Genomic DNA, 72089 nt, shown 5'->3' with positions numbered 1-72089 from the left:
AGATCGACCGCAGTCAAAACAATAAATAATTCAACATAATACCATAATACCGTGTTACTTTGAGTCGCAGCTTTCGGTCGCACCGCGGGAGTTTACTTTTCATACACTTTGTATTGATTCAATCTTGAGAGCTCGTATACTCTCTGTATGTGGTATTGTGTAACTGAATTATACACTCGAAGATGCACTTGTCTCATGTCTTTGTAGGAAGTACTTAATATAAAGTTTATTGAAAATATATTTTATTACAATCGATTCTTTTGTTGCGATTGGCCGTTGGCGATCGCTTGTGTAGTTTCGAAGATTGGATGCTCTTTTGGTCCTTTAGTTTACGGTTCTTTTTTTACAAGACATTTGTAAGCTTGTTATTTATATGCCATATAAATAGTAAGGATTGTTTGGACCGCCTACGCATAGATTCATAAAATGTTGTAAATGATGGGTTTTATTTGAAAAAAATATCCGTAAAATTTTTATTGTTGAATAATGTAAACGTACTGAGGTAAATAACAGTTTTATAATTTATCACACGAAAATAGTTTTATTGATTTTTTAAAGTAACATGACTAACGAATAAAGGATTAAAGTTAGATTAAAAAACAATATCTTAATTTTTATCAACGCAGTAAAGGTATAATTTAGTATAAAAGTTATTAATTTGTAAGCAACCGATAATTTCATAAAGTCGGTGGGAGTTCTATATCACCGTTGGTTGATATCCCGCCGAGAACGGCCTTATGAAAACATATATTTAAAGAAATAAATTACCAGAATCAATACTTAAAACATAATATTTTCGTCAACATTGTTTAATATTTCCTTAAGGTCGTAAAAGTTTACATTTACTTTTATTTATCGTCAGCGGATGTTGTTTTAATATGTTAATTAACAATGATTTTCTGAATACTATAGAATAAAAAAGCGATGAATACAAGAACCTCAAAATGTTATAGAACGAAGAATATTTATAACCTATAACGTATGTTATTATCGTTATATTTTTGTCAAACATTGTTAAGTTAAACTACATATTCCTTAGTTACGTTAAACTGAAGAAAATTTTGTAAAACTAGCTTATTAATTCATGCATAACTGAAAATATTTACAATTTATTCCGTGGCGTGAAGCGTCGGTCCACACTACACTAAAATGTTCGTCGCGGAAACGGCTATGTTATTCGGAAGGTTGGCGTCGCCGTCTCGGTTAGCGTTGGATGAATTCAACTAGGAAGGCAATTTCCCCTTTATGGCGCGCCATGGAGAGAGCACATTAGCCGGCTAGGTAACCATGGCTTTTGGAAAACACCTCGTGTGAACCGGTACGGATAGTTTGTTTAAATTTTAAGTTTGAGCTTATTTCGTTATAGAGAAGGTGGATGAAATGAAAATTTATGTTTAGATTAGAATGGAAATGAAACATAATTGTGTTATTTTGTAATTATGTGGACTTGTTTTGATTATGTGGACACATTGTTAATATTTTATTTGGCCTAAAAGTTCAACTACATTCATTTAAAAAAAGTGCTGAAATTTAAATATTTCCAAAGTTCATACAAACTTAACGACATTACCTTCTTTCACAAAATTTCGAAAATCATGAGTAATCTGAGATATCATTACGAACGTAAAAACACGACTGGCTCAATTTACTCAATATAAAGGAGATATGGTTACTTCGTTTCCGACAGATTAAATTTTTCTTTATTCCTTTCAGGTTCATGAAAAACATCGTCCCCGCGGGATTATATTTTAACAAGGATATTACAGGTGTCTGGAAAACTTAATCTTCCGTTCTTGTACAGAATATTACTAATAAGGCAGTCGATATACATTATACTTTATTTTATTGTAATTAAAAAAGGCAGCATAATAATTTAATTAAGAAAAGCGGTTCCAAGGTTTTTAACTTTCAGTTTAAAATTAAATTCACCGACGGGAAGAGTTCCTGAAATTGTAGTCATAATAATATAGGTAAATTGTTTCCCCCTTTTGCCGATATTACAATTGAAAAACATCTGAAATAATGTATTTTAAAATCACGTAAAACCAAACTTATAAACGCCCTTTAAAATAAGCATTTCGTCAAAATGTACCTACATTGTTAAAATTTATTCGCTTATTCATAAAACTTTTCCGATATCTTCTATCCATGCTATTTTAAGGAAGACTGAACCTTCAAAATATTGCCCATTTTCCTGCTAAGGAATTGCTTTCAATTTCGATCTCATCCGTTGGTAACTGGGAGGGCTGTATGAAGTAATGTCCCTTTTCCCTTGTTCTATAATTCTTGAATTGTTTTACTTCAGCTATGATTAAATAAAAGTAGCAATTTGCTTTTTTATCGTTCATGATTGCCCTTTCCTAGAAGAAAATTAAATGATTAGTATTATTTAGTATGCAACAATATTGCAACAATATATTCAGCATAAGAAGCTTAAAGCTTATTGAAAGCTTTACTAGATAAACCACATTAAAATCGAATTTACTTTTGCCAAATTATATTATTCCAATAAAAACAACTAATAAAACGTCCTAATAATATTATATAGGCTTACAAATCACTCCTAGGAATGACGAAAACAAAAATAGCCAGTATTATGTTTATAATGTGATAAATTGCGACCATAAGACCAAACGACACGGTCACCGTGAAAATACTGTATTTGTTTTCATATTCTTCCCCTTCCGATATTATTTGCCAGGTGTCTTTATTGCCCCCTTTATTACCTGAGACTTAGCGAACTCCTACTGTTTTCGTAAAGACAAGCACACATGGAGCCTGCCTTGTTTTAATTTAATAGCTATTGGAAAAGCTTTTAGTATCTATGTACTTGTAAAATTAGAAAGAAGTATATACTTTGTCATTTATATGGAATCGTTTTTATTCTAGTTACTTTTATGATAGGCTTTTTAATTCCTTAAAATAAGATACTTTTAATATTAGACTCCATAATATGTACCGATAAACGTATAAAAAACGTGGTCTAGAATTGTAGAGCGCAAAAGTAGGTTGAATAACGGGCCAAAACATAATACTTTTTGATGTTTTTTATCTGCTACGGTTATTTCGTAAAATATTACTAAGTATGTAAAAGTATAACACAAACAAAAACTTGCGAAAAGGTTGGGCACATCGCATTTAAATATACCTTTATCGGAAATGAATAAAGCAGATCATTAAATCGCTTTATTATTCGGAATTCTCAAAGTTACACAAACTCTGTATAAACAAGTGATTGACCCACATCCTGTATCAAAAGGGCAGTTCCTTTGAATCTTTGTCAGCGAAACATTCGCTTTGTTACAACTTTTTTCCCCAGACGAAGCCCTGGCGTTTCCTTCGACGTGTAACAAATAACCAGGCTTATGGGACTACCCAAACTTTTACTATCGATTTATGCTTTGGGCAGATAATTTTGTTAAGGTATATCGAACTTTAAGAAGCTCGGTCGGTGATATTTGGATAAGTGCTTTAGACAGTTTATTTAGTAGGGTAAAAGTGGGATAGATGCCCTACTTTTTGAAATAGCCTCATAATTTTAAATACATGAATCTTATACGAACACTTTGTATGAATATAGCTAGGTTAATTATCTGTTTTGAATTACTATATATATTTTTTATCCTATCATTTATAGATAATGTGTAATAAATATTTTTGTAGAACACCTTTTTTGAGGATAGATGCCTACCTAGTTGGATAGTTGCCCCACCATGAAAATACTAAGGAGGATAGATGCCTGCAGAGTGGGATAGATGCCTTATATACTCTATAAACGCGAAATCTAATAAAATTAATATGATAAACCAGCAAATGTCATGTTAACATAGTTGTTCTGTTGTCCAAGAATATACTTGCGCTCGCACTCCTTCTTTTCTTTTGTAATTTCGTGGCGTGGTTCTCCTACAATCAGTATAAGGACAGATCATTAATAAGTAAATACCTATACATAACAAAAAAAGCAAATTAAACGAGTAAAATCGGTTAATATAGAGAAAACCTCTGACGCAATCAGGTAAAAATATAAACAGTACTTGTGATTATCGATAATAACATGTACATATGTATTGAGGGATAGATGCCCTTAGAGGCCCCTAAGGGCATCTATCCCTCGAAAAAAAAGGGGCAACTATCCTTTTTGATAAGGATAGCTGCCCCAGTATTTTTTTTATTAAATAAAAACAAATGAGCCACTATTTTCACTTAGATTTGTACTTAATGAACCAGTGTATAGACATAATAAGAAATATAGTGAAATTTATTAATACTTATAAAGTTATGCAAAGGCAAATATCAACCTTTTTAAATTTTAACGTGTTCGTGAAGTTCGCCGCGGATATTATAACACGCACTAGCGAAACACGTCTTCACCAAACAACAGCTCATGCGTACCCGAGGTGCGGGATGATAGGAGCTCCTATTTAAATCATTAATTCGTAGTCACGACTCTGGGAAGTGAGGTTTTTTGAAAATGAGGCATCTATCCCCGTGCGGCATCTATCCCACTTTTACCCTAGGTAGTGCGTGTATAAAATACTCAAGTTTTGCAAAATTATTATTATTTTATAATTTGTAATATGTTGAAGTTACATATCCAAAAAGCCTTTTTAGAATATGAATCTAATTTACCATCGCATGTGCATGTAAAATATAATAAATTCGAAAGCATTCTTTAACTATATTAGCGCAAACTTTTTAAAATGTTCATTTACTTTAATATTCACTCTAATCTCAAACTAAAACAACGTCTCATTTAGTAATGAAAAAATACACATACAGGACAAATAACACATACACACACACAGGTACATCTAAAGTTTCCCAAATAATCCTGACGTAGTCGGTAGCCGACTTCATTACGAGATGCACGTATTACCTGTTATTGCCACCCGCACGGTAACAATAAGCGAAGGGAAAGGGACCAACTTAATGAATTGTATATGTCCTCGTGTAGTTTTATGGACCGCTTAATTAAAAGGTCGAGTTTAATTTTGAACTTATATGGCGTAGGATATACTGGGGATTTTGAGCTTAGAAGAAACATTCACAAATGAAATATTAAGAAATTTTAACAAAAAGATCACATACTTATTGTCATATACTTATTGTTAAAAGTATATTTTTTCTGTACCATCTATATTACTTGCCTATGTGGATCCTTAATTTTGTTCCTTCGCGAGCCAAGTGTCCTGTCGTTTACTCTCACTCAATTGGTCCATCAACTCATCATGTTCACTACCTTCTTCAAAAAATCCTGGTCATGTGCGACAGTGAGAATAAAATAATTCACATCCCAACATTCCGTACATATTCATAAAAGTAATTCAGTTTCTACGGACTCCAATTAAAATTTCACGTCGTCCAATTAACGTTACAATATGAAAATAAATTGCATGACTGGAATTACCCAAAACGCACTGACTGAAAAGCTTCAGGCGTTTTATCAATGAAATTCGAAATAACTTTGTTAACGTTGGGTCCCTTTTAAATGTTAATATTGCTTCAATTGATACATAAAAGTGGATTGCGTATTCAAGTATTGTAGTTTTATCTGGCTTACTTTATTTCCTCTGTCTGTTGCAGAAAATAGTATCGTGAGCGCTTTTGTGTATGCCTCATATGAGATTTTAACTTCAAATATAAATTCAAATACCTATAAAATACCCATTAACATCTAATTTTTAACTACCTCCTTATTGTCCTTGCTTCTGATATTTCCCCAGTTGGAAATAGGTTTAAACGACGGTGTACAGATAGGAAGGAATAAAGACAAACAACTTTATTGCATAAACAAGATTTTCTACACTAAAGCACACATTATGATAACCTAGGTGGGATAGCAAGGATTTATGGTTATTATTTATAACGAATTGGGTCTGATAAAGGCGGCAGATTGATCACATAGCTCTAATTACCGTCGTGTTAATAAATTGTAACTTAAGGTCAAAAAATATCCACGTATTTATCACATTATGCTGCAGGTTTATGGTAATCTATTTGATGTCAGAAAAATATAGTGTAAAGGGTGGAATAGAAAAATACATCTGTATAAACAGAACAATCAGAATCTGAATTTAACATACAGAATGACACCACGGCTGTATAATATAAATGAACAATAAATTTAGACGTTTGTTAACCCCCACCTGCGCCGCGGTCACAGAGACCCGCTCGTAACTCAACGGAATTGCACCCGGAGGCCATATAGTACGTACTACGTATACGTAACGCAACGAAAACAAATCCTATGCTTATTGCTTACGGTATTCATTAATATTGCCGTGGACCATGTTTATGTTTTTTATTATCCGTATTTATAGCCCGGCTTAGATAAGAGTAAATGTGTGTGATAACGCCGATGGTGTTTATGTAATAAAACATCGTGTTACCCTGGAAATATCGCTCAGGCGTATCGTTTTACTGTACCGTATAAGTTAATTACAAATAATTAATTGAAACGTAAGAAGGCTTCAAATGGCTTGGTATCAGTGAGCATATGCTGCCATTAGAAGTACAGGAGTCAGGAGTATTGAGCGACAGGTTATCTGATACTGGTAATCGATATGTCTGCGTCGGTGAATTTGAATAAAACCTTACGTTGGTTACTCCGAAGTCTATCTTACCTATAGGTATACCTGTGCAATGATGGGAGTAGTTGTCAGATAATTACTTATCTAATATTCTATGCTATACCACAGGCTATACGCAAGTTAACGGTTGTCCTTATTCAAAAATACGATGACAGAGTAATACAAATTTAAAGTTAGTACTATTTTGTATTCTGTGGTCTCACATATGAAGTGTTTATATGTATTAATCTTCTTATATATAAAAATGAATCGCAAAATGTGTTGGTAAGCGCATAATTCGAGAACGGCTGAACCGATTTCGATAATCCTTTTTTATTATATTCCTTGAAGTACGAGGATGGTTCTTATGTAGAGAAAACGTAAACATGTACCACGGGCGAAGCCGGGGCGGACCGCTAGTCTGAAATAAAAATTTCCCTGAAACATAATAATCTAGATAGGGTAAAAGTGGGATAGATGCCGCACTAGGATAGATGCCCCATTTTCAAAAAACCTCACTTCCCAGAGTCCTGACTACGAATTAATGATTTAAATAGGAGCTCCTATCACCCCGCACCTCGGGTACGCATGAGCTGTTGTTTGGTGAAGACGTGTTTCGCTAGTGCGTGTTATAATATCGGCGGCGAACTTCACGAACACGTTAAAATTTAAAAAGGTTGATATTTGCCTTTGCATAACTTTATAAGTATTAATAAATTTCACTTTATTTCTTATTATGTCTATACACTGGTTCATTAAGTACAAATCTAAGTGAAAATAGTGGCTCTTTTGTTTTTATTTAATAAAAAAAATACTGGGGCAGCTATCCTTATCAAAAAGGATAGTTGCCCCTTTTTTTTCGAGGGATAGATGCCCTTAGGTGCCTCTAAGGGCATCTATCCCTCAATACATAATATGTACATGTTATAGTATCGATAATCACAGGTACTGTTTATATTTTTACCTGATTGCGTCAGAGGTTTTCTCTATGTTAACCGATTTTACTCGTTTAATTTGCTTTTTTTTGTTATGTTTACTTACTTATTAATGATCTGCCCTTATACTGATTGTAGGAGAACCACGCCACGAAAATACAAAAGAAAAGAAGGAGTGCGAGCGCAAGTATATTCTTGAACAACAGAACAACAGCTATGTGAACTTGACATTTGCTGGTTTATCATATAAATTTTATTAGATTTCGCGTTTATAGAGTATGTAAGGCATCTATCCCACTCTGCAGGCATCTATCCTCCTCAGTATTTTCATGGTGGGGCAACTATCCAACTAGGTAGGCATCTATCCTCAAAAAAGGTGTTCTACAAAAATATTTATTACACATTATCTATAAATGATAGGATTAAAAATATATATAGTAATTCAAAACAGATAATTAACCTAGCTATATTCATACAAAGTGTTCGTATAAGATTCATGTTTTTAAAATTATGAGGCTATTTCAAAAAGTGGGGCATCTATCCCACTTTTACATATGAGAAGACGACAGACATGAATACTTAATTAAGAAAATGATTATTTTTAAATCCTCATGCACATTAAACACTGTTTATATTTTTATGAAAGCAATAACGATATTTCTTAACACCTGAACAATTTAATCCTTTATAACGGCACGTTAAAATGATCCAATAAAATAAAATTAAGTCGTACTTTCGACACCTCAGGCTACTGGCACTTAGTGATAGCTGATATTTATGGTGGGGAGATAAAAGACCAAAACTTGTTCGGTTCACCATTATCCTTAATAAGTATGGATTAGTTAGGGAGAGGTTCCTACGCAAGTCGTAAATTAGCTGAAGAGTGAAGACTGCCTTTTATAATGGGTCGTATTATCTCGTTTATGAACCAGGTTTCGCTTGTATGCTCTCTGATAAGTATACTTTACAGTCTCATATATTAACAACCTTAATTGGAACGGACCATACGTTAAGGTTTTCTATAAACTGTTTATTGTGCGGTTTATCGTTTAATCACCTTGAATGTGTCGCTGTTAATTAATCTCTATAGTGTTTCCTGGTCGAGTGTATGATTGTAATATAATCTAATTTATTATAAACGCAGACAAGTATGCAATATGATCACGATGTTTGCATGTTTATTTATTACCGTATAAAAGTTGTATTAGAGGCTGCATACATAACTACAGTGAAATTAGTCTCGAGAAATTTTTGCATATGTAGTGGTGTGTATATTACTCAAATCTTAGAGCGCGTTTCCATTATATCGTTCTAGCCCACAGACATGTATCAAGATAGACTAAGCGAGTGTATGTACTTCCCGTGTCCAAACTAAGATTATGAATCTTACTTGACGCTGGCCTACACTCAGTCCGCGCTTGCAGTTCGCCAAGGAAAGACGTGAAGCTGAATAAAGTAAAATGCCGAATTACGCCGTTATAAACTGTAGAAACTCCACAGCTGTGAGTGGCCGAGTTAGCAGAGATGTTTCCTTCCACCGGTAAGTAATTTTCTAATCAGAATATGCACTATTTATTTTAAAATCAAATAAAGAATATCTGTGGAAAACGATCGTGACAAACACTGATACCAAATCATACGAAATGATTCGGAATACATTGCGGCTTTTACTTGGCACGGTAAAGATCGAGTCGTATGATAACAAGCAATGAATAGCGTCTTCTCATTTTTCTGTTCTCATTTTTCTGTCCAATTTTGGGGTTAGTGATGTTCATTTGATGCAACAGTTCTCGATTCTAATCGATTTTATAATCGAACAGAAAAATGATAATTTGAAGGAGCAATTTTTCAGAAAAAAAGGCATAGATTTTTTTTGTCATTTAATACGACTTGACCTAGAACTTTTAAGTATTTTAATACAAAGGTACTAAAAATAAATATTATGACATGGACGCCATTAGTTAAAGTGTCATCTTGGGAGTTTTTTAAGAAAACTCCTTATTGCTTAGACTATGTTTGTTTTTTCAGTTTTCCAAGTAACCCGAACATAAAAGAAAAATGGATTGATGCAACGGGACATAAAGATTGATTGATTGACAGTTTCATTACTTTCTTTCGATGGCCTCTCTAGTACGTAGTACACGGTAACTCAATGGGCATATGTAAGAAAAAGCTAAAACACATTAGTTTACTTGTTAGAATATTAAAAGGTTTATAAATTTATTTTATCATTCCTCTGTCTATGGTAATTATCATTTTTCTGTCTTGAATCGATTTAGTAATCGATTACGATTCATTTATTTAATTACCTCTTAGACATAGATCTAGTTTGATCTGATTTCTTTCGATTTACTTCGATGGGATAGGACGATACTAGAATCGCCGCGCGAGTGGCGTCCTAATCGATTTAGCGTAAAATGAAATTACCATCACTAAAAAGCGCTCGTGACGTCATAACGCGTCAAGGTCAGTACAAAAAATATGACACGCTTGGTTTTCATACAGATCGCGGTACTTGCGTAGTCTATCTATGTCTGTGTTCTAGCCTATACAAAAATGTTTCGATATCCTAACATTACTATTTAATTTTATACTTATCCCTAGCAATACTCTGATTTATGTTTTAAAGAAAATGGTTTTGACTTTATAAAAAAAATAATATATCATTCAATTTTACGTCCTTGAGCCAATGACAAGGCGAATACCGTGAAACAATAAAATATCTTGTTCATAATAATTTGTTTCGTAATTAATATTTGACCATTATAATTACGAAACAAAACAAATAAATAAATCGTCACTTGATAGTGGAAAGTGGAAACACGCACAAAACCAGAATAAACCAGTTTACGCTGTCCGCAGGTGCCTCGTGCAGTCCGGCGTCAGTCGCTTGGTACCGTTAGAACTTAGAACATAAAGCACACATTTCATTCGAAAATTATAATTATTAATTTATTACGTAGTTTAATTGTTAAATTTTGTATTTGTTGATTGTTGTTATTGTTTGTTATTGTTGTTATTGTTTGTTATTAAAGTGAAACTTTTATTACATCGTCTCAAACTTTTTGGTCTGTGTAGCGCATGTCGCGTGTATCGCGGCTGCCGAGTAGGTATACCTACTCGGCAGCCGACCGTCACGCGACATGCGCTACACAAAGCAGTGTTCGGAACCGTTCGAACAGTTTCACTTTTACCGTGGTTTACATTTTTGGCCGGAGAACACCTAATTCATACACGTCTTCACTGAAGTAAAAATCGGCACTGCTTGTAATGTTTGGAACTAATAAAATATTAATAATATTAATATTATATACTTGAATAAAAACTAAAAATAAAATGTTGTTTTTTTTTATTTGCTGACCATACACTACTACAAACGCAACAATTTCTTCAAGCTAATTTACCTGTAAGGGCGCTTGTGCACTACAAGGAATTTTACTGTCCGGCATTCCGATTTTTTACGGTCCGGTTTGGCATGAAAAAACCGATGAATTGCTTGTGCACCTGTCCGTCTTTACTCGGATCAGTGCGGTACAGTTCAAGGAAGTATGGCGGTATAATGCTATCATAAATGATTGTTTTCGCATTTTACAAGAAACGATTAAAAATATAGAAGGTGAAATATTATATTACTTCGTTATAATAAAAAGTAAAGTTCCGTAAGAGATTTAAAATGCGTGTTTCACTTATTTATTTTAATCGGTGACGAGGAGCTAAATCTATTCCCATTGGAACTTTAACTTACCAACACTTACTTAGATAATAATTATAGGTCAATGCTTGGTCAATGTATATAAAATAACAATACCGACTTCTCAAATCTCATTGCCAGCTAAAAGAAAGTAAAACAAGAGCTTGCTTTCAATTGGCATATGCAATAAAAAGAGTAAAATCCAAGCAAGTGGGCACTCGAAAACAATTATACCTACAGCGACCCGTAAACTCAAAAAACCACCCGGAATAGGGAAAAGTAAAATGTCGGACAGTAAAATTACGTATAGTGCACAAGCTAGTATTTAGATTAATTACTGTCCGGCATTCCCATTTTTTACGGTCCGGTTTGGCATGAAAAATCCGATGAATTGGCTTGTGCACCTGTCCGTCTTAACTCGGATCAGTGCGGTACAGTTCAAGGAAGTTTGGCGGTAGAATGCTATCATATTTTTTTTGCATTTTACAAGAAACGAGTAAAAAATATAGAAGATGAAAATATATTATATTACTTCGTAAGATATATTATTCTATAAAAAGTAAAGTTCCGTAAGAGATTTAAAATGTGTGTTTCACTTATTTATTTTAATCGGTGACGAGGAGCTAAAGCTATTCCCACTTGAACTTTAACTTACCAACACTTACTTAGATAATAATTATTATAGGTCAATGTATATAAAAATAACAATACCGACTTTTCAAATCACATTGCCAGCTAAAAGGAAGTAAAACAAGAGCTTGCTTTCAATTGGCATATGCTGTAAAAAGAGTAAAATCCAAGCAAGTGGGCATTCGAAAACAATAATATGTACAGCGTCTCGTAGACACAAAAAACCATCCGGAATAGGGAAAAGTGAAATGTCGGACAGTAAAATTACGTATAGTGGACAAGCTAGCATTTAGATTAATGGCGTGCTATACCGGACCGTAAAAAATCGGAATGCCGGACAGTAAAATTCCTTGTAGTGCACAAGCGCCCTAATTGTTGTTTATATACATAACAAATTATGGTTTGTTTTAATTTGATTGAATAAATTTATACACCATGTCGACATTCACGTTGATTACAATTATCATCATTGATTTCATATTTTTTAAAAATCAATAACTTATTTGTTTTATTTTGTTACTTGAATGCGTAAATTGCAACCCTCGGAATAGAGTGGGGTTTGAAGGAGAAAAAAAGCAGAGCGTTGGACTGTTAAGAAACAAATAGTCACTTATAGAATAGAAGAGAATTGCATAATGCACTCTATATAAATGTACCTCTTTAAAGAATATCTATTTCACCTTTTTTCTCGGTGAAGATCACAGATGATAGAGCGTTTTTCTAAAGTTAATTTGTAGTAAAACATGTACATACAACATCTATTACAAAATGTAGGTACTAGGTACGTATAGATAGGTGTTCAGGGGAAAGCACAATCGATACTCAGCCCCTTGAAGCGATTGTCAGGTCTGATTAAGCGTATTAAAATAAATGATACGCCCAAAAGGGGAAGTCAAGACGGAACGAAAATTTCCTTCCTCATTTCGTAATTGGCTTTTTGCTCATAATAAGATTTTGCACTAGAGAAATCTTAGAAAAAATACTGCTTTTGTATGCGGATTTTTTTAATTAATTCTCCTGTAATTCCTGATAATAATAAGATTTTTTTTATTTTCAGTATACCTACTGATAAATACTAATAATTAGTTTGCCACAAACATGATTTAACAATTGATGAAATAGTACCTAAATATGTATAGGTATGGCAAAATTTTGTATGAAAATAGATAATAATATTAATTTTGATTTATCACTCCAACACAACAATCATAATAATTGAAACATGTCTAGTCTATTCCACTATCAGCAAACAAATGTAAACTAAATTAGATTAGCACAATAAGCCGACAGCGAAGTTTATAATTTACGACCCCCGCGTGTCACCTAGCTGCTATCATAGCAATATGTCATAAACATCCGCCGAAACACATCCACGTCACCTGCAGATATTTGTCAAAGCCCATGGAATACCAACTTCTCTATACAGCCTTTATTCGTTTTCAAATGATATTGAACTTTATTGCTAAACGACTAGAAACTAAAACTTGATTGACTTCTGCAATGGAATATTTTCAAACTACCGTGATATGTACTAGGTTGTCAAATACGTTCGCAGGATGTCGAAAATGCTGATATTTATTGCTAAACTTTAATGCCTGTAAATATTGGATTTAGTATTTTTGTTATGATTGATACTGGGATTTTTGCTGTTATGATTTAATAGTTATTGGAGCAGTAAAAATTCATATACAATAATATTTATTTTAATTTTTAAACATAAAGATTTGATCAGAAGACGTCGAAAAAATGTATATTATTGACTCTTTTTTATCCAGAAATGAGATATGATAGAAGTAGAAGCTCCAACAAGTAATAATCTTCACAGAATTGCTGATCTTCTATTTCCCGATATTAATTATTCACACAGTGTAAATATAATATCTTTGCAAACGTTTTGCTACAATTTATCTACATTTGAAGCAAGAGAGTTATCGAATTGGCGCGTTCCAAAGCAAGTTGGAGACTAATGTCGCGTGACTTCAACAAACTTACGAATAAATCGAATGCACCTTCAATCGCAATTGGATCACGTAGTGAGTTCATTTCCCGGAATCCTCATACCGTTTCAGAGTACGGGAGGCTACCTGCGCCCCCGAGGGTGTCAGCGTAATTTACGACCCTAGATAACGAGGGCTCGCAGTGGTCTTATCGACTTCCCTTCCATTTTTTCACCGTCTCTAGTGCCTTTTTTCACTAGCAAATCGACTATTACGAGAAATGTTATCGACCAAAGACAATCGCGGAGCGCTCGAATGAAGTGCTTGGAAACTTTTATTCTAGTGCATTTGCTCAAGTGGGAACAGATGCGGAATTACTTTGCCATTTCATTCATATGCGTGCATACTTCAAGAGAGTTTTAAAGTCTCTATTCAAATGTCAGATATAAAATTTTATTTTTCTAGACGAGACTCACGTACCTCTGGTCATTGAAGACACCTGGTGTTGGAGTTTTACGGCTCCTTACTTCTGAGATGCAAGCTCGAATTCCGTAATTTTGACTTGCCCCGCCGATGAATCCCCGACCAAACGTCGTAAAATTTCACAGAGCTCTTTTGCTGGCAGATCAAATTTGAAGATTTACTGCAAATGCAAATCATGAATCGGGACATAGATAAAAGTTGAAATGAAACACATTCTCATCAAATTATCTAGATGCAAGTTATTTATTTCTGTTTTTAATAGTAGCATACAATTGAGATTTATAGATCAACCTCAAACATCAAACTCTAGGTACTAAACGCGTTTGGTATAATAAGAATTATTTTTATCATGACTATATTCTTCACTTTTATAGCACGAATCTCTTAATTCCCACGTTCGTGAAATGTAGACGCTTTCCGTATCTGAAGAATAGGGTCCATTTCCTTTAACCATTTCCACGTTTCCGAACGAACTCTACAGAAATACACTGCCATTACTTACCTGAGTCTTTCAACATCCGCCACCGTTTGAAAAAGAGGCGTAATAGTAGAAAAAAAGTATGAAACAAATTTTTAGACGAGATATCATTTTTTTTTGCAAATCAGACTCAAAAAATAAATAAATTATAAGCATCAGTCTAGCATATCAATTAGACACAAAACTTACAAATAACTCTAAAAACATCCTATCTTCCAACGAAAATATTTTTTCAATCGAAGCAGTCGGGTATACGGATAACAGGTCGTTTCTAAGACAATTGATTTTTTACAACTTCCCTGTTGCCGGGGTTTTATTTATAGAATCAATAAATTAATTCCACGTGTAAAAAATGGGCTGGTTTATAACAGAATCCAGCGGGGACCATTAAAACATTTTACTCTTATTGGAATTCAGTAGACCGTGTTAAATGAAATATAAAATTTGTGCCTTCGGGACATCATTTAGAAGGTTCTTGCAGCGTGTTTTATTTCTCACAAGTTTTGCTCGTTTCCCTGCAATACGATTCGAGTAAATTAAAAAGCTTTAAGAATAAATCATAAGTTGCCAAGTGCACTTTACACTGCGCGGTGAAAATATTAACTGAAAATATTTAGAAACTGTTTCTAAATAATGGATGCCAATAGTGTAAACATGTACACAACGTAAGAATAATAGTTGTTTTATATTAACTGTTTATTATCTTGAAACAATATCCAATTTGAAAATGTTTAATGAATAGAAAAACTCGATCACGTGGCGGGATTCACCGTTTCTCATTTTTAAATAAATTTTTAAATTCTTTAAAAATTTATCATTTCTAAAGAATTTGAATGCTATAAAACTGAATATTAATTAATATGTAAGTTTCTTTCAAAGTCAATTATTAAACTCTACAATTTACAATTTCGATTGCTGCTTAAGGATGTAGCAATTAATGAGCCATTTATTTTGTTACAGGTACCTACTCAGTAGGTTTATCAGTAGAATGATTACTAAGAAGCGATGGTATGATAAACAGCTACTTATCAATTCGCTTACGGCGTTCGTGGATGGGGCAATATAAATTTTATTACGCCATGAGTGAAATGTCTGGAACAATTGAAGATTGTTATGTTAAAGTTAGCCGACACTTCTCGGAACTCCTTTAATAAGTCATCCATAGTGTTTACGATGAAATATTCCTTGAATTACAATGATTGTAATTTTATATATTCATAGAATTGTTTTATTGTGTCCTAATATGATTTCTTTACAACATGGCGCCAAACAATGTTTATAAAGTCAATAAAATCTGGTCTATAAGTATAAATAATTCAAAAGAAATAATAAACACGACATTTGTTTATCGAAGAGCCTTAAAGAACTATTAATAAAATATTTGTGCAGACCAGAATTCAAAATCCAATTCGCTGTAGCTGAAATTACTCCCAAATAAATGAATAACACGTTTATTTGGGCGGCGTATTTGTTAAAACGAATTTTCAGCAAATAGTGGTAAAAATGTTTACGGAATAATAGATATATATGTCGAGTTATTTGTGCAGCTTATAGGGCGAATCAATATACTGTACCTACCTATTGTTTCGGTCTGCATTTTTTAATAACCAACTTTAATAGCATTCAATTATTATAAATCTACTCGTAAAAATACATATTATGGTAACGGTGTCATCAAATGTATTTCGTATTATTTCTTCATTTTATATTAAAGGTTGGTAGTTATAAATCTCATCAAAATTATTAATTAATAAATTTTCAATTAAATTGCTTCATTAGATTTCATTAAAAAAACTTCAGCTGTCATTACGGGCAGCGATCCGATTACTCTACTATAAAACTAAATAAATTCAATGCACAACTTCAACAGGAGATAGCCGATCTCAATCCATTTATGATAATTTATATTTTAACCCGCGGCTGTATCCATAAACAGGGCGTGTCAGATAAACGTTTTTATCATAAGCATATTTGGCCCGACTTTGCAAAATCGGTTTTCCGTCAAATGTGTGACGGGTCGGTCATTTATCATTCGTATTTCGGCGAAATAGCTTTTATAAAAATGTATTAAAAGTTTCCATCTCGCCGGCCGAGAGTTTTCACGCCTCGTATGTTAATTTAATGCTATAAAGCGTAGATATTCGGCTTTATGCTACTCCACTAATTTCGTATACGCTCGTAAATATATGTTTTGAAGTGTACCAAAATATAGGACGCTTTTATGATTTTTTACATACAATGGAATGTTATGGTACGTTCGTGCGTAGGATGTGGTGTGATTGAGGAAATTTTATTGTTCAACTCAGAACTGCCAAAAATAATTTCATTGACATATGTATAAGCAACAATAAAATTAAACAACAATATTGAACCTAAATCCATCATCATCATTTTCCTTTAAAATATACAAAAAGTAATCTCCGAAATGATTAAATTACAATACGGCATTATAAGCTTATAAATTAGAAATCACGGTCTCATTCATTGCGGAATTCAATTATTCACTATTTAGATCGAAAATTGCTTTTACAAGAGCAATATTACGTAAATTATCGTCTACCGGGTACCATAAATACGGATTCGATGCCGCTGGGAAGAATCGCATTCCTTTTGCGGCTACTACAAATTAATTTATCCTGAGGGAATGTTCTGGAAACTAGTAATATCGTTTTGATAGATTTTATACGAGTTAATGTTTTCCAACAGTAGTTTATGACAGGTTGAAATGTTTGCTTAACTAGAGAAATTGTAGCTCTGGGAATGATTATTTTAAAATTTATTATATAATTTTAATATAGAAACATAATGACACCTAAATTTCCAAAGAAAAAATTTCATATGATCTTGGGATTATGAGCAATTCCAATACACACGTATCTTTATATTGTTTAAAATTACGTCAAACCTATCTTACGTTAAATGTAAAATATAAATTACGTTAAATGTGAAATACAAATAAAAACATCCTATTTCTTGTAATTAACGTTATTCATTAGACATTGACGAATGTTTACTTAACCGCACCTTTATTAATGACTACGATTCCAAACTAATTAAACTAACACGCCGATTAACATCTAACTTCTCTTCAGACATTAAGCCCGTATGTGAAAAGATGTTCGACACCGGTATTCATTGGAGGCAATAAAGTTCTTACAGCCATCTAACTAATGTTCAACGGGATTTGAACGGCACAACATATTGTAGGCCATTAATCGCACCACGGTATTGCTACATCCGACTAAGAGGTCTCTCGAGAAAAATCAACCCGACTCACATATTCTGACGATTTTTCTTAGTCTCATTTGTTACTTCCTAACTTTTGTACGTGTGAGAAATTTCTATTCCCTCTATACATTGAACTCTTATGAAATATGACAAAGTTTTGGCAACCTGAGGCGCTGGAAAGATTGGCTGTGTCAATTCAAATAAAAGTTCTTATTCAGAAATATGGTTGCGTGAATATAATGTTTGCTCTATAAAGTACACGATCCATACTAATATTATAAATGCGAAAGTAACTCTGTCTGTCTGTCTGTTACTCAATCACGCCTAAACTACTGAACCAATTTGCATGAAATTTGGTATGGAGATATTTTGATACCCGAGAAAGGACATAGGCTACCTTTTATTGCGAAATATGTACCACGGGCGAAGCCGCGGCGGACCTCTAGTATTAAATAAATTAGAATTTTTATAACAACCGGAAAAAGAATATCGTCTATATAATCATCATTAAAATTACTGATACTGTCAGAAGATCTCTACACACACATGTATTTATTCTGACTTAAAATGAGTCTGCACAAATGTTAAAATAGACAGCGACATATCATCATTTCCTTATCTGATTGCAAGTCAACGTGCAGAGTACGATTTTTCCCAAACCCTCGTTTGTATCAGCCATTATGTAGAATATATGTTATGTCCAGAACCCGTTGTCTCAGCTGTCCTTCTCGATTATCGTCCTTATGTGATATGAATGGTAATAGAATTCGATTGAATTTTCTGGAAATAGAATCTAAAATTTATTTCTTGTTTGTTAATATATTACTGTGGATAACAATGTTAATGTTTATGCGATTAGAGACCATGAAACATACGTTTCAACTGCTTATCCTATTAGAAATATTTTATATGAAAAAGTATATTATGTAGAATGTAGATGTGACAGACGACAGTGTGGAAAGTATGTTTCGGGATAATTTCTTTATCAAATCAAATATGAAAATAACTTTTTAGTTTTTAAATTATTGTTTTTAAAACGTAGTCTTTTTGTAGTAAACCATGTTTAACTAACATGCATTTATGTTTGTTTTAAATACGTATTATAACCGCTGAAAATATGTACTTAAAATTCTTGGTTAGTATAAAATACTTTAATTAAAAGAAAAGTAGGAAAGACGAGGGAGTGAGTTGCAAATCCGGCTTAGCTTATAGCCGGATGAAACTTTCTCATATTAAAATCATTTTTCATTTGAACGTACTTGTTAAGAGTTTGCAATATTTTGAAGATAAATTTAATACTCAAACAATTTCTGTTTATTTCTTTATAACAATGTTTTACCAATATTTTAAACGTAAATGTGGAATATTGATTTCATACTTTTTTATGAAATCAGTAGTTTAAGGTATTTATATTATAAATCCTGTCTGAATACAATCAGAAATACCTACACGAAGTTAACTAGATAGAATGTGGTATCTTTTTTGCAGTGCAAGCAACAAAAACAATTGTCTCTCCCTTCTGTATGATAAATGGACTCAAAGGTATCGTGCCTCTGCTTATCTCATACACACCTATTGTTTTGTGCCCCTTGAGCCACATTGTTCTTACATAGGTACGTACTTAGAGAATTATATACATAGCTATGCTAAAGATCTCTGAGGGAATAGGGATAATGAAATCCATTAACTAATTACCGACTTAAAGCAAAATATGTAGCGTCACCTGAAATTGGCAGGATTAACTGGGATATGTGATTCTCGAACTTCGAAGCTAAACGTGCTATTATGCTATTGTGGTTATAAGGTAATGTTGATTAGCTACAATTTAGTAAATCTCAAAACTACTAAGCGCAAAACGAGAATCCCAGAATTAATCTAATTTAATTTGAGCTAAATCATAGTACGAGTATCTATATTATTTCATTATTTACTACATTTGTGGTTTGTTGCAAATCAACTTGAGGAATGTGGTGAACATGAATAACAGAATTACCTACCTATTAGCATTTGGTTATCATTATTGTAGGAAGAGTTCATGCTCTGCTAGATACCTATAGCATCTTTAGGGCATTAAATTTTTAACTATGAATAAATAAGTAAATAATTTCGAGTAACTTTTATAAATAAAAGAGCATTCAATGTTTCTCGCAAGAATTTGAAGGAAAGGAATAATTTTATGTCACTGTTAATGCAATCGCCAATGCCAGATTTATTTACTTTACATAAAAAGTGTCTCTTTCATTTTTGTAGATAATAATAAAAAAGCGATTTTGTTGAGTCTGGAACGCGACATTTTACGATTGCTATAGGAGGAAGTAATAAAAGAGATCGTATGCTATAAACAAAGGATTACGTTTTTAATTTACAGAGTAGAAGTGTTTGCTTTTTAAGATTACTTTAAGGCCTCTTTTTAAACATACGAAATAGTCTGCTACCGTTACAAATATTATATACAATATATAAAAAGACTTTTAGTTACAACAAGTTTTTACTTGTTATAACAGTTCTTTTTAGGCTTACCTAATACATACATTATTTACCGAGCCACTTACAAAGACTTGCTAAAACAGTCAACATGTGTGAAGTACGGGCAATTTTTCTGCAGAGAATTCACGAGCCGAGGAAAATTAAAATAAAGCTTCAACTCGGTACAAGTTACTGTATTCACGTCGGCGAGAACTACTCGAGTCCCATAAAAAGTGCTTGACGACGTATAGCCAGACGGTTTTATTCCAATGAATTTTCATAAAATGAAAAGGAAAACTTTGTTTCATTGTTGCTTTAATGAAGTATTGTAATGCAATACGGTTTTCGGTAAGACCTCTTTATTTCGCGACTCTTGCCAACAGTTGTATTTTTATGCAAGTTTTTCTTTGCCTTGTTTTGCTATTATTTCTTATGGAAGTTAAAATATATTTGTGTTTTCTTTAAAGTAATATTATAAGAAGGTATTGCTTATGATTGTAATAATCTTATAGGGCGTTTTCAATTTATAAATTAGAAAAATATTATCTACCTACTTTGAATTGTGTACAATCTATCATAGTTTTTATTCATATTTATTGATCGTTGATTCCATGCAGAAGTAGATTAAATGCCAAGGTAATATTAATCCAAGAGCAATAAGGCCAAAAATAAGATACATTTATGATACACAATTAAAAAGAAAATAAAATAAAAACTGGCTAGTTCAATGCCCTTCAATAAAAATAGATGCGTATAACAACCACAGAACTAATATGGTTTATTGGTAAGAGGCAAATTGCTTTTTTATAACCCTTGCATGCACGGTTATAAATCTTAAAACTCAATGTAACGTGTTGTGCGTCATTTTCTCGCACTTTAACAGATGAAGAACCTCCATTAAACTCTTGGCCCACGCCTATTGTTCAGAATACAGACATTTTAAGTTATAGCAGAATACTATGTTAATACGTTAATGTTATGTTTCTTAAATGCAAATATGTTGGGAAAAGCGCTATTTGCCGTGCGTTTCTAGTATGCAAACATACGCTGTCTAAATACACTAGTGTAACTATTGCTAAATAAATAGGTGACTACTTGAAATAAGTCAATACTTCAAGAGATGCTGTTTTGGTACAATATTTCAATAGAATGCTACTACAACATTTTAGTTAGCCATAGTATAGAATAATAACTAGTAGCTAGCTATCTTAAGTTAACCGATACGGTGTATGAGTGTACACTAAATTATATTCTTAGTACCTAATTTGGTTATGTTAAGAATTTGATTGGAAAATAAAGTCTTGGCTAAAATTTTATAATAAGAAAAAAAGTTGTATATACAACTTACGTTTATGTCAAATAAAAATATAGCTGAATCTAAAAACAGTCAATTGTTTGTCTTCCTTTACCTATATTTTAAAAAATCTCAATCTTCAAAATTAATTGAAAAACGTGGTCCAAAAATTTTTTCATAACCTTTCGTAAACATCCATCAAAAGTATCTACATAATATCTTTTAACTTACACCACAATGGAAAACGAGTTACTAACATGCAAGTTATTAACAGGTTGCAAATTATTCGGACCTCGGCCACTCAGCATGCGTAGGCGCCGGCGCCGAGCCTACGCGGTACTCTTTACTCCATTTGAATTATTGGAAAGCAATTACAGACGACTGCAAAATTCACCATTAATTTCAAGATATAATGACTTATCGATATGGATGTTGAAGCATTAATCAAGCAGTTAATCATGTTAGAAAGTTGTCTTACCGATCTGATATGCTGTGGGTGGAGGATGATTAAGGATAATTATATCAGGCAGAAGGTCATAGAAGAGTTTCAGAACCACGAATAAAAAAATGATTTATTGGATAGCCTAATACATTCATGCAAGAGCTTGTGAACCTTTATTGAGATTTTATACACCTAAGCAATTGTTAATGCCTCAGTTTATGCACACCATATATGAATAATAGAATTATTGCTTTTGCTTGAGAAGCTTCGTTATTTGCTACCAATAGAGGTACCAATGGGAACAGGTCCTCTATTAATTTAAGACTAAGGTTAATGCAGTCTAAACTAAACTTATAGGTATCGCAAGTTCTTCATGATTGTTTATATTCTAGACGCGTATCGTGCAGTTACCTTATAATTTTATTATGCTTACTTTACCACAATCAGATTAAAGAGAATGCATCTAATGTTTCTCTCTCTACAGCTACGAATGAATCTGCATACAATATCCAAATTTAGAACTGAAATCATCGGGAGACAAATGGTCCAATCTATTAGTCCTCATACGCCTTGACTTTGAAATCCTCACTTCCTCCCTTGCAGTGAAGCGCACATCCAGCTCTTCAGCGCTTGATAGGTGGTTTACATTAATCACATGATGGCAGACGGGTTAAGCGACGGAAATACCCGTAAATAGCTGAATGCAAAACATGGCAGTTGTCCGCTCATCAATCAATTGCTGTTCAGTGGGGCAACGCAAGCGGGCAGTTGTGGCCTTTTATAGCCGACGCGACGCGACGGCGCGGCGGCCGCGGCGTGTCAATCGCTAATAGGCAACATAAACATAAAGCCTGGATTTCGAAGCATTTCATGAAATTGTTGTAATCTACATAATATTATTCAATCTAAATATTATTGAAAACATTCTTGGTCAGTCAACTGTTGGACAAATAAACAGAAATTTCTTATTAAATGCGTAATTAATTAACAATGAATGTTAAACGAAACATACGTTGCTATTTAAAATTATCGCAATGTAAGATTGTTTTAAAATGCATACAGACGTCCCATACAAAGTCTATTGAAATTAAATACAAACACGAGCATACCTGTAAGCCTTAAAAAGCTTGTTCCTAAATAAGGATACATATTTAACTAGCGTTTGTTTGAACAAAATGAAAGTAAACGCACGTTTGCACAGTTCTGAGAAAGCGACACGTGGTCGCTTCTATTTGTTTAATTAAACTAACTCGTTACTTCTTTGAAATGTTTCTTATTGACGTCCGAGATAATGTGATGTTGATGTGTCGAGTGCTTACTGTTATAAATTATAATAATTATGATGATAAATTGAAATGCACCGGTGATTTGAGATAGGTAGTGTGGATATTATGACATTCTAGTAACTAACAAGAATCTAGGTAATCAATGTTATTTTATATAAACTAAGTAGATTAAAAAGATACAGACTTAGACGAATCTAAAAAAAGCAGGGGTTAAAAAGCATCTTTATGTAAAAAAATTGAATGTACACATTCAAATAATGCCTGATTATGTGAACATTACCAGATCCAGCTTGAGCAATCTTGCTGTACAATTTTCGTCGTAAACAGATACTTAAAGCATGAATGTCAAACTATAAAATACGAGAGATCTGAATTTATTTAAAATGCATTATTTAACATTCAACGCCCGCAACGTTTTATGGTTTTTGTAGGATAATAAAATGTTCATGCTTAGCTTAAGTTCTGTATTTGTTAAGACGCCTCTGCCAAAGTTTATTTGGCGTCTCTTGGTATTGTAGGCACGTACCAAGTAGCACATCCGTGTGTGGCTTCTGTTTTTCTTCACTGATTACAATATACTGTATTTACTTTCTATTTCAACACCAACGCCTTTTGCTGGTTCTTGAAATTTGTGAAAATAATGTTTCAGTTTATTTTCTTTATTCAAAAATGTTTTATACCTTAGTGTAATATTATTAGTTTGAATTAATCATAAAGTTATAGATTTAACGACATAATTTCATATTTTGGTTTGCTGAAAACCATGTGAACGTGACGTGTTAAATATACGCCATATTTAAGACGATACACGAAAAAAAATCCACTGCTTGGCGGGCGGAGTCTAATAGCTCGCTATCGCGAACGCGGGTGTGCGCGAAGTCATTCTTGCAAACTCGCCGCGCTGCCGCTGGCCGACTCGGGACAAACATGTATGGAGTCGTCATACAGTTATAATATTGTCATACATTTATTTAATTGTTGATTTATTGGTTTTATTTTCTTGCTTATAAACAAATAATCTTCTTTTTAACAACTACTTAGACATTATTAATTTAGTAAGTTGATGTAAATGTTCTTGGATTATATCCTGTAACTGCGCCTTATATAAATAAATAAATAAATAAATTATTAATAATTATTATCATTTCGTAATGTTTACTTTATTACAAAATAATACAGGTTATAAATAATCTTTAAAATAACAAAAAATATTGTTACTCTGAAAAAATGAAATGGTACTCAATAACGCGGACTACTGAATTGATTTAGATAGAATTTGATGCTGACGTAGATATTACATCATGCCCAGAAATGAAAGGTACTATTTCTGAAAGAAGTTATAAACCCTAATTCATCTCAGTCAAAGTCAAGAGTGGAAGATATCACTAATACAGTAAAACTGATGCGAAACTTTGGATGTTAATTTGTATATTTTTTTGTTAGTTGTTACTTAATCACGTCAAGACTACATTACCAATTTTGATAAAATATAGCTAATTGCCTGGATTTACACATAGGATACTTTTTATCCGAACTGAACAATTCTGTGGGAAAAAACAGGATTCACGATATAACCTAATTCCACGCGGGCAAAACCGCGGTCGGAATGATATTTTTTTAAATAAAAAAATTGTTTTAAAAAAAACACAAAATATATTGACGCATGTATTTATTTTTTGCACTCTATTATAATTGTAATTATTCATTACAAATAATCAAAATAAAATAGCCAGAACAAAGTTAGGCCCTGGTAGGGTAGGTAGGCAGGTACAGCAATGTGAGACGAACACTGGCTTATTTATACCAATAATAATGTATTATAAACATTAAATTAAGTTTACAACAAAAATACATAATATTAGCTAATGTGAAAACGAATCAACCAATCATCCCACAACAATGAAATGTGCACACAAATATTCATCCAAATCGGTTCATGTGATTAGGAGGAGTGACTGCAGCGCCATCTTCCGGGCCCAATTGTGTTTCCAGATCACCCAGGAACTCAATTTAATATACTTACACAAAATTTTTCGAAATGAAAACTCACATTACTATGTAAATATGAATATAAACCTGTTTTAGTACTAAGCAATTTCCCGCACAGGTGTAGTAAGTATAAATGAAATAAATATCAACATCAAATTCTTTATACTACAATATACTTATCTACCACCTACTAAGAAATGTAATTCTTGAAATTTTTTCGTATTTTTTTAAATATAATACTACTCCAATGAGCTCCTGTTCCATATTACGGCCACCATACTTCCACTAAGTTCACCATGATTTTTTATTTCTTTGCACTTTGTTGCTTTTTGCTAAAAATGGAATCATGCGATAAAACCAGTAGAGCGCTGATAACATACATTTTTGACTGAATAAAGGTACTTACGAAGGAGTGGGTTCACATTGTGAACAATCAGTGGGTTTATTTTCCTTCTGGATTCCGGATTTCTGAAAAGATTATCTATGCTATAAATGAAAAAAATCTTACACATTCGTTATGTACTTAAAACAGGGGTACATATCAAACATCGTCTATACTACAATTATCATCAAATTTAAAATAAAACCAACTTACTTCATTAATTTGTTCCAATTGTAAGCATTCTTTTTCCTCCAACCTTTATGTTTCTTCTTCTTATTTTCTTTATTGTCCCCATTTGTCTCATTTTGTCTTATTGTGTTGTCACCCTTTTTTACGATGGCGCGAGCGACACAAGTTCCCCGTGTGACGGCCGTAGCGGGAATGACTCGTGCAGCGATCGGGGTAGGAAGGTACAGGGCGGCTCTCGCTATATTGGCTGGTCGCGCGCTAATTTCAAGTATTTCTTGTTTATTTCAAAACCATCGCATATTTCAAAATTCTAAATCGGTAGACGTATAGGTTGTATGTTTTATAGTTAATATCCAAAAAGTCGTAACTTTACGTTTGTTATTTTGAAGATGCCAGAGATTAAAAAAAAATAACAATGAGAACTTTGTATTTTTTTTCTATCGAGAAAATATCATGGAATCATGTTTCTAAAACGGTAGACGTATTGTGTTACTATTGAACTTTCTTGTCAAGAATTTTCATCACGACAACTTTAATAATATAAAAATTACGAAGGTTTAAAAAGGGCCGTAAATGTTAGAAAAATTAATTCATCACCTTAACACGTCATAGAATGACCACCTCAAATACAGACAAAACTTTTAATATTGATGAAATTGTAAAGCGTTATCTAAAGGTAATTTAATTAACAGTTTGCATATCAATTTATGTGAGAATAAGCCATAATGTGATAAAAGCTTCCGTCAGTCGTTTTAAAGAAATAAGCTTTAATTTGAAATTCTTACATTCAGAAATGATTTCATTTCTCTTGATAGGTCATTACCCTGAATATAGATTATTAATTAATTTGTTTCAGTATTTTTCTCACTGTTCTCGAATCCTCTTAACATGCAAATGAAGCTTCTTTTTATCTTTCATTATCTGTGTCATTTAATTAAGATTTGTCTCATTTATTTTGATCTGGGGTAGGATAAGGGCTCTCTTATAAGATGTAATGATTCAATATCAAGTGAATTGAAAAACATAACAAATAAGTTCAACATTTTAAATCATAGATCTAAAATAAAACCATAATAGGTATATTGTCTTTGCTTAGTCATTGTGCCTTCATACATACATTAAGTTTCACATCCATATAATGTTACTTCGATTTTTTTTAGAGGAATCATTACAATTGAACGAGTCTCAACTCTCAAAGCAATGAGCGCAAGCCCCCTAAAAAGGGTTGCTGCAACCTCATCTATTAGCTGTAGATGTTGTATGGGACATGGGCGCTATTGTGCAAACTGTGAATGACCTCTTCAGCATAATAATGGATGAAGGGATGCGCAGGAGCGCGTGCGGGAGGGGAAACCGGTTTGAAATTAGAACGTTTTTTTTATTTGAACACACCGCCTTTGTCGGCGCCCGCCCGGTGCGCATGCGCTAACTCGACAAATACATCCAATGAAATAAGCCGTATTTTGTTTCGTTTCCTTTTTAGGGTTCCGTAGCCAAAATGGCAAAAACGGAACCCTTATAGTTTCGTCATGTCCGTCTGTCCGTCTGTCCGTCTGTCCGTCTGTCACAGCCGATTTACTCGGAAACTATAAGTACTACAGTGATGAAATTTGATGGGAATATGTGTTGTATGAACCGCTACAAAAATATGACACTAAATAGTAAAAAAAAGAATTGGGGGTGGGGCCCCCCATACATGTAACTGAGGGATGAAATTTTTTTTTTCGATGTACATACCCGTGTGGGGTATCAATGGAAAGGTCTTTTAAAATGATATAAAGTTTTCTAAAAAACATTTTTCTTAAAGTGAACGGTTTTTGAGATATCAGCTCTCAAAGTCGTAAAAAGTATGTCCCCCCCCCTCTATTTTTATAACTACGGGGTATAAAATTCTAAAAAAAATAGAGGTGATGCATGCTAATTAACTCTTTCAACGATTTTTGGTTTGATCAAAGTATCTCTTATAGTTTTTGAGATAGGTTGATTTAACTGTAATTTATTATATTTGCTGCTACGGAACCCTTTGTGCGCGAGCCCGACTCGCACTTGGCCGGTTTTATTTGAATGGCCTTTTGAATTTTTTTTTTGAGCAGAGATCTCGCTGTTTATTTTTACGATAAAATCACACCTGAGGTCCCAACAACAGAGAGCTGCTAATTTTTATTAAAATGTGCTATTTATTATTAACTTTTATTATAGCTCTTATCTTGACATTTATAGCGAAAGCCGAAAATAAAAGCCGAACATTGATGCGAAGATAATTTAACTTAATAGGCTACCTATGCTAAGCTTAAATTTATCATTAGGTAAGTATTACCTACTGCGCTTAAAAATATTAATTTAGCCCTATCTGCTTTACATGAAAATCGTGTATGACAAATTACGTTACCTAAACAATAAAAAAGATAAGCCGGGGGACTGTAAGTATAATAAGGCACGCAACAATTATGCAATTAAAATACCGTATCATCGTAAGTTCACGGCGCTTAAAGTTTGTTTACATTAGGTCAAACGTCAGTTGTAATATCACGTAAGATCAACGATACGGCGCCTTCGATTCCCCCCATTTAGAGAGTAAACAGAGATGAGGGAGGGAGGCGATAGTACGACGCACGACACGAGGCGGATTGGTTGTGTCACGGACGAGTATCCGAACGCTATGTTTACGCGGGAAAAAGTTTTGACACATTGAAATAGAAAAAGACGCAATTCTATTCGGGATTGCTCACAAATATTGTTGTTTTGATGGAGTTTGTGTAAAAATGTAAATAGATAATTGTGTGAAGTGTTACTTGGTGGCAGTATGGTGGATTTCGGTGGGAATGATTGTGATAACGTCATAAATGGAAAGAGTCAATTTGTCTATCTGGTGTTTGTGCATTTATTACTCATCGGTCTAAATGGGACTAACGGTAATTATAATTTTGTGATTATTTAATGTACCTATGTAAATAAAAAAAAAACAGTTTATATATAGGTAATATTATATTTTCACTTTATTGTGAAAATTGATTTGAAAAAAAAAACATTGCTGCCTCTATTTTAACGTGAATATGTTTCTTATGTATGTTTTAAAATATAGTATGATAATGATATTATGTATATTATTTTATTGTTCAAATTATCGGTCATTAATAATTATTATAATGTATTATTATAATTTATTATCATGATAAGGAAGACACTTTATTTTTAGGCGTATGAATCAGAAATAGAGTTTTGTTATTTATGTTATCGAAGAAATTGAAAAACGAAAGTTTATAAGAAATAACATCAGTATAATTATGTAGGTATTTCTTTCACGATTTCCGTATTATCTATAGATAGTTTTTACTTGATTATTAGCAGGTATGGTAGGTAGGTAGGTAGGTATAATATTTTATCTGAGTCCTGAGGTCAATTTATAGACCTCGGATAAATTATTATCTGTTTCTTGTTTTTTTGGTTTTTGAGGTGTAGGCTTTATCACAAGACTAGCATAAAAAATCAGTTCATGCATTCTAACAAATGGATTTTTATAAAAATGTGGACATAAACATTTTAACAATCGTCATACGTAGGTACGGTATTGGGTGCTTAATTTATTAATGAAATAAAAAAAAGCATAACGACAATATTAAAAAATTAAAAATGTAAGGAAGTACTATCGTAAAAATATGGTAAGTACCTACATATACCTATCTACAGGTACCCTATCAATATGTGCTTCTACTTTTATCTAAAACCGAAAAATAAAATCCTCTAATAATAAAAAATGTTGTGTGGTTTTATGAAACCACGGTAAAAGTGAAACTTAGGCACAAAATTATCGTATTTGTACGATAATGACTCCAAACACTGCTTTATAGTTTATAGGTACCCAGTACTCACTCGGCAGCCGACCGTCACGCGACATGCGCTATACAGACCAAAAAGTTTGAGACGATTCAAAAAAAAATTCAAAATTATTTATTTCTTTCCTTTACATTAGGTCTTAAACAAATTTGTGATTGGAACACTCCTAGTAAGCAAATAAAATGCTTGTGTCAGGAGGTTCCGCTCTTCCTTAACACTATTACAGAAAAAGAAATAAAGCAATATGAATGAATACAATACAAAAACATAAAAGAAAACAAAGAATTTAATAAAATATCTGTGTGTGTATGTATGTGTATGTGTATGTGAACGATGTAAGTAATAAAAGTTTCACTTTAATAATAATTAATAAACATCTACGATACCATGCTTCGTAGGTTAAATAACTTTATAATTTACGTTAAAGAACACCTAATAATATTTCGTATCTAGGTACCTATGCTGAAATTTACCAACTCGTGAACAGCATGTATTTCGTCGTATAACAATGTCCCCACTATAAGTTCAAGTGGAGGGCCTTGCAAGCCGTCAACAAGTCAGTCTGCATTTCTACATTAGATAAGAAACCAGCACACTGCCAGTCTGTCTTGACTCTGAACGATAACACGGAAATGCGACAACAATTTACATATTATATAGTTATATAAATAAACATAATATTTATTATTTAATGCTAATTTCCTGTTGCTAAATTCGTTATTTATTCAGACACTTTCACTTTATAGGTTGAGCGCTCTGCGGCTTGAAATCCCACGTGTTATACATAAACCAACATAGGATACTAGACACTTGTATAATAAATTATTTAGTGACTGTTCTTTTAACATTGCTCAAACTAGAATCTTATTCGAAAGAGGAATTTACCTTTTCTCAAAATAAAATATTAATACCTACCTACGAAACTAATAATAAACTTAGAATATTTTGATCACATTTCTTGCACACAAGGACAAAATTTTATTTTGTCTAATAACAATAACTGTATCTACTTATTGCTTTTGAAATATCGCAAGAATCTTCTTTAGAAAGCTTTCATAGGTATGTGCGTAAACAATTTCGCTTTAATAATATATTCAGTTCATAGGTTGGAGATAGCTGTGCTTATGTATTATCATTATTAAGTTGAAAAATATTTTTAAGTAGTTCTATAGCAACATACAAATTAGATAAAGATATTATAATTATTATAAATTCCTAAAACGAATGCAGACCAATATACCTACCAAGTTACATTTATGTAACGGAAATTCGTTCCTACCCATTGATACCCATTGATATAATAAGTAATTCCTCCATTTACTTATTATATCAATGGGTTTAAATCTGATTACATAACCACGTTACCGTGACCATTCTGTTGTAGTAAGTTTAGTTTGTAAGGTATCGCTATACTGTATACTTTTTGTAAAAAAGTTAAACATGTTAGGTTTTTATACCCCTTCCTTACCTTTTAACTCGAAATAAACATGCTTTTATTTTATTACTCGGTTTGAAATAAACTAAAAGTTTAGTTCAAAGAATTAACCACAAGAATACGCCAAAGACGTTTAAAATAGGTTTAAAATTATTTCAATAATTCAATAGAAATATCTAAAAATACATTTCTTTGACTTAAAAATGAGGGGAGATAAATTAGAACGAAAAAAATATAAAATTTTCAATTTAATTGTTTGTTGGACGTATAATGATTTAACTACCTAGCTATTGAAACCAATAAATTTATTTTTTGTTGAATCTTAAGTGAATATGAACCGTTTTTGGTTGGTTATCTTAGAAAAAGGTAGCGACTGGCGCCACAAATACAGTTGCGCCAATCGAAAACAATCGAGATAATATTTCCGCAGGTACCTAGAGCGCCTAGACTCTAGAGCCTAGGTTGAGATAGATATAAGTTATGAAAAAAAAATGCCTAATTTATAAATTAATTATTGAAAATATTTCTTTTTGAAAAAAAACAAATATGACTTTAATACTATAATCTTTTACACCCTTATCGTAATATTATATCTTGAGAACTATGTAGATCTTACATCATCAGATCAACAGAATCAAAATGAAGCAAGCCATGTTAACTTACGCCATAAACTTGGCAGTTACATGGTATAACGACCTGTATGTCCATATCATAAAAATCATTAAACAAGGAGCTCGCTTCGTTATGGGTGGTACTGTTCATTGAATAATTAAAAGTAGCTTCAGGCCAATTAACAAAATGTATTCGGGTAAAAGCGTTGTACAGACGAAACAATGGAACGTTTTTTTCTTTTACTCGGTTTAATTAGTATTCGGCGAGTAATTTAAAGATAATTTTTGTACGTACCCACTGTGAGGTACTTGTTTGAATATAATCCGGTTTTATGAGAACGTTACTTGTTAGGATTTTAGACGTTGGAATGTCTATACTGTCTCAATTCACTCGATTTAAATTCGGTCTCGATATTGACTGGTCTGATATGTAGAGAATTAAAAAAAATAATGGAATGATTTGGATACCTATGAAACAGTTACAATTGACAACTAAGATTTTTTTGTAAAAAAAAAAGCAGTAAATGCTCTACAATTCTGCATCATCTGGTTATAGTTAAAAAAAATAAAACACAATTGTTATCAATTATTAGGTATACATAGGTTTGATGTGATAAATTACTATTCCTTTCACTTGCAGAATATTTCTTTCTCAATTACATATTATGATAGTACATAAACTTCGTTGAATTTCTCCCATTTTTAACCGATTGGTTTTTTTTAAACTACAACTAAAAAATCTACCCGTTAATTATATCTAGAAAATATAGTAGAAAAACATTCACGAATAAATAAAAAAAAACTATCACTCATTAATCAACTCAGTTATTGGGCAAACAAAATTAATTATTTATAGGACATTATTACACAAATCGACCTAGTCCCACAGTAAGCTCAATTAAGGCTTGTGTTGTGGGATATGGGATATTTATATCGAACATTGCTCAGAGTCTGGACAAAACGTACAAAAGACAACGAATATTGTCACATGTCAAGATAATACATATTGTAGGGTTATCGTGACAGTGACAAGTATTAATAAAGGACAACTACCGCGCTTGACCGCCCGGGATATAAATAAAGGAATAGTTTATCGCTTTTTTTCATGTATTTATATAAAATACTTTGGGACTTGGACTTTAACCTTTATCTTGAGAGAGTAAAACAAATTGAAGGCGGGTAAATTTTTACCTTTAACATTTTGTAGTATTTTGAATATCATTATACTAAAATATCTGTCTTTTATTTGAAATATTATATTCTCTATGGTCAAAAGTGCAAAATCATCTCAAATCATTATTATGACATTGCAATTTGGTGGGTGGTGACCTAATTACTTTTGAATGATTTTTAATTTTTAACGAAGTACAAAAATAAAACTTAATGAACCTTAGATCTTTAGTTAATTTTATTTAAAACTCAATAAAAACAAATGATTATAAATTACTATAAATGAATTGTATAAATAGGGGCTAGACCACCTAGACCAATATATTTGTGTCAGGACTGTCAGGCAACCATAAGTTATGCTGTAGTCAAGAGTTAACTCTTTTACCAATTAAGTATACTACCATAGATATAAATGAAAATTAAAATATAAAAAAAAACTTTTATTCTTCCCTTGTTCAAAATTGTATCTGTTTAATTTTTGAATGTTCCTGAAAGACGAAGAAAATTGTTTAAGAAGATGTACCTATTAAATACGATACGACATTCCATTAGTTTTATAACAAAAGTTATATTTCACAATTCAACGATTATCTAAGGCCAACTGCTTCAACCATTACAAAATTCTGACATTGTAGCTCAAAACCGGGCGCCGCGTATCAAAGAGCACCCTTCGAACACTGTGTCTGGTCGGAGCGAGCCTGCGACACTAAGATGTGTGGTCGAGGGGAGACCGAAGCCGACTGTACAGTGGTACAAGGATGGTTCCCCCTTGCCCAGGGTGGAAGATGGACACAGGGTACTTTTGGAAGACGGCTTGTTGTTTCTTAGGTGAGTTATGTGTCCTTACTGGACTTTTAAAATGTTGCTTGAAAAGTAACTGTCCCACGGAGAAGATAGGTACCAATTTTAAAATATATACCTTCCAATTTATTATAAGAAGTTTAATCGTAGTTTTATATTAAAACCAGTTTTAACCCTGAATAGTTTACCTTAAAATTTGAATTTTAAAAGTTAAGTCTAGGAGAAATAGTGAAGGCATAACTTTAACACCATAAATTAAAATGAAACTTCAGTAAGAGGTATTTTACTTGCTTGGCTTACATTTATTTATTACCTAATAATGAACGTGCAAAATGTAACATTAATATTTTTACTAGGGTAAATCGTGGAAAGAAAGAGAGTGACGAAGGGGTTTATTGGTGTGTAGCACGAAATATTGCAGGGGAAGCTGTTAGTCAAAATGCAACTTTAAACGTAGCGGGTAAGATATATTTTGGCTGTAGTCCATTTTCCTATTATCTCCCAGCTCATCTAGCTATTATCTTGTATTTCAAATTTGGCTTGCAAATTTTTTGTGAAATTGTAGAACATTTTTAAAAGAAAACATGACTTAAAATTCTTGGCTTTTCAGTTTTACGTGATGAATTCAGAGCTGAACCTAGAGACGTTCAGGTTGCAGCTGGAGATCCCGCGTTGTTAGAATGTATACCTCCCAGGGGGGTTCCAGATGCTTCTGTGCATTGGTTGAAGGATGGACAGCCGTATGATGTTGAAGTTAATGGCAGGTTAGTACGGAGCGTATTTAATGGAATAAAATAAAATAGAATAAGGGCTGATTTTTCAATCCTTGGTTAAAACTTATTCGTCGAATAATGTATAAAACTACCATTTAAAAAACGTATTCTAATTGCCCGTATTTGACAGTTTACATGACATTTTAATATTATCGTGTAATACTTTATTGGACGGATAAGTTTTAACCAAGCATTGAAAAATCGGCCCTAAGTCATTATAATTAAGGATAATGCTAGACAGGTCGCCTATGTGGTTATGTCGTTATTTGTATGATTTTTTGTTTTGTTATTGAGTTAGATACTATTACTGTAAATTTTATCTTTAAAATAGTACAAAAACGTATGATATGGTATTGGTAGTATTTGTTTTATTTTCGTATTCTAGATAAACTATAAGTTCCATCTATGTTACATCTATAAAATAGGTTTCCGTTTTATTATAACATGAGACACAAGTATTATTAAAATGTTTTATCTTCTAGGGTGACAATCACAGAAACTGGTAGCCTAAAAATATTGGAAACATTACCAAACGACAGTGGTCTATTCCGATGTGTTGCTTCGAACATAGCTGGAGAGAGGCAATCTCGAGCCGCCGCGCTTATTGTACTAAGGCGACCACATTTTGTCACAAAACCCGCTAATATTACCGCATTGGTTGGCCAAAATGTGGAATTTAACTGTCAGGTAAACATGCGAAACCACGAGCTTAATTGTTTTATCAGTTATTGATTGCGGCTGTTTTCAATTTGTCCCATATCAATCGAAAATTTAAAAAGATGTTTTGTAAACTTATTTCCTTAAATCACTATTGGTTCCTGATATATTTTCGTACTATGTTCTAAGCTTTGACTCCGAATTGCTATTAAAATCTGTCCATATCCTTCCTCAAAATTTAAAAACAACAAATCGCTATCCATCATTCATTAATCTCACTATAAATGGGAGTCATTAACCGTGTTTTATTGTAGAGTTACGACTCGAGCGTAAAAATAACATGGTACAAGGAAGACGGTGTTCTCCCTTCGCACGCGTCCATAATCCGAGGACTGTTAAGATTGGAACAGGTGTCTGCGTCCGATGCGGGTGTCTATTCCTGTAGAGCTGATAGCCATACGGGAACTAGTGTCGCGAGTGCTACTTTGACTGTTTATTGTGAGTATGTTTCATCAGCTTAGTAATGTCGTTTTGTGGAACTTTGGGTGTGGGATGAAATTTGTTGTACATGTTAAGATTGGTGTGCTAAATCATGTCTAGATCCTGTCAATGATGATTATTGTATGGATCTATACAATAATTCTGTTAGTAAAAGTAACATTCAAGTCAAATATTATAAACAGTTAAAAGGCAGAATCCGTCCTCACTGGGATCGGGAGTTGCCATTTGAAAAAAAGAATAAACAGTTAAAACAATCAAAATAAAATATTCAAAAGTATCTTAATTTCCTAAGCTTGGCACGGGTTTTTCAAGTCACATACGTAGGACAGTTTTTATCTCGACTAAAATATATTAGAAAAATCTGGCGCGTAATAAATCAATATTAGTTGAATAGTAAAATTTATGTCAGTGTTATTTTAATACGGCCATCTGTTTCAGCGTTACCACACTTCACTCAGATACCGTCTAATTTGACCGCTTGGGAAGGAGACGTAGTATCGATACCTTGTGAAGCAAAAGGTTTACCTACACCTACTACATTTTGGATTTTAGAAGGTGTTGAGGATAGCCTTTTATTCCCAGAATGTACAAAGAGCAATTCCAGCCTATTGTATCTCGACGGAGTAAAAGTAGAACACGGCGGAAGAGTAATATGCGTTGCCGTTAATGCGGCTGGAAGCGTGATGCAAGAAGCTTATCTTAATGTTCTAAGAAAAGGCGATCTATTAGAGCATTCCTCGGATGACTTCGACGTAAATTACGAACACCAGATCCGTATGACGGAGTATGAGTTCGCTCAAGCGAGGAAATATTTGCAACAGAACGTTTTAGTATTAAAGAGGGTGGAAACTTTGTCGTCGACTTCGCTCAAAGTTGTTTGGGATGTGAGTGTTTATGTTTATGTTAGGTCGTGCGATATAAAGACGCAGAGTTTTCATGTCACGTCTTGTTTTAGGTTTTAACTGATTACAACGAGTATTTGGAAGGGGTGAAGATCTGGTACAATGGTACTTCGTTGAATTGGCGTAATAGTACTGAAGATGGATCCATTTTAAATGTGTCTCAAGTGGACACATGTTCTAATGGATCTCTCGTGCATGTTGATAACAGTGGCTCGTCTAGTTACATACTGTCTGGGTTGCGGGCGTATGTGCAATATGATGTTTTCCTAATGCCCTTCTACAAGATGTTGTTGGGAAAACCTTCGAACTCGATGCTTGGTTCGACAGATGAGGATGGTAAGTGTTGATTAATGATTGCATGCCGTGGGATTATTTAAATTAAATTTTGAAATACATCATGTTCACATTTTCGGTTCCTTATATTATGCTATACCGAAATAATATTTGCTTTAAATACTTACGAGTTTTTTTTAATGAGAGATAAAAGCGCTTAGCCTTAAATGTTGGAGAATTTATCTTCATTTGGAATTACATTCGAAACAAAAATTATTATATAGTTTTACTCAGAACTTGGTTTACAGATAACATAATATACATAAACTCCCACTATTTTTTAATTATCACAGGGGTCATACAGGTACCTACTATAATTGACAAATGATCTTTTTAATGGGTTTTCGTTAATAGCCGTAAATAATTGTAGTGCCATCGCACCCTCCACAAAGCGTGACGGGCGGAGTGATAAACGCGACCTCGGCGTGGATCCGCTGGGAGCCGTCGCCAGCTGACACGTGGAACGGGGAGCTGACGGGATATTTGGTAGGTTTTAGCTCATTTTGTGAAAAAAAAATTTTTTTTTTTTGACGTCTTATAATTCGATAGAGCCGGCTGCACGCTCGAAAAAACATGTCTCATGCGGCGTTACCTCGCTCTGAGGCGTTCCATAGGCTTGAAGTGCAAGCGAGAGCGCGGAACGAGCGACAAAGAAGCACAATCGGACGTTGTCACGTTCTACTATCGTCAGTAAACCGACTTTACAGACAACCAATTTTTTTTGTTAAAATGTTTTGGTCCTTTTTATGTTAATGTTAAGTGTGCGTATAATTTATGATATGTTTATTCTCAATTGGTGTGTAGCAGTTATTTTTATGATGTGCAAAATTTTGGTAGTAATTGAAATGTGCATGCTGCATGTTGATGTTTTTTTAAGTTTATATTTTTAAGTGAGATAGACTTTAACTTGTATATTGAATCAAAAATCTGCATTAAAGTGGTATTAACATAATCAGATATTCATGACTTTCGAAATTACTGGCAATTGTAATGTTTCCTAAAGTTAATTTTTCTCACATAAAACTTTCAGTTCCTTATGTAACACTATACTCAATATATTATGTAATCAATACCCCGTATCCGCAGTATATTTTCCCGATGGTCATAAAATCGTCGCCGTGAACTTGTGTTTAAGTTAGATGACACATATCTGTCGATAGAACTTATTTATGAGTTTAGTTGCCAGACCCGATTTTTATCTTCCTTATCTTCGGGTTTAAGGGAATATAAAAAAATATACAACGATCTGGATAGTCGCTGGTGTCCTTGATTATGTGAACATTGTAAACTCGATAAAAAACCAGCCATATAAAAGATAAAAAGTTCATAATAAACATGGCATCTCTTCATTGAGTTTTTTCAAGAAAGAATTGAGTTTTTTGAATGCGAATGCTGAATATTTAAAATAAAGCATCATTTCGAATAGCTTCTAATAATAATAGCATTGCAAGGGAATCCTTATAATGTAAGGATTACGCAGTGAACTTGTCGATATACATGCAAGGCGAAAGCGAGTCCTTGGGAAGTATAGCACCAATGGAGGATTATTCATTGCATAATATACACATCTAGACTTATTTCGTAAATAACAATTTAGTGTTAATTTTTGTGTTAGAAATTTATGAAAGATTTATGTGATTTTTACGTAAAAAACTTACTAGTTATGTTTAATGTCAGTTTCGTTCTATTTTATATCTATTAATTAATATCTTTATTTCTCAGCTAGTTTAAGTATCCTTCTACAATATCCAGTATTATTCTAGATCGAAATCCGCGTGGGCACGGGCACGGTGGGCCGTGTAGTGGGCCAAATGTCTCTCGGAGCTCGAACTCGAGCGGCTGCCGCTAGTTCGCTACGCCCGGGCGGGCGGTACAGTGCTCGAGCGGCCGCTGTGAACAGGCGCGGGCACGGGCCGTTCAGTGCTCCGGCGCTGATACACATGCTGCCTATGCAGTCGCAGCGGCATTATGTGCAGTGAGTACTATACTAGTTGGTCAACGCGGCTTTGTCTGCGTTCTATAGGATTCAAGTGATATATGTCTCTTGGGGCTCGACCAGCTGCAGGTAGTTCGCTACGCCATATACGTTGCTTATTATTGGCTGATCAACACTTCATCGTCTGCTGTCCAGACGATCCTATCTAAAGGGTTAATGGAACAAAATATGCCTGTTGGTTCGCGTACTTGAGCGGGTGCAACTTCTTTGCGTCCAGGCAGCCAATAGGTACTCGAGCGGCCTGGTGAAACAGTGCAGGCGTAAAAGGATTATTAATTATGTTTGTTTATTACATATTTTTTCAAGATCTTTGATTTAAATATAATGTCAACTAATTCAGTTCAAATTTTAAGCAATTTAACTTTTAAGCTGCCTACATCAGTGAAACTTCATGCCTACTAGATAATTTTCAACAATTCTTTCACACAACTCTATCTATAGTTCAAACGTAACATCAATTACATTGAATCACATCGACTTCGATATCGACATAACGTTGATCGCGTTAAACTGATTCTAAAGTTATAATTGATTATAGGACGGAACCACCTCACGACTCCACGATCCCGCACATTTTACAAGAAACCTGGTTATTGGCGCTCGGCTTGACATTATTTTCGGTGATTGTAATCGGCGTTGTCAGCATTTATTACATCAGACGACGGAACGGTGTTCAAAGGAAGAAGGCTACGGGTAAGTAACTATAGGATATGTATGAGTTTAAACTTTTTTCATTTAATTCATCAACATAAAAATATTTTAGCTAAAAGCTACTAGATTTCTTGACAGTAATGGAGTTTACATATGAATTTAATAACACACATTCGAAATCGTTTAATTAAAAGTCCGAAGAGATAAAACTAAGCGACATCACAAGTAACTAAATTCAAATAGATTTGCATCGAACTTTTTTCATCTACCCTCACTTTAGTAAAAATATGTTTTCCAACTACCCTCAATGTAGCCAATTATTTCCCTCTAGGTCAAGCAATAGTCCCAGCTCAGTGTTTACTGAACAAGGACACGATAGATTTGCATCTAACTTTTTTCGTCTACCCTCACTTTAGTAAAAACATGTTTGCCATCTACCCTCAATTTAGCCAATTATTATCCCTAGGTCAAGCGATAGTCCCAGCTCAGTGTTTACTGAACAAGGACACGATTTGGTTACGAGATCGGCCCGTGTTCGCTTCACCTGATAATCATATGGACACCTGTCAGACGCTGTTGAGTAGTAAGTAAATCCCATCATTCCATAACACAAGTCATTAAAAAAAAGACGGGTTGCACTCCGGGAGTGCCGGCAGAAGTGAAAACTTGATTATTAACGTTCAGCATGTTTGATATTTTGGAATGGTATCCGTCTTACGCATGGAATATAAGGGCTTAAAAAAAAGAAAAAAAAAGTCCGTCTTACGCTTTTTCGATCATCCATAGCATATTTATCATGCTTCCAATCTCACTAGATAGAAAAAGTGAAGTCCCATGTCCCCTAGTGGGGTAAGGGGCAGATGCATTATATACATCTGTTTCACTGATCGATTTTCTTTAGGGACAAGTAGGTGATCAGCCTTCTGTGTCCTGCCAGACCGAGACATTTTTTTTTCTTCGTCTCCACCGGGAATCGAACCCAGGACCCCTCGGTGTTACGCTCACGCGTCAACCACTGTACCAAGGAGGCGGTCACTAGATAGACCAATCCTATAATTTCCGTATAGTCCTAGCGCATTTCTTACTGAACAAGGAATTTGGTTACGAGATCGGCCCGTATTCTCCGCACCTGATAATCACCTGCCAGAGTAGTAAGTTATCCCATCATCGTTTATTATCCCATCATCCCATAACTCTTATAATCCCAGTACCCATTTATTCCATTAATAAAGTTTTCCTATTTATGCTTTAAGTGACAATGCGTAAAATATAATTGAGTTTCCAATCCCATCTATCTTACATTTCATCAAATATTCCCATCCATATCATACATCACTTTAATCAATTCCCAATATATAATCCCTTTCCTTAGAGCAAAAATATATTTATCAAAAATATATTTACCAAATACATAAAAACCGATATAAAAAAAAACAAAACTAAAAAAGACCTCATAAAATAACTCTTAAAGCTTGTTTCAATTGTTACGAAATTACTCTTACACCAATTAATCCGACTAATTAATCTTATCACATTATTAATGTTCCGAATTGCTTAATTTATAAGTCGTATAAACTATAAAACACTTAGTTATTTTATCTCGAGTAATTGTAACGATAAAGTTTATGAATAAACATGAGGCAAATGATCTCATTTGTCCGAGCCGATTGAAAACATTCATCAAAGGACGTATTTTTAAATGAAAATATATGAAAAATGCTCATGATATTTTTAATATGTGAACTCTGCATACCAATGTAATCTATTAGTTATTGATATTTGTTATTAATTTATGATCTGTTGAATATGTATGGTAAAGATAGATTTTATAGCATCCAATGGTATTTTTAAAACATTGATAACATATATCAAAGGTATTCTAGATAGTCTACTCGTATGAAGTACATTTTAATATGAATAAAAAAATAACATTAGATATGGTATAATTTCCTATACTAACAAAATATGTATGTACATATTACTATATTACATAATATTCAAATTATAATTCCTAAAATGTTTCACGACTCTATAATTACCCAAACGCACTATAGTTACTTATTATGTTAGAAACAACAGCTGGAAACATAAACATTTTCGTGAAATAATTATATGGGCAGACATACTATTATTATTGCCACACCAAATTACCATTACTTACTCCCAAATTAAATGCTCATTGTTATAGAAAACTAAACTTGTTTTTATAATACGACAAACCAATCGTAATAATCTTTCTGTTTAGTGTTCTTATTGCATCACATCACTTTCATCTACAAAAAAAAAGTAGAAAGCGTATGCAACAAATTTCATTCATGTTTCTTACAGCTGGCCTAAAATCTAGAGCATCTCAAAAGCTATAACTCAAAATGTTACATAAGCATACGAACTGTGCAGTTCGGACATTATAACACGCAAATTACATACACATTGAATTGTTTACCTTATTTTTGACATCGGTGAAAAAAAAAATCGTTAAAAATACAAAAATCGAACAAATTTCAAAGTAACGGTCGTTCACAGCGGGCCAATCAGCGATCAACATAGAGCCCGAGTACTGTCTCCCGCAGAACTCAATACAGGGTCTAGACGCAAGTATGGAGAGACTCAAGAGACCCGAACCGTATGCTTCTAGTGCTATATACACGGAGCTTAATTTTAAGGTAAGAGTAATAAATAATAATAAATTCAACGTAAGTTTAGTCTATGGTGCTACTTTTATTTTATTGTAAATTTTAAGGTTTTACTAGATGTGGCTATTCTTTACACTATCTAGTTAAGATAACATTTGTTTCATTTTGTGTTTTCTATGTTGGTAATAATAGATGAGAGTGTCTGTTTATTTAGTATTTACGTAATTTTACTATTGATAGTTAGATATAGAGATGTCAATTTAATAAAGGATTTTTGTATTAAAAAACAAACTTAGTTTATTTATCAGAAATGTTATATTTTTTGATAGTCATATAAATTAGAATAAGATAAGATTTATTTATTGCCTATTTGATTTATTTATTGTACCGATAGGTTTACTCCTAGGAAGTTTGTATCGGTTATCACAGACCAGACTTAACTAGATGGAGCAAGTATATTTCATTTTATCTTTCCATTTAAAACATTTTTTTTAACAAAGAATAATCCTAAGACCAAAACCTTTATTAACTTCTCAATTTGTCGATGAATACGCAAAAAAAATGCATTTAATTTTTTTAATTTCGATGCAGTTAACAATCAAAAAATGTTTATACACAAATCATCTGCTACTGTAAAAGCACATACGACATAACTAAAAACGACACGCTCAAACTTGCGTTATCTAGTACAGCTAAGGTCTATGTTGATAACCATGAGAACTCTCTTGTTGATATAAGATAAGCTCTCGCTCGAGCTTAGATTTGATATTCACACAGTATTGTGTAATTCGTTTATACGATGTTATATTTGCAAGTTGATTCATAACTTCTGATTACTAGATTTATGTTGCTTTTAGAAGTAAAGTGTTTTAGGAATTTGGAAATATTTTGTCATTGTATATAGATATCACTTATTGATTAATTACAGTCATGTTAGCAATTCTTGGTTATTCAAGTAAATTATACTGTTATGTTCTTTCTTACATCTTTTGAAACATTTCTTTTGTACAATGAATAAATCAAATTGGCAACAAAACAAGACTCTTCTTACCATTTAAGGATAACAATGCGTTTTAATATTTCATTTAAAACGACAGCATTATATTCATTTTTAGCTCATGACACCGTAGCTTACATTTCTATATTAAACAGGATCTTTGTCTTCGGTAAATTTTTCTTAAGTTACCTATATTTTTAGGTTATATTCTTCTTCGTATATTTTACACATTATCTTTTGTGGGCTTATTTCACACTTTTTTATAAAGTAGCCGGGAGCTTTTTGTGTATATTTTCTTACATAATTTTTCATTTTACTGACCGATAAGCTTTACAGAACATATTCAAAAGTTGAGAAACTAGCCTGCATAAATTGTGCTTAAAAAAAACTCTAAGGGCTGATTTTTCAATCCTTGGATAAAACTTATCCGTCCAATAAAGTATGTATTACACAACAATATAAAAATATAAATATAACCTTAAACTGACACTGGTAAGCCACACATTTTTGAAATGGTTGTACAATTCGATATTCGAAGAATAATTTTTAACTGAGGATTGAAAAATCGGCCCTAAATTGAACAAATTACTAAAATCTCTACAATACAATTTCTCCCAAAGCAGGACACCAACGAACCAACAGACGCACACTACCCAGAGCGCCGCTCGAACAGCATAGTCCGTTCTTGCAACGGCAGCGTGCAATATTCCAACGAATGTTCCACCTGCCACAGCTCGTCTAGTCGATCGACTAACCGCGACTACAAAGAGCTTAAACACGAAGACGACGACTCTAGTCGTAGTCGACAGAACGATCTAGAATACGATTATCCACAGTGGCATTGGCTGGGAAGGGAAAATAGCTTCAAAATTCCGATACAGCGTGGGAACAGAACGGAACAGGGCTGTCAAATAAATCTGTGTGATATACTGCCGCCGCCGCCGTATGAGGTGCGTGTCTTTGTTTGATTTTTGCGATTTTTTGTTTTGTACGGGTTGTTTGTTTGGAGTGTGATTGATGTTCAATTTTTTTTTTATAAAACAGTTGTAATGCAATGTTAGAACCAGCTTTTTTTGGTGAATAATATAAAATAATGCTTGAAAAATAGTTTGGTGTTATGATCGATGTATTTAATGTAGTTAAATTGATTCATTCTTTATTTATGTTTCCAAATGTAATATAATTTTTGAAAGAAAATTTTATGACATTAAAAATTGGTAATACAGAAAAAATTGAGATTCGCAGTTTATAAATAATTATTGTGCCTCAATATTAATATATGATTTTTTTACAGAGTCCCGAGAGCAAAAACCAACTGAAGTAAGGTATAATGAACTGTAGGGTTGTTGAGGATTCCTCTTCCGCTTCCTCATAATGCGGAAGTTCCGCAATATTTTGGGTTCCTCTACCGCTACCGCATCCTCAAAAATGAAAATAAAAAAATCCTCTTCCGCTATCGCTTCCTCAAAATTTAGAGGAAATTTATGAGGATGCTGATCAGATCGGGCGGCGAATTTACAAAGCCTATTTAAACTATGTATTTGAGTTACGAGTCGGACTCTACTAACGAACAAGAGTAGAGTCTTACCGCTATATTTATATCTGCACCTAACACTTATCTCTAAACATAATAATATAACATTTTCTCTCATACTCAGAAGAAACATATTTTACCAAATAATGTTTGTCAAAAGTCATTTTAAATTAAAAAACAAACAAGTTGTTTAAGCTTACATACCTAATAATATCTACCAGTTAGTTTTTTTTTGTGGAAATCGCCTAATGTCGCTTCTGGCACTGATATAGATTAGGTTTTTTCGAGTAATATGCATAAACAAAAGCTCATCTAAGTCCGGCTCGTGACTCAAATAGTATAGTACTTACAGGCTTTGTAAATTCGCGATCGGGCGAGCTAACCTCCCTTAACCTTAAACATCCATATGTAGAGAGTAGAGACAGAATAATGGCTTTTGTTTTAATTTTAAAAGTTTTTGTTTTTTAATTTTGATTATAATTTCCTATCATCCTCATCCGCTTCCTCTTCCGCTTCCTCATCCGCATCCTCTTCCTCAAAAAAAATATCCTCATCCTCATCCGCATCCTCTAAATTTGTGTGTGAAAATTCCTCTTCCTCCTCCTCTTCCTCATAATCACTTCCTCAACAACCCAATAATGAAGCTTAGAAATTAGTCGAAATATGAAGCAATAATCAATATATCATTTTGAAACTCATGTAGATAATAAAACTTTTGACAATTTATACGTATTTGTGTATTAGAAAGTGTACGGAACTGCTGTATCCAGTTTAATAGGATTCTTGTATATTTAACCGACTTACGTTGTTTTAGTTATGTTCTACTTACGTTAACCGTTTCTGTTTTATATCAAATAATTTAACTGGTGGTTTTACAATATCCGAAAAATAATATAAAATAAATTAATGTTCAAAAGGATTTTTAATAATAATTTGAACATTACGCATATTGTTTTGGGGTTATTACAAATATAGAGTAATGTGGAAAATTGAGATTTTAAATTAACAGGGTTTTTGTATATTAAGAATCATCATAAATAATAAAATCGAATTAAAACTATACTTTTAATAGCATTGATAGAATAATAAATAACCAACTTCATATAATGTAATAACCCCAGAGCATCTTGAAAACAAAAATAAAGAGAAATTGAAGGCAATAATAAAAAATATATACTGGGTATTATATATATATACCTATAATACGGCAATAATAAAACAATTATTAAAACTTTTATTTTAGACTCGGATATTGTAAAACGTACCAAAAATCCATTAACTATATTATATAATAATATAAAGTTAACCTTAGAAATAGACTCCTAAATAAAAAATCCTTTATAGCATCAACACATCTGCTCCAAATTTAACCAGAAAAAAACATAACAATATAATTCAAGCCTTGAGTTCTTTGAAAAGTATGATTGTTGCCTATAAAAAGCTTATATTGCCAAAAGGTGCAAAACCTTAATTTTTTGCCAGTATTTTGCAGAGCATATAATAAGAAATGATCAATTTTATATAACTTTTTTATACATTCAATTTTTTTTTACAATAATTACAATTTTAAAAGAATTCCATTCCGCTTAGAACTAAAAATATAATCTTAATTTTATAATTGATTTCGATCGATTAATAGGCAATGCAAAATAGGTTCTCGGTTTTTTATACAGTAATCAATTGATATTTTATCATATAGTGACATTATATCCAACATAGATAAATATCGTAATTAGCGAACAATACAACCATAGAAGCTTGTAGATAACTTATTCCTAATTCTAGTCATCGTGTATAGACTAGTTACATTACGGATATTTAGACGTGGATAGTAACTGGCGCTAGTTGCTCATGTTTTTAGGTGACCTAATTTTCACTTGACATCTATAACGAACGACCTAAAAGGAAGACGAGCAAAAATACGAATATTCCTCCATTTCTGCGATGCGTCGAAGAATTAACGTTCAAAAATATAGGCGGAATTTTTCATGTTTCACTTGAGTATTTTCGTCTCTAAATAGAGAAAAAATATTCAAGTGACTTGTAGCAAAATATACATAGCAATACCTATCATATATGCTATGAATGTATTTGTATGTTCTTCTCAATATGAAACAATGAAAATATACATCACTAATTATTGATAAACTTATATTTCTTATTATATGTAGTAATTACTAATTACATATTATTTTTCTTGTTATATCAAGTTTACAGTTTTACATGATTTGGAAAGTACGGTATTATCAGGTTAAAGTCAATACAAAAAAGACTAACGACAGCAATTAGCGCCAGCTACAAATAGAATAATTATAACTAGCCATACATTAAGCAAATTTTCAGGTTGTCGAAATAGTAGTTAATCACTGCCATTTATAATTAGACTTAGTATTTTAGTTGTATAACATTTTGACTGTGATATTTATGTATATTAAATTACGTGTACTCGTTGTAAGCTTAGATATTAAGTAGGAGTAAATAACAATGTATTTCATGTAACGTTTCTAATGACTTCTGTTTGCGACCCCAAATATTTTCTGAGCCAGTTGTTTTGTTTAAAAATTGGAAATATACCTACATAGCTTTTTAAAATATTCGTTTTATTTATAACCTAATCCCCTCCTTCATAAAAGTAGGAGAGCATCTTCATTATTCCTTGCAAGAAGAACTGAATTAATCGCATGAAATACTCAATTCAATGTAAATGTTGCTCGGTGTAACAGCTAGTATAATTTCGTAACAAGAATGTGCTTTGAAAGACATTCGATAGTTATTGCGCTACTAAATTTGACCTGTGATGACATAAAAAATATAACCATTTTAAATCGGCATTTTTTGTGGTTTTGAATGCCTATGAACTTAAATAAATGGCCTAGGTATGAAGTAATTAAACTTATCACTTTATTTCTCATTATTATATTAAATTTTAATAATTATTATAAAAAAAAAGTAATGTGCATTGTTCGATCCCATCTTCTCTAAAAAACGGCACTTCTTATGAACTACTCAAAAATATTATGTCGTGACATCAGCGGCCCCATTGCATGTGTTTAGAACAGCTGTTCAATCTAGGCCATAATCTTCAGTTTCAGTTAAAAATAGAGCTTTAAATGATGTAAGTATTCGTATAAATTAATATAGTGAATGCAGTTCTTAAAGAGAATAGGTATATCTACGATAAAATCATTTTTCATAAATATTGATAATATTATATTATGTCTATTAGATATTATTGCGCCCATGCCCCAATAACGTATTCAGTTTTTCTAGTTATGAAAATTGATTTATAAAGCCTACTTGAATATTTATAATGTCGAGGTTTTAGTTTTGCATGATTCAGTTACACGAGTAACATGTAGGTAAGTATTTATTTTTTGTTACAGCGCAAAGCCTTGAATCAGTAGCGATTGTCGTATATAAGACTGTATTGAGGTTAACAAGTAATTCTATTAGAACCGACAATGTTATTAAAAAATAACATGTAAAAAACGACAATTGTGTGTAAAATTGACTGGTTCTTGTAATAACTAATGTTTATTTATCCGTCGATATTCAATTATCGAATGAATTATTCAATGTTATATTAATTATCCTGTCAAGGTAAATAGAATGAAAATCTCAGAAATACCAATGGCAATACTTCGAGTTAAAAGCTTTCGGTAATAAATCGTGAAGTTCAATCCTTCTTACTATCCGGGCTTTGGATACCTTTCCTTACGAAATGAGAAACTTTTATCGAAGGGTTCGGGAAAGACAAAGAGCCATTCGATTCAAATTATATTCGTACCGTTTGCAGAATGGCTGGAAATTCGTGAAACAATTCTAATTATTCGACGACGCTAACGTTTGTTGTACATAATTGATCCGCAAAAGGGAATAGTATACAATTGAATAAGTCCTACGAGAAATTCAAGTAAATCTGGTCTTGTATCAAATGAAAGCAAATTAACCAAGTATTGCGGGTAGAAACTATTTTATTGCATAGCTATTTTATTAAAATTTGGTTATATTTTTTTTTGTAAATGAACAGACTTAATTCAAGTAATAAGTTCAAGTAAGTAGGTACGTGAAAAATGAATAAATAACATTAAATGTAAGTTTCATACACCGAAAAATGATTTTGGCACGGATTTTGCGTTTTAGTGGAAACATTTCAGAAAGCAGTGAGCTTTGTCAGCTGAAAAATAATTAAGCTGTGTCCTTTGTAAAAATTCACTTTTTGCATCCGTAATATTTAAATGTAAAACTGTTACGGAAACAATATTCAGCATAACTTGATTTACTCATTGCATATTTTTCTGTATCAATACGTATAATACCAGTATAAACGTGCTGCGCTATATTTAAGTGAACTATAATTTTACAAGATAACAAAGTTTAAACCCTGATGTCACTTTGTGTAGGAATAACGTTGAATTATTTATAAACATTCTGTATAATGAGAACGTTACTTGAACGAGAATAAACTTAGATCGACACAACGTTTCGTACATTTACAATGTACAAAACACACGTTATCCGATAAAATCATAAATTTCAAGCGCACTCATTGTGTATTAATTGTATGTATTAATATATCTATGGAAATACTTGAAGATATAAATCTGTGAGTATAATTCATGCAAATACATATTTATCAGCTCCTGGTTTATTTCAATTCTACAGCATAATATCGAAAGACGCTGCTCGAGTAGAGAGTAGCAAAGACGATATCTTATTACGTTTATCCCACTTAGGTACCTATTTATTGGAAAATGTAGCTATCTATTTGAAAATAACTAGATGCATTACACAACAGAAAATTTTAAATTTACTTGGTAGCTAGCTTTTAATTCTCTCTGTATCTTTAGTGTTATTTGAAAGCTCCTAAAACATATTGCCTCGTAAATTTTTCTACTTGATCATTATCAGAAGTCCCACTGCAAACTGGAACTAATTCCAATTAAATAACGTCATACGTATACCTCCAAGCTAAAAACTTGCTGGTCATATTTAGACACAGCGACATAGTTAAAGTGCATTCAAGTCTGCAGTCACGCATCCCCATATACTCGTAACCCCACAAAACGTGAACGAAGAACAATGAATTAGTTGTGCCTCTCAATATGGTACAAGTCTTATAAGGGTCGAAATTCTTAGCAGAAGAAAGGTGCTCGCATAAATTAACGAGACGTCGAGACGAGAAAATATTCCTGGTACTTAAAATCAGGGACATTTGTTTCTTTTATACCCAATGTTTATTGTATTCTATTCGGGTCCCTTCATTAAAAACGCAACGTGAAATTGAGAGCAAAAAGAAGACTGGAAGATTTCTTAAAAGGCGATAATTATTTAATAGGAAGACTGGGACGTTTTTATTCAAATATATTACAATGATTTAAATTGGTTCAAAGCTGTGCTTGGAATATTGAAGTACCTATTAATGTAGTTCCATATTCAACGGAATCTAAACCCGGAACAGACAGAATTTTCTAGTAAAAAAAATAACCGTAAAGAACCGTTACTTCACGGTATGTAAAAATGAAACGATGGATCTTAATCGCTAAGTGTCCTAAATGGTTATATGACCATGGTATCCCTTTTAATTGATAAGTCATGATATCGAATTCGTGCGACAATGAAGAGATAAAGTGCTTTTAACTCACAAGCGACCGCTACTGGTGTCAGATAAAAATCGACCATGCCTTTGCTGCGCAGGAGTTGTTCGGGCAACTTTATATTGGATTTATCTCGACATATTTTATTCGATAAAGCGCAAAATGCTTTTGACTTAACAAAGACTCCTTTAATGAGCTGCTTCGAAACATTCACCGGATTAAGGTTAAAATATTCTATTCTTATTCGTTATACTTTATAAATATTTAAGTCAATGAGATTGTTCAATATAACGTAATGTATCTGGTAATCATTCTATAATGAAATTGTATGTATTTAAAACTGCCGTTGTTGTAAATTGAAATACAGTTTCCATTTGCAGTAATATGTTTATGCTAATTAACAAAGTTGAGAGACGTGTGGTAATTGTTTTAAATCAAAATACATTTCAGCTTAACATATTAAATTATTAATAACAATGCTTTCGGAATACAATTAATTTTCCATTATTTTAATTACGATGAATTAAAATGCTTGCACTTTTTGCTGGATGCGCTATGTTCATGTCTATAAGATGTCAGTCAAGAAAACCGTGAGCTTATATTTTATTAAAACTGCTAGCATATTCTCCGTCGACCTAGACTGCGTTAATCCATTAGCCTAACATGAAAAGTTAATATACGCCAATAAAACAGTCAGGTACCTATATAATGTTCCCCCGGAGGGTGCAGCCCTGCACTTTCTGTCGCATTAGATGATATTTGGTATTTATTACTGACCCATACACTATAAACATTTATTGAACGTGATGCTTGTGTGGTTTTCACACTTATAATAGCGTAAATGGAATCAGAAATTGTTAGAATGTTTTCGATAAGTTCATAAATTGGATAGATTTTGTTACATTATTTGAATAGCTTCTTCCTTAATGCCTACATAGCCAAGAATACATATTTACTTATGTTGTCGTTCTGTTATATTCTAATTTATTAATTTCAATTGAAAAAAGGGTCAACACGATGATACAGAAAGTGTTTACAGAAAGTGTTTACAAGTGAGTTAATTGACGTAGATTGAACGTATAAATCAAGCAATCAAACAAGGATTAGCGAGAAACAATTTCGTTTTGTCTTATCGCCGTACGAATAGCTTAACTATGAGTAAATCATTTGAAGTGAGGAATTGTTGGTCGTATTTAATTGTTGTTGACGTTGTAACATAAATCCTGGCGTAATCTGAACGGAAACAATTTACATAAACGCTACCATCGCGGATTTTACATTTCTTATGTAAACGAATTCAATTTTAGTTCCTTTGCCGGGAATTTAAATCACAAATCGGAATTAGTTCCCGTTTGTAGAAAGAATATTATGTTAATGAAGCTGATATAATATAGCCATGTTGGGTGGGACCATGAATATATTAGGTATACTTATCACGAAATTCTCTCAAAATGATATGATCAAAAATAATAATTGATCATTTAAAGCAGAATCAGGTTACAGCAGGTAAACAGGGTTACATTAAAAATATCTATAATTATCGTAATATTTTTATTTAACATAACATATTGCGTTAGTAGATAATATATGTATCCATCTAAAAAATCATTTTAATTCGTTAAACCAAGAAAATTTTAACAGGAAACTTTGCAAGAGCTTCATTAAAAATACATCACACATTTTCAAAAATACATTTCCGTGAAACATTGTCATTGCAGAAATGTTTTAGAACAAAGACTCCGTGATAATTATTCCTAGAGCTCTGAATCAAAGTGAAACGAAGTGTAAAGGAGTGGTTGGCGAAGGTCGCAATTAGACGAAGCGTTTAATTACTGAAATTCGAGGTATCAACGAGGCTTCACTTCCCCTCGTCTTCATGGGATTTCTCTAAGGGTACGGTTACAATGCTAGAGGGCGGAATTCGTATGAATTCTGATTTGTGCTTCAATTAATGTGTTGTTATTTGTTAAGGATAACGTTGCACGTGGCTATATTATTATCTCTATTATATGTGTAATGTACCTTTTAGTGGGTTGCAAATTGTGGGTTGCAAATTTTAATTTACAATTTTTAAATCATTTAAAATAGGTAGTAGGTACATAGAAACTGCCTTATTACTAATTCGTATGTGGCTGAGGTTTTATTAGCTAAGTGAAACAAATTATTTCAATGTTTAAAATTCATTATTACTACCATCTACCCAAACATACACAAAGCCAAGCAACTTAGGTAAAATAATTACAAAAACATATGACTACAGTGAGGTTAAAGTGGATACAGTAAAAATAAGAACAAAGGTACTCCAGTGATTTATAAAGCAATCGCCTCGCTCATGAACTGAAGTCGTCTAGCCCAGTCTAGGGTTGTCCGTAACTCGATATAAGTATTACCATCAAAGTAAATTGTCTCGTCGAGCGCATCCCAGATAGGTTAAGCTCCATCGAATAGGGTTGAACGTTTGGCTAAATTATTATCCATTTTGTAGCGCTTGATGACCAGGCTGGAATAATGATAACCCTATTTTAAGAAAGGTATGATATATGTCATAGGATTTTGTGCGCTAAAACCAAGAAAATAGTAAATTTAAGAAAATAAGTATTAATCAAGTTTTAATGGAAATTCTCTTTGAAAAGATTCAGCTCCACACATGCATTTACTAATAATAAACGAAATTATTTAATACATTTAAATTGTTGAACACTTTCATGCACCACAATCAACCTCAATAAGCATTTAATAGAGTAATACTATCGAATTACATTTTCATATCGAAAAAGCCGTAATTTTAATTTTTAATAACATAACTGATAGAATAAACACGAAATTGCTTTTTAATAAACGCCCTCATGGGTGTTGCGATCGAACCCTGTTATTATCTCCGGCTGGTCTTTTATGACCATTTAGAGTAGACAGCATAACTACGGTAATATAATATATGATTTATTTTACACTACATAGTATAAAATTTTGAAACATCAAGATGTTATTGCGAAGCGAGGTATAAATCATTGGTCTATAAAATTCGACAACTGTGTTAGCTAACGTATGAATTTTGCAACATAATCAATGGGTTTGTGAGGATCGATGGTACAAAATAGCATAGGTACAATGCGTATTTTATTTTGAAGGAAAACTTTTCATAGAGATTATTTTCCTGCTGTTATTGTTGATTAAAATAATTAAAACCGAGGCTAAGTAAGCGTTAATACGCACTTGGTTCGCATAATATATTGCTTTGCCATTAGGTACTTAATTAAAGGTTTGTAATTAGCACAACCAATATCAAGCCAATAAAAATAACTGTTTTTATATTACTCTTTAATATGTCCTGTACAAGCAATAATTATAAAATCAAAACACGGTTATTGCTGTAATTTATTTTAAAGTAGTTAATTCTTATTTATAATGAAAATACCTATTAATTAACTAAACGTTTATAGCCATAATAATGAGGTTTTATTCCGTTGCATGTCGCATTTAGCAGCGGTAATAATATTGTTACTATGTAACCGGTATCTTTAGTACTTAAGGGAGCAATAACAAAGCTTATAAATAGTTTTCAGAATTCCTAGAATGATAGGGTCTATTTAATGTCTAAGGAGTTCTTACTGAACTACTCATTAAGCTTAAGACAGAAGACTCCTGTTTGTAGCGTGCCTGTTTAAATATGCAAACTTTTTAAAGTGGTCTGGTAACTCAAGAGTGTTTGGTACGAAATTAGTAGCTACTTCGTAGTTAATATTAAATATTATAATGTTTGAAATAAAGGAAAATGTACTAAGAGTATCGATGATGTTAATCAATAAGAGTTTATCTGTCAATAAATTTCCATTGAAGTAAGAAAGATGCTCTTAGGTATATTTTTTTGTAGGTGAATCTTAATAAACAGGTTTAGATTACCTAGATACTCAGTTTATTTTGTTTGTTATAAGGTATATTATATACATACTTTAATTCTAAAGTATATTGTATATTCATAGATACTAGACGTATAAATTGGACATCCTACAATAACTTAACAATACTTTATTCGTAATCATATCAAACGTTCCGAGCGGCTGAAAGCTAACGTTATAAATAACCACATGCTTATATCTCCCACTTTTTGTATCCAATGAGAATAACTCTTGTTTTATCAGGAATATTGAGGAGGTACAGTAACAAATTACTGCTTTAAGAGATATCGTTGTAGCCTGTTATCTATGTAACGCCCACACGACGCAGTTTACGACGTCCTATTATCAGTAACAACATTTTGCTGAAATAAATTACTCAATATTCAAGAGAATTTTGATAATTCTTTGTGGCGCTTATTTGACCAAGGTTTGGTTACGTTATCTGTGACTACGTTGGTGTTCCGAGTTCCCGCGAACTAGACTCGTTCCATATTTCTGGATTATTTGGAGCATAAAAAGACACGGGTGTTGAAAATAACTATAAAATGAAATTTCGTTCAGATATCACTATCATACTTGTAAGGATTTTATTTTCTATTTTCACTGAAAGTTAGAAAGTATTTTAGACATCTTTGGATGTGAAGGCTTGTTAACAATTTTACCTCTAAACAGGTATAAATTAGATAGTTAAATAATTAATTAAATTGTTATAAATAAACATAACATGTTACAAATCACAAATTTTAGATTTTCTATAATCTCGAGAGATTGTTATCTAACGATATAAATTATTATTAGATATGTCACAGTGACATATACATTCTGATAACAGATCAGTGTTAGTTAGGCCATTATGTATTATGATAATGGCAATTAATGAATAATAAATGTAAAATGCAAGAATAAGAAATAAAAATACAGGTAAATTGTTGCTATTTTTCATATCGGTAGAAAAATACGAACTCATTTTTTATGAATAGCTTAATATATAATTGGAGCTTTTCTGTGTCATCGTTAGTTTATGTACGCTATATTTTTTCTTTTCAAATAAACAATTGATTTCTGAATCATCAATAAATTATACAGACAAAGCTTTAATTGTCCAACCACAAACACCTCGTCTAAATAAAGAGTTCCTGAAAATATTCCACTTCGCAACGAGAACAACATCAAAGCATTCAGAGGTAGCGAGCGAATCCGACGTGATACGCTTTACAAATAACCAGTAGTCAGGACAAGAGCTGTCGGCACTGAGACATCGCCCACGGTCGCCTCGAATCGACTGTGAATTATTTCAGAACTTGTTGCTTTTCAGCGGACACTTTAAAATAATTCACTGGTGTCCATGCTCAAGCTCATGGTTCATTACGTGTATGCGCGTGTTGTGTTATGAATTATGTATTATTGATGTTGTTGATCATTTTTGTAATGTCGATTAATTATACATTACATTATTTGCAATTAATAGGTAAAATATACCTAGTCTAATAGTTTTTCGCCCGCGGCTTCAACTGCGTAGCTAAAGGAAGTTTTCATGGTACTTAATTAGATGTTTCACTGCGGTAAAAAGTATTCTATATAACTACACTCTAGCCTCATAACTATATCTAAACCCAAAACACGTTTAAGTCGATAAGTAAGGATATAGGTTTTCAAGGTATAAAGGGCAAATCTTAATTTCTGCGTAGAAATACACACTTGGTATAGTGTACAATCAGCAAACTAAAACAACCAGCTCGATTAAAATTGATCACGAAATTTAAGCTAAACTAAGCAAACAGTTCGACGTTTTATCACCATAAATTCATCCTTATGAATATGTAGAATGATATGTAAACACGATCTATGTTGTTACTTTTAATTAAAATTCAAAGTACAGCAGACGCATACAAATTCAGCGGTTACGCTATTGACGCCCTTTCCAAAATAATTATATGTTAGGTGAGTTTGAAAATTACGAGGTTCCCCCAGTCGAGGCGCGCTAGTAATGGCTCGTTAAAGTTGATGAGAGCTCCTCTGATGACTCGTATTTCGCGAGGCGCCGTAGAATCCTATTTCCCCCTAACAAGTTTCGATTTAGCTCTGCAGTATGCTGACTGTACCTGTTGGCCGTACTTTATGTGTTCTGAAGAATGTGGGTGTTCAGTAGGTGCAGCGGTTAAGGAGAGCAAATATTTATGCGTCAGGTAATTCGCTATGCTTTGTTTACTGACATGACAATGACAATACGCCAATAAGCTGAGCTATAAATAGGACTGGTTGGTCATTTTTGGTTTGTATAATTTATAGATTGAATAAAATATTTTGATAATAATCAATGAAATAAGGGTTACTAGAAAGATATTTAATGTGTTCTTATAATAAAATAAATACTAGGTACTTACTTGTTTATTTGCTCATATTCATTAAAATTTTGCTTATTATGAGAAAATCTTCCAGTTATAACTATATAGCAAAATGTAATCATAGTTTTATTGCCAGTGACATAATAAATGCCAAGGAGATCAAAATATCTAGCCGGCGAAATGGCGGTGAACGCTATGCAAAGCGAGGCTTCACTGATCCTTCTAATTATATCTAACGGCCTCATGCCGTTTACACAGAGACATTAAAATTAACTGCACCGTGCGTTTGATCTTTCCATTAGGGCACAACTATAAATAAAGTTCTAATAAAAACAACATAGAGTCATGAGTCAATCCGTGTTGAAAGCGGCTTCAAACAATGCAACTCATCACTTTATATCTTCGTACTGTACAGTTTTATTTAAACTTGGGCCCGACACGACAGGAATTCAATATAAGTTGGGCGGTTTACACTGTACCGAAGTTATTTTAACGTTCGCGCACGGATGAAATATTTCTCCGCTAAAAATTTGAACTGGAAGTTTCGAAATAGTCTTTGTAAATTGGCGATAAAATTGCGGAGAAACAAGGCGGGGCGCGCGGTAACAAAAAGTAGACACAACGTCGTTTGTTGGCTTCGAGATAAAAGTCGCCTCGCATTGTTCTAGAAATGGAGTAAAAACAAAAGATCGGCGCACTCGACTTAGAGCAACGGTCATAATTAATTACACTCATTCGGAGAAATGCAAAACCATCGACCGGTGAAACGTGTTTTCAATACTGAAAGAAGCGCATAAATTATTCGAACACATGCGGCTATATCATATTAAATGGAACAGGTTAATTATCGTTAAAAACGCGCATTAATAATATTAAGTTCGAATGTTAGTTTTTCTTTAAACGGTGCCAGACGTTTATTAATTTGGCTTGTCAAAGACGGATTCTAGTTTCTTTTGAAAATAGGCAAACAATGCTCTAGAGGTCATTGTCCGACGCAATATCTCTATTTGACTTATATTTAAGGTAAGAGACCTGGTTAAGGAATATTTTACGATCCATATAAGGCTAAAGTAAAGCGATAAGCATAACATATCTCACTTTATGTTTACACATTGTTTATTGCGTTATAATAACTGCGAAATAATTCCCAAGTTTCTTCTTACCTCATAATTCATATTCAAATGATTACAAATGGATAATACATATTTCTGGAAACTTAGTATTGCAAATTACACAAAAATCAGGAATTTAAAACCGGAACCAATAAATGAGTCACTCAGAAGCGCGCTCCCGTTTTCATTCTTCCCACGTCATCTCTAACCAATTAGTTGTATTGAAAAATCTTTATAATTTCGCTGCAAAGCTCTAGAGTAATAAAAATAAAGTTCTGCTAACATGGTCGTTCACTTTACGTACAAGGAGAACCCATCTAAGCCAAGTGCTTACCCCCGATAGAAATAACTGCACTGTTATGGACCTACTACGGTTTTCATTGCCTCTTGCCTGGACATGGTAAATTAAGTCAATTAATGTTTGAACTGCACCGAGTATGAAGCTCTTATGTTCGCTACGGGAAAGGAGTGTAAAATTGTATTACTTTGTAGCAAGATATTGATTATAGGTGAACAAAGATTTTGTAGAGATTGTCGCTGTTACGAATTAACTGTTTCGTAGATGATTTATAATTAATGCTGTGAATTTATCAATTGATGTCTTTATTCTTAGTGAAATGCTAGTTGCGTAAAGAATCTTAAATAATTGGCAGCGTGATTCTTCTAAAATTAATTGTAGCTCCAATTTTTATAAATGATTATTATTATAAATGATACTATTACAATATGATCACATTCTGTAGAAGCACCTCAACGTCTGTGCGTGCAGTATATATAGATTTGTATTGGCATTATATTGTTCTAGTTCCACTTTTGAAGATAAATAATACTTTTACTACATGAAAATTATTCTCAAAATCAACGTCGTTTCCATATTCTAGCTTATAAACAACAAAACTCTTGAAAGTTCGTGTTGAATAACCAACAATCAGTATTTGACTATAAAATACCTATACAATCATTCGATCGAGTAGGTACTTAAAATCTCATACGACCAATAAATTCCCCGAAAACAAGGAACGTAAAATAAAGGCTTTTAAAGCACAATTTTCAGACATATCTCCGTAAGCAAAAACTTTGCGATGTGTGTCACGTCACTCACATTCGTGTAGGTTTTATTTCTGCCCCTACTAATCCGTCAGCCGACATTTTTGTTCCCCGTGACCTAATTTTGTCGGAATGTCAGGAAAAATGTATTAGAGGAAAACTCGCGTATCACTAATGCTACGTAACTATTAATCATATCAACACAATGCATGCCGACATAAAAAAGGGAAAGGTTTATGGTGTCGTATTAGAGAAATTGTTATGGAGACAACTCTTGTCAAGGGTTAAAATCAAAAAATCGTTTAAATTGATAAAAGGAGTTTAAGCTTAACAGAAGCACTGTATTACCATATGATTACAATTGTGTTAAAAGCACGTTCGTTGCCTATTTACCACGTTATTTAAAAGATTAACTAAGATTATTATTTATTTATTCATATGTATTATATTAATATATATTTTTATATTAATTCATTATATATTAATTTATTGTTTTTCTTTTTATATGTAATTTGTAATTTGATTTAATTTTATTTTATTTTTTGTAATATAATTTATGTAATTTTTTATAATTAATGTAATTGGTGCAATACCGTTTTAATAATTATAATAATAAATAAATAAATAAATTAATTATTAAATGCGTAGGTATCGGAAATATGCAAGCATGAATGAAATAATTAAATATAATTGTGACGAAAATATTCAGAACAACAGTTAAGTCCAGAGAAAAGCTCGGTTGACCATCTAATTTTAACATTAAACATGAATTCGTGAAAGCGCGTTCAAGCCAGCTGTTTAAGTTTTTGTTCGGAACTCCGCGCACTATGTAAAACACCACATTATGCGTGTCACCGCGACGTTCACGCTCACTACAGCTCAATTATATACACCTAAAATAACATCTTCCCTGGGTGGTCTACCCGGAATAGATGGTAATGAATATACGCCCGGATAAAGTATTCAAACTTTTATTGAACGTGAGGTAAACGTTGTAAAATTTTATTAGTGTTTTTCCTTGCTATCGTGGTACGTGCTTTCTTATCCGGTTGTATTTTAAAATGAAGGAGGTGAGGCAAGATAAGACTAGTTTATCTCAGCTCTCGGTAAAGAGTCCAGTTTTTTCCGTCTTTCTAGTTAAAACTTTATTAGATTGCATGTTTCATTTTTATCACTTAAGCTTGAATATGTTGTTATCGTCACTTAAAACCTCATTCATACAATTGTTATTACATAATTCGTCAACCACCAAACAAAATTGTCATCACTAGTTCATATATTATACACTATATAGTTCATATTTTCTGGGAATAAAATAGCAATTCACACAATAATATAATTAACATTTTTGTTTCATCGTTCCCTGGATTACGTATAGTTCAATAGTGTATGGATAGAGATCTATCCTTTATGGCGTGTCTACAATAGATTCAGTGGAGCGATATATGCCGAAAATCACTGCGCTACAATTTAAGGCTCTTGCGTGCAATCGAGGCTTCGCACGCTGTATTTGAAATTTATTTGGCGTAGCCTAGACAGGCAAATTGGTTCGTTGTGATATTATACCGCGGAGGTACGGTAATAGCGTGTAACACAGCTTAAAATGCAAATAATTGTTATAACCTACTCGTATATCGTGGAGTTAGCACGAGTAATGGGGCTATTGTTCACGGCGTGCATACATTGAATAAACATAGTAAGCTTGGGTTTAGAAGTGAAAACATTCACCGTGTTTGTTTGGGGAGAGATGGATTCGAATGTGCTAATTGAATGGTGTAAATCGTAGTCTATCAATGCTGTGGACGTGGGTATTAATGATTTGTTATTTTTTCCTTTGTATGATCGAAATATGCTAATTTAACTTTCATTGTTATGAATAAGTTTGTGAGTGTGTTTTTGATGAATTTTTGAACGATTAACAGCAAATTTAGGACGAACTAAAAAAAAATCTTAAACGTTTTATCCTTTAGCTTTTTAAACCTTTGATGTTAATAATATTTAATGGTTTCCATTTATTTCACGCGTCAAGTATGAGATGAGCATTACGCCCTCAATCCGCGAGTGTTTGTTTAAATTTCGATTTGTTTATTTAATATTTTTTTTTTTTTTTTTTTTTTATATCAGAGCAAGCAAAGGAGCAGGTGGGCCACCTGATGTTAAGTGGTCACCACCGCCCATAAACACTAGTAACACTAGAAGTGTTACAGGTGCTTTGCCGGCCTTTTATGGACAAATAAGCTCTTTTCTTGAAGGCCCCAATGTCGTAGTTGTTCGGGAACACCGCAGGTGGCAAATCGTTCCACAGTTTCACCGTACGCGGAAGGAAGTTGCGGGTGAAGCGGACAGTGGTTGAGCGCCAACCATCCAGATGGTGCGGATGGAACTGGTTTTTACGGCGTGTGGTCCGGTGGTGGAACTGTGCGGCTGGTAAAAGGTGGAACAATTCCTCAGAGCACTCCCCATAGTAGATTCTGTACAGTATGCAAAGAGACGCAACGTCTCTTCGCACTGACAGTGGATCGAGCCTATCGGAAAGCCTACGGTCATCGACAATTCGAGCTGCTCGACGTTGGATGCGGTCAAGAGGAAGGAGTTGATACTGTGGGGCTCCGGCCCAGAGATGAGAACAGTACTCCATATGCGGTCGCACCTGAGCCTTGTAAAGCTGAAGTCGGTGGGCCGGCTTGAAGTACTGTCTCGATCTACTGAGCACACCAAGTTTTTTCGAGGCTAATTTAGCCTTCGCTTCCAAATGACTGCGGAATTGAACGTCACTCGAGATTTCAACTCCGAGGATTCCGATTTTCGGCGATATACTAAGGGGAGTACTCTTAAACCGAGGTTCTACGACAAATGGGGTCTTTTTAGCGGTGAACGCGCAAACCTGTGTCTTTAGGGGATTGAACTCGACAAGATTAAGTTCGCCCCAATCCGAGACTTCTTGGAGAGAAGACTCGACTTCAGACACAAGTTTGTTTCGACTCTCATTGAGGCTTTCCTTTGAGGTGTTTGCACGGCCGGGATAAAGAGCGTCCCCCGTACTGTCGTCTGCATAGCAATGAATGTTACTGATTTGTAACAAATCATTGATATGCAGAAGAAACAGTGTAGGGGATAGCACGCAGCCTTGTGGGACACCAGCATTCACATGAAGAGGCTTAGAGCAAGAACCGTCGATAACGACCTTAATGCTCCTCTCTTCCAGGAAGCTGGCAACCCAATCGCATAACCTCGCAGGAAGTCCGAAAGATGGTAATTTCGCTAGAAGTGCCTTGTGCCAGACCCGATCGAAGGCTTTCGCTACATCCAAACTTACAGCCAATGCCTCCCCTTTACTCTCAACCGCCTCCGCCCATCTGTGAGTGAGGTACACCAAAAGATCACCAGTCGAGCGACCACTACGGAAACCGTATTGCCGGTCGCTTAACAGCTGGTTCTCCTCCAGGTACCTCATGAGCTGGCAGTTAATAATGGATTCCATTATTTTGGAGAGTAAAGAAGTGATGGCGATCGGTCTGTAGTTAGACGGATTTGAGCGATCGCCTTTTTTAGGGATTGGGTGGACAAGAGCAGTCTTCCACGAATTCGGAACAATGCCTTTGGCGTAAGAGAGCCGAAAAAGACGCGTTACAACCGGTGCCAACTCAGGAGCACATGTCCTAAGCACAATAGGGGAGACTCCATCCGGCCCTGTCGACTTATGGATGTCAAGGGAAAAGAGAGCGTTTCGAACGGCACGTTGTGTGAAACGTATATCCGCCATTGAATGGTTGCACCGCGGGATGGTCGGCGGTGTCTTTCCCCTGTCATCAAGAGTCGAGTTCCTAGCAAAGAGAGCGCCCAAGAGTTCGGCTTTCTCTTTAGCGGAATGGGCCAGAGAGTCTTCGTCCTTGTGCAAAGGTGGAAAGGATGAACGACAGAAGTTACCTTGGATGGCCTTGGCGAGGGACCAAAACGCCCGTGTTCCCGAAGGAAGTCGCGCTAGTCTATCGCCAAGTGCACCAATATAACTAGATTTAGCCCTAGCGATTTCTCTTTTGTAGGATCTGGAGGCAGAGTTGTACTTCTTTCTGATGAGACCAACGCTTGGATCGCGACTCGCCGTTGCTGCAACCCAGGCTTGAAAAAGTTCCTGTTTCTGGCGAGACGCCATGTTACAGGAACGTCCAAACCAAGGCTTGGATCTGCCACCGACGGGCACAACAGAGTATGGCACAAATAGTTCCATACCCTGCAGTACCACGTCAGTGATAGACTCAGCACAAGCGTTGGGATCCTCCGAGGAGAAGCAAACAGGCCCCCATGGGTAGGAAGCGAAAAAACCACGCATTCCGTCCCAGTCTGCCGACTTGTAGTGCCACACACGGCGTCGAGCTGCAGGTGTCTGCTGTTTCGAACCCATAAGTGGCACCATACTCCGTATCAGGCAATGGTCTGATGACCCCAGTGGGGCCACGACGGAGACCTGATAGTTCTCGGGATGTGTGGTCAGCAGAAGATCCAGAAGAGAGGGAGTATGGCCCTCCACATCCGGTATTCGCGTAGGCGATGAGACCAGCTGTGTTAGGCCATAGGCTAGAGCAAAATCGTGTACAGTTCGTCCCGCGTGGTCAGTTGTACGCGACCCGAGCCATTCAACGTGGTGGGCATTGAAATCGCCTAAAACCACAAGCTCTGCAGAAGGGAACTGTACAAGCAAAGTGTCGATCATCTCTTGGATGTGCTCAAATAAACGGTCGGTACCAGTATTCCCGCTGTGGGATCTGTACAGGCAAGCATAGACGCGAGGGTGGTCGCCGCAGTCAATATGCAGCCAGATAATGGACAGATCCTCACCTTCAAGGGTGCCAAGACGTCGACAACAGATATCCTCCCTAACGTATGCGCATACCCCGGCACGCGGTGCAAAAGTATGCTCCAGCTTAAAACCAGGGTATGTGAGATAAGATACGTCGGCCGGAGTTGATATCTGAGTCTCAGTCAGGAAGAGCAAGGCCGGCTTAGCCGTCTCAAGATGGTAGTGGACGGCGTTTAAATTAGTGTGCAGCCCCCGGATGTTACAAAAGTCCACCGTGAGAGTGGAGGGGGGTGATTTTCTTCGCTTGCTCTGCGAACCCCTTGGCACATGACCGAGCGGAATTATGCCCGCCCCAGAATACGACGGGCTGCCGCAGCGCGGGCGCTGCGGGAGGGATTCTCCTGCACCGCAGGTGCCGGTACCCTCCTGGGGTATTCTGCCTGATAATACCGCGTTCATATTTGGGGTTGTTTTTGGGCCTCCGGACCCCTCACTCACCGTACGAAACACGGTAGCATACTGTTAATATGCCACCATTTCACGCCGGTTTTCTGTGAGGGTGTGGTAACTTCCCCGGTGCGAGCTTGACCCATTTCGTGCCGAAGCAATGCTCGACTCCCACTATAAAAAAAGCATTAGTCGTTAGCAGATGCAAGTCATGCATGCCATAAATTTTTTATGTGTTTTCTCTGTAAGCATTCCAGTCAAGAGGACTTTCGATTTCTTTGTAACTGCATTGTGATTATAAAGCCTGTCTAATTTTTTTGTTTCAAAAACATTTAACCTTCGAATTTTTCGCCCTGCTTGTTTCAAGGAAAGTTAATTTTATGTTCATTTAAACCGATCGTATGGAGGCTGTAGCATTTCTCGAAACTTCCAGAAACTTCCATGCTGAAATTCGGTTTATTGTGAATCATATTAATGTTATATTTAACGTCATGTAGTTCTTAGTTTGTTTATTATTTTTATTGTTCATTGTTATGTAATTGAAGTCAACGGATTTTTTGATACAAGCAATATAAATCACAATCATTTCTCATCGATTCGTCGCACCGGATTCACTTGTAATCGATACAAAATTAACGATTTCACACAAACTATGTTCCAAGAAACCAATAAAATGATTTAGTCAAATAAATCGTCCGTTGTAAAAGTTCATTAAAAAAAAACACCGATTTTAACATAGGTACGTCGTCGCGCCTTACTGAGAACATTGTATTCAATAGTAATTTCAACTAAAAATAAAAATATGATTTCTCTATAAAACTATAAACCCGTGTAAATTTGGCTTCTATAAAATGGTGTACTGTCGTAGTGGGATTTATGCGAGCGTGATTCATTCTGATGTTGACAGTTATAGCCCAGCGGATATTGCACTTTTGCACCGTCCACCGAATTTATGTGTTATAACTTATAATAACCGAATGCTTCCGTATCATCTGACCCTATTTCCTTATGATCGAGTTGAAACTTAAAATATAAATTTTGACACTAATCCCATTGATGCTACACGAAATAAATTGCCGGATTAACTCCATTGAAAGTCTATTAAAATGTGTGTAGGATGATTTGCGTTTCCTACACTGTCCTAGATCAGAAATTGGTTTTGTAAAATTTCGTATTCAACTTTTTGTACAGGTTGTTTTTATGTATAGTTATTTTTCTTTTTTATATGATTTGATATTCTAATATTTAATGATAAGTAAGATTTAATTAACCAAATGCAGTTCTAGCTAAACAACTCTTTAAGGAACATCACGAGTTTTCTTTAGCTCTATGAACGCATTCAGTATGTTAGTCACTTCTCAAAAATAACTCTTATGAATGAAGACATTGTATTTATTGTAGTCATTGCAATTTTATGTTAAGTGTCGTTTAGTGGTTACGCTTAAGAACCGTTAACATTTAACCGTAAAAGTTTTATCTTGTGTGGTCTGGACATTAAAATCAATTGCACTTCATGTTTCAATGAATCTTCCAAAGTTTTGTGGGGAGATTATTTATGAAGAAATAAAGCATGGATGTGTTGTAGTAATTATTACTTATTGCTTATAACAATGTATTTATTTATATATTTAATTTGTTTTTACCTGTTAGAAGAAACACTTGTATTATCATGAAATATCGTGCTATTTGCTAAACAGTGTAAATTAAAAATTAGTTTTATTGATATTTTTTACGCTCAATTATATTAATTTACTTATGAACGTAAAGAGATGATCATATAACATAAATCTGTTGTATTAAGCTTCATATAAAAGTTTTCCTGCATAATAACAGATTGGAACTAAGTATATCGAGCCTAAACTCCTTAGTATGCAAAAGACGAAATTGTGCGAATTCATTGATAAACTTTCGCCTATGAAATTCTGAGATAAACTACTGTCTAACTGTGCGCTGACAATGGACTTTCTAATTGAAGATTAAATTCAAAAACTTGCTCATATTGCCTGTATACCTAAGGTTAGCTACTATGTTATTCTTTATTTGAATTTTTATGATGAGTAGGTACTTTATTTTTATCATTATAGGTCCCTATAAAAAATCTCACTTGTCTAAATATTATTTAAATTAGAAAAACAAAAGCTTATTCAAACTATCCTCACTTTTTTATTCATTTCAAATTGTTACAACCTCGTGGGAAATACCGACCGCGGCCCAAACTTTTCTCATACTATTTTTAAACTAAACGCCTCTTAGGCAACAAAGTACCATTTTAACTACAACAAGAGATAGTAAACAAAATTTACAACTGCGCGGTATTTTTATATTTATTTTCAAAAGTTGCATGTAAGTCCCATAAAACGTTCCGTAAACTATGGGATCGGACAGTTCTAGGACTGATCGCTCATCGCTCGTATTTACGGCTCTTTGATTTATTTTGTTATCTCTTTATTGCTCAGCTAACGACAAGCGTTCTACTTGGAAGATTAATCACCCGCGTCAACGTGATTTAGCAGAGCAACCGATATTTAATGTCCGCCGTTTAATGGAATCGGAATTATATTTAGACGCTCTAAGCGCTCGAATGCCCAATCATCGATGAGTTATTGCAATAATTAGATTTATATTCCTGTTCGGGCTGACAGAATGCGAGGGTATTGTAGCGTTCTGAGGTAACAGACAATCCTTGCATTAACTTGTCGTGCATGTTCCAGGAAATATCTCTATTAGAATAATATTTCATTTCGCATTATCAAATACCGGCAACGTTCTTCACGAGCAAAGTTGGAAAGTACCAAAATATTTTTGGGGTGTAGATAAGTATTAAACATACATTTTTGATCACACTATATTCTTCTTATATTAAAAATAAAACCAACACTTTCAGATACTTATCACAATCATTATCCATTGCATCGATAAAGTTGTCGTCGATAATATACATAACTTGTATTGTGTGCCATAACTACATATTAAATAATACAATTTATTAACGATTGCAAAATATAATTATGAAATACCAATTCAGTTGTATATTTTAAATTAACCTACCTCTCGATAGAATTACGTAAAGGTGAATAAGGATGAAGAGATATTTTATATTATAAGTTAATGTCTCAATATTTGGTGTAAAGTAAAAATAATTATCGCGTCGCGGTATCACACTGTAGAGTGAATACAAACAGCATTTTACCCATGAATTTATGCGTAAATAATATATGACATGGAGGAGTTGATGTCAAAAATAAACAGAGGCGTGGGAAAAGAGCAAATCTTATATATTTCATAAATAAGAAGCGACATAAGTAAACAAATGTAAACCGCTTAGCCTGAATGTAAACGCCTACATGCTTTGAGTGTTATTTGAAATTCACTAAGTCGGCGGTAAGTTCCGTTTTGGAATTATTTATGAACCTTCGTGGGTTTCATACATCGTGTTTTTACTATTAATATCATATCCCCTTTGTTATCCCCTTTGTTTGTTAGATACTAATTTGGACGAGATAAAACGCAAGAGTTGAAATTAATATCTACACAAATTAAGTTAGGGATGCAGCGATATTAACATTAATTATAAATCATAAAATACTCTAATATTCATAAATTCTTATAACATTCAAGAATACTTAAATTTTAAAGAAGTCGTCACTTTTAAATTCGGAACTTCAGCATAAATTTTAATAAATAAAAAAAATTAAACTCTCTTTGAAAAGTGAATTATACAAACGTCATTACCATTCCTTTTAATTCCTTCAAATCATAACAACTTTGATCACAGATAATAAATTTGAAACAACGAAACCAATTTTCCTAAACAATATCAACTCTATAAATAGAGTAAGTATCACAATTGCTTCAAGCAGGTCGTTTAAATTTCCGTATTAAAGGCAAAGCACTTTTCGCTCGTAAACAAGGACAATTATCATTTGTATTCCATCAGATGCACTTAGGCTACACGTACAAATGGACTACTATTACTTATCTATTGATAAGCTCGTGTTGAAATTAAAAGCCTGTAAGGCTCTTCCCACGCGGTAATAACAGGTTCAGAGTTATATCTTTGACGATATTCTTCGACTGATCTTATGAGAGAACAATTCCAGTACATTACACTTCATTAAGAATCATATTTATATACAAGGATAAAAAATATCGATAAAAAACGATTGCAGCGTCGAATGCGACATTTTGCTATCGCGAAGAACTGGCTGTCATAAGGAAGATAGAGGAATTAATTAATATATTAAACGGTCACTTAGTGAGAAAACGTGTTTGTGAGTTTTTTAATATCTTAATATCTGTTACTAAAGAGACAAGTTCTCTATGCACAATAATTTAAAAATAATTTGGAAAATCCAAAAGTGCACGCCTCATAATTTTTTTTTAATAAATATTTATTAATTATTATTTTTGTTTATTTAATAACAATTAAACCACATCGAATCAGACCCTGAAAAATGAAAGGGTTCTATTCCTGAGCATACTCAAGCGTAAGAGAAAAAAAAGACTCGATTAGTAAAGTATTTCGGTCGCTATCGTGTTAACAAGAAAAAGGATCCGCACATACAGACACACGGACGTCCAAGACAGAACTTTTTTAAACTGTTTTTTAACTAGTTTAAATAACAAAAATGACATCAAAAATATCATGAACGTTAAAAATAGTGTTTTTTCTTAATATGTGTGTGTATGTATTATCTTACAAGTGCAATGTATGATACATAAAGACATTTTAAGTTTGAAAAATCAGATGTTTTGCGCGAAGTGACAGTAGTACCCACCTCAACGCTTCGCTTATGAGGCGTGCAATAAATTGCCACCACTCTGGAGTCTTTTAACAAGAATAACATTTGTTATTTGCAACTTGCAAAGTATAACACAGTATTAATTAATTAAATATTTATTTATTAAAATTTCTCTCTAACTCTGGAATTACGTGATTTATCACCTCAAGCTTTCATACTATGATCAATTACCAGGAACAAAATATAACGAAGGTCTCTCCCTATTAAAAGCTTTAAATATCATGGTTGATAAGAGATAAATTTAATTGGTGCGTTCAGGTAATCAAATTCAATCGCTTGTAGGCGGTGGCGCCAGTAACTGGCTACTTAAATAACTACCGACTTTCAATTATAAGTTTCGGTATTTCAATGATTAGTAGTCAACACTTTCGATTGAGCTGTTCCACATAGTAATCATGGTTTAATTTGAAGCCAGTTATTTTGATTGGGTGAATGGGACTCCACTTAAGGACCTCTTTGATTGAATAATTATGGAGGAATTTATGACCTCAAGGTGATTTCAGAAATCATACATTTCGTGGGAATTTAAAGATTACGTTTATATCATAGTACGTATTGGTAAATGTAATAGACAAACGAAAAATAGAATAAAAACGTACAATAAAATACTATAAGTCTAACAATTAGGCCACCACGTGCACGAAAAAGGGGTTTAAAAATAGGTTAAAATAAAGGTTGGTTCATACTTCATTCATTCATGTTTCTAGTTGACTTCAAATAATATTAAACATTACAATAGTATTTACCATATTTATGCCTATAGTATTTAGTGATTGCGTAGGTGCGTAATTTACTAATCCATACTAATATTATAAATGCGAAAGTAACTCTGTCTGTCTGTCTGTTACTCAATCACGCCTTAACTACTGAACCAATTTGCATGAAATTTGGTATAGAGATATTTTGATACCCGAGAAAGGACATAGGATAGGTTTTATCCCGGAAATCCTACGGGAACGGGTTTTTCTTTGAAAACGCAGGCGGAGCCGCGGGCGGAAAGCTAGTAATATATACACATCATTCGTCTTTCTAATTTATAACAATACGTAACTAAATATTAAGACGAAAATAATACTTCACATGTCACAGGATAAAGGTCGAATTATTTATCATTATGTAACTTTGATGTAATAATAGATGTATTTCGACTTCGTGGGTGGTAACTTCTATAAATAGAGATAAATCTTTCGTCCCGTATTGTGCTTTGTCTGTTTTGATTCACAATTGTCACATTTAAATGACGCCACTTTGAATAGAATTGGGAAATTTAAAGATAAACTATTGAATGATATACGAGGAAACATAAAATTCAAATTCAAATTCAAATTCAAATTCATTTATTCAGTCTAACTTAACCTAACCTTAGAGCTAAATACATTTGGTGGTAACTGTATAATGATAGGTATATATCAATCAACGGTTCGAGACTGGCATCTTTGCTAGGTTACCGAGTAGGAAACCTGTATTAAAGATATCAGTTCCTTCCCCATATAATTTATATATAATATAAGAAAAAACATCTTAAGGTGGTCATCACAACTTAGTCAACGAAATTGATTTTTAAGTTCGGATATAAAGAATATAAAAGTAAATTAACTAATTATTAATATCTTAACAGCTTATGAACATGAAAGGAGTCGAGTGATTATGTGTGGGCATAAGTTAGTGTGTGTGCGTGTGTGTATTGAGTATGTTTGTGTCTGCGTATGTGTAAGTGAATGTGTGTGTGTGTGTGTCTGAGTGGATGTAGATGTGTATGCATATAAGAGAATGTGAAATATGATTGTAAAACTTTCATTAAGTCATTGTAGTTACAAATTAAATTTTCAGTCTCCTGATAACTAAGATTTAGCAGCCAATTAGTAACTTGCGTTTTGCAAGTACCGTAGGGGAGTTTATAAATAGGTAATATTTTATTAATTTTATTGTATAATGAAGGGGCCAGAAAACAATTAAATCTTTTGGAGTGCACGAAATTACATTTATCAACTTCGCAAATTCTATCCTTGCGCCTTTTAATAATATTTTGAAATGGAGTCACAGAATGTTGAGAAAGAACAGTATGTAATATAAAGAGTTGCCTCACAGTCAATACTTTAAGGCTCTTGTACAGGTCAGCTGTCGGAAATCTGTATTTTTTAAAAGTACCAACTTTTAAAATAGCTCTCTGAGCTCTTTCAAGCTTCAGCTTTCAATTCAATACAACTTATTGTTATGTTCGCTTCTAATATTTTAAATTATCTGATGTTTGTGAGTTTTTTTGTATGTTGTAGTCTCAATGATCATTAAATAGATGAACAAATGTCAATACAATTTGACATCGATAGATCGCACATAAACAAATGAGTTAATCTAGACTCTACATATTATATCCTGGTACAATTTGTCGAACGAAGTCGTGGATTTTGATCATAATTATACCTATTGTATATCTATACTAATATTATAAAGCTGAAGAGTTTGTTTGTTTGTTTGAACGCGCTAATCTCGGGAACTACTGGTCCGATTTGAAAAATTCTTTCGGTGTTAGATAGCCCATTTATCGAGGAAGGTTACAGGTATCATCACGCTACGACCAACAGGGGTGGAGCCACGGGGGTGAAACCGCGCGGAGCAGCTAGTCTATCATAAAATATCATAAAATCTTCACATTTAAGGTCAAATATTTATAGTAACAACTGACAATTAGACTGCGAAGATTTTATAATAAACCCTGGATTATTTATAGCGATCGCACAAATTACAAGTTAATTTCAATCCCATCGCCAATCAAGCGATTCCCATGAACCGCACCGAATAATTTAAAGCCGGTGCTTTTTCTACGGTATTTTACGGGCATTAAAGTTGGCATGGTAATAGTTCTCGCGCTTCGACTTGATTCGAGACGGGCCGGTGGGCGGCGGCGCCAATGTCTGCTTTGATAGAACATGGAATTACAGACTTGAACTATCAGAGAACGGTGATTATTAGCCCGTATTTCTAGATTAGTAATTACAGAAACTGTGTGTATTGCATGCCATTACGCAGATGGTTGTGTGGTCTGTTCGGAAAGGGATGTGATGTGAATCATGTTTGAATTAGTTAACGGTTTTAGTTGAAAATAGATCTTCTTTCACATAAAGTAGACTTAAAAAGGTAAGCCTACTTGTAAAGACTATGAATTTACTAACATTTTGAATATAACCTCTTCACATTTGCATTTCATATCAAATGTATAA

The 72089-nt window shown here is 33.5% G+C and overlaps 1 protein-coding gene and 1 long non-coding RNA gene across 3 annotated transcripts; one reads left to right on the top strand and one right to left on the bottom strand.

Annotated features, from left to right (window-relative positions):
• Positions 1-25046: 25046 nt before the first annotated feature.
• On the bottom strand, positions 25047-26558 carry LOC149488503 (uncharacterized). The gene is made up of 3 exons (XR_016315610.1): positions 26024-26558; positions 25835-25896; positions 25047-25760 (listed from the first exon to the last, which is right to left on the bottom strand). It is a non-coding gene; the product is annotated as an uncharacterized LOC149488503 (long non-coding RNA).
• Positions 26559-28560: 2002 nt separating this feature from the next.
• On the top strand, positions 28561-46483 carry LOC149488502 (immunoglobulin superfamily DCC subclass member 3-like). 2 transcript variants are annotated; one of them, XM_089695621.1, is made up of 16 exons: positions 28561-28911; positions 33685-33877; positions 34207-34310; positions 34461-34614; positions 35106-35310; positions 35595-35778; positions 36220-36665; positions 36737-37019; positions 37387-37502; positions 38780-38991; positions 39551-39705; positions 40130-40246; positions 42187-42326; positions 43914-44243; positions 44588-44628; positions 45471-46483. In XM_089695621.1, the coding sequence occupies exons 1-15, from the start codon at positions 28803-28805 to the stop codon at positions 44615-44617; spliced, it is 2778 nt and encodes a 925-aa protein (XP_089551747.1). In that variant the 5' UTR covers positions 28561-28802; the 3' UTR covers positions 44618-44628; positions 45471-46483. The 2 variants fall into 2 exon arrangements, with proteins under 2 accessions (XP_089551747.1, XP_089551748.1); XM_089695622.1 differs by having other exon boundaries at positions 28563-28911; positions 43917-44243.
• The last annotated feature ends 25606 nt before the right edge of the window (positions 46484-72089 follow it).

This window comes from Colias philodice, chromosome 5 (genome assembly GCF_061535455.1).
Source record: "Colias philodice isolate Cphi_HAF_F1 chromosome 5, ilColPhil1 Martin Lab GWU primary, whole genome shotgun sequence".
Lineage (NCBI taxonomy): Eukaryota > Metazoa > Arthropoda > Insecta > Lepidoptera > Pieridae > Colias > Colias philodice.
Note: the sequence above shows the minus strand (reverse complement) of the source record. Positions and strands in the feature narration are given on the sequence as shown.

What these genes read in the sequence shown, in the direction of transcription:
- LOC149488502 (XM_089695621.1), top strand. Translation starts at nt 28,803, where the DNA reads ATGGTGGATTTCGGTGGGAATGATTGTGATAACGTCATAAATGGAAAG. An exon ending in TGGTTCGACAGATGAGGATG is followed by an intron (nt 37,020 to 37,386) that starts GTAAGTGTTGAT and finishes AAATAATTGTAG; the next exon opens with TGCCATCGCACCCTCCACAA. An exon ending in TGCCGCCGCCGCCGTATGAG is followed by an intron (nt 44,244 to 44,587) that starts GTGCGTGTCTTT and finishes ATTTTTTTACAG; the next exon opens with AGTCCCGAGAGCAAAAACCA.